This window comes from Lolium perenne, chromosome 5 (assembly GCF_019359855.2).
Source record: "Lolium perenne isolate Kyuss_39 chromosome 5, Kyuss_2.0, whole genome shotgun sequence".
In the NCBI taxonomy this organism is placed as follows: domain Eukaryota; kingdom Viridiplantae; phylum Streptophyta; class Magnoliopsida; order Poales; family Poaceae; genus Lolium; species Lolium perenne.
In genome coordinates, this window is record NC_067248.2 from 19844651 (window position 1) to 19916739 (window position 72089).

At 46.1% G+C, this 72089-nt stretch overlaps 3 protein-coding genes across 3 annotated transcripts; 2 read left to right on the plus strand and 1 right to left on the minus strand.

Moving 5' to 3' along the window:
• The first annotated feature begins 16361 nt into the window (after positions 1 to 16361).
• Positions 16362 to 19679, plus strand: LOC127298835 (pentatricopeptide repeat-containing protein At1g10270). The gene has a single exon (XM_051328695.1). It carries the CDS (start codon positions 16452 to 16454, stop codon positions 19302 to 19304), a length of 2853 nt encoding a protein of 950 aa, XP_051184655.1. The 5' UTR covers positions 16362 to 16451; the 3' UTR covers positions 19305 to 19679.
• Positions 19680 to 21490: 1811 nt separating this feature from the next.
• Positions 21491 to 25561, minus strand: LOC127298837 (ureidoglycolate hydrolase). The gene is made up of 12 exons (XM_051328697.2): positions 25289 to 25561; positions 25045 to 25130; positions 24571 to 24645; positions 24284 to 24412; positions 23934 to 24020; positions 23608 to 23810; positions 23427 to 23529; positions 23248 to 23339; positions 22630 to 22692; positions 22303 to 22543; positions 22083 to 22123; positions 21491 to 21874 (listed from the first exon to the last, which is right to left on the minus strand). Exons 1-12 carry the CDS (start codon positions 25490 to 25492, stop codon positions 21777 to 21779), a joined length of 1422 nt encoding a protein of 473 aa, XP_051184657.1. The 5' UTR covers positions 25493 to 25561; the 3' UTR covers positions 21491 to 21776.
• Positions 25562 to 25679: 118 nt separating this feature from the next.
• LOC127298836 (flowering locus K homology domain) lies at positions 25680 to 32268 on the plus strand. Its single transcript, XM_051328696.2, has 7 exons — positions 25680 to 25835; positions 26263 to 26720; positions 29543 to 29789; positions 30486 to 30634; positions 30712 to 30999; positions 31108 to 31296; positions 31879 to 32268. The coding sequence occupies exons 2-7, from the start codon at positions 26277 to 26279 to the stop codon at positions 32068 to 32070; spliced, it is 1509 nt and encodes a 502-aa protein (XP_051184656.1). The 5' UTR covers positions 25680 to 25835; positions 26263 to 26276; the 3' UTR covers positions 32071 to 32268.
• Positions 32269 to 72089: the final 39821 nt, after the last annotated feature.

The window sequence follows — 72089 nt, forward strand, 5'->3', positions numbered from 1 at the left end:
GGTAGCACATGAAGCAATTTACTTGGAATGGCAGGAAATACCATGTAGTAGGTAGGTATGGTGGACACAAATGGCATAGTGGTTGGCTCAAGGATTTTGGATGCATGAGAAGTATTCCCTCTCGATACAAGGCTTAGGCTAGCAAGGTTATTTGAAACAAACACAAGGATAAAGCGGTGCAGCAAAACTCACATAAAAGACATATTGTAAACATTATAAGACTCTACACCGTCTTCCTTGTTGTTCAAACTCAATACTAGAAATTATCAAGACCTTAGAGAGACCAATTATGCAAACCAAATTTTAGCAAGCTCTATGTATTTCTTCATTAATAGGTGCAAAGTATATGATGCAAGAGCTTAAACATGAGCACAACAATTGCCAAGTATCACATTATCCAAGACATTATAGCAATTACTACATGTATCATTTTCTGTTTCCAACCATATAACAATTTAACGAAGCAGTTTCAACCTTCGCCATGAAAATTAAAAGCTAAGAACACATGTGTTCATATGAACCAGCGGAGCGTGTCTCTCTCCCACACAAGCATTTATTCAAACAAAAACAAAAATAAAAACAAACAGACGCTCCAAGTAAAGTACATAAGATGTGAACGAATAAAAATATAGTTTCAGGGGAGGAACCTGATAATGTTGTCGATGAAGAAGGGGATGCCTTGGGCATCCCCAAGCTTAGACGCTTGAGTCTTCTTCATATATGCAGGGGTGAACCTCCGGGACATCCCCAAGCTTAGAGCTTTCACTCTCCTTGATCATAGTGTATATCATCCTCCTCTCTTGATCCTTGAAAACTTCCTCCACACCAAACTCGAAACAAACTCATTAGAGGATTAGTGCATAATCAAAATTCACATATTCAGAGGTGACACAATCATTCTTTATACTTCTGGATATTGCACAAAGCTACTGAAAGACAATGGAATCGAAAAATCCATCAAGCATGGCAAAACAGGCAATGCAAAATAAAAGGCAGAATCTGTCAAAACAGAACAGTTCGTAAAGACGAATTTTTAACAGGCACCAGACTTGCTCAGATGAGAAAACTTAAAACTAATGAAAGTTGCGTACATATATGAGGATCACTCACGTAAATTGGCATAATTTTCTGAGTTACCTACAAAGAATTTTACCCAGATTCGTGACAGCAAAGAAAACTGTTTCTGCGCAGTAATCCAAATCTAGTATCTTACTTCTATTAGAGACTTTACTTGGCACAACAATGCAATAAAACTAAGATAAGGAGAGGTTGCTACAGTAGTAAACAACTTCCAAGACTCAAATATAAAATAAAAGTACTGTAGTAAAAACATGGGTTGTCTCCCATAAGCGCTTTTCTTTAACGCCTTTCAGCTAGGCGCAGAAAGTGTGTATCAAGTATTATCAAGAGATGAAACATCAACATCATAATTTGTTCTAATAATAGAATCAAAAGGTAACTTCATTCTCTTTCTAGGGAAGTGTTCCATACCTTTCTTGACAGGAAATTGATATTTAATATTACCTTCCTTCATATCAATGGTAGCACCAACAGTTCGAAGAAAAGGTCTTCCCAATATAATGGGACAAGATGCATTGCATTCAATATCCAAGACAACAAAATCAACGGGGACAAGGTTATTGTTAACGGTAATGTGAACATTATCAACTCTCCCCAAAGGTTTCTTCGTAGAATTATCAGCAAGATTAACATCCAAATAACAATTTTTCAATGGTGGCAAGTCAAGCATATCATAAATTTTCTTAGGCATAACAGAAATACTTGCACCAAGATCACATAAAGCATTACAATCAAAGTCATTGACCTTCATCTTAATGATGGGCTCCCAACCATCTTCTAACTTCCTAGGAATAGAAGTTTCGCAATTTAGTTTCTCTTCTCTAGCTTTTATGAGAGCATTTGTAATATGTTTCGTGAAAGCCAAATTTATAGCACTAGCATTAGGACTCTTAGCAAGTTTTTGTAAGAACTTTATAACTTCAGAGATATGACAATCATCAAAATCCAAACCATTATGATCTAAAGCAATGGGATCATTGTCCCCAATGTTGGAAAAAATTTCAGCAGTTTTATCACGAGCGGTTTCAAGTTTTAGCGATTTCAGGCAGTTTTTCGCGCTTTGCATTAGAAGTGGAAACATTGCCTACACTAATTCTTTTACCATTATTAGTAGGAGGTGCAGCAACATGTGTAGCATTAGCATTGCTAGTGGTAGTAATAGTCCAAACTTTAGCTACGTTATTCTCTTTAGCTAGTTTTTCATTTTCTTCTTTTTCCCACCTAGCATGCAGTTCAGCCATTAATCTTATATTCTCATTAATTCTAACTTGGATGGCATTTGCTGTAGTAACAATTTTATTTTCATTATCCCTATTAGGCATAACTTTCAATTTCAAAAGATCAACATCAAGACAAGACTATCAACTTTAGAAGCAAGTATATCAATTTTCCCAAGCTTTTCTTCAACAGATTTGTTAAAAGCAGTTTGTGTACTAATAAATTCTTTAAGCATGGCTTCAAGTCCAGGGGGTGTATTCCTATTATTGTTGTAAGAATTCCCATAAGAATTACCATAGCCGTTGCCATTATTATAAGGATATGGCCTATAGTTGTTACTAGAATTGTTCCGATAAGCATTGTTGTTGAAATTATTATTTTTAATGAAGTTCACATCAACATGTTCTTCTTGTGCAACCAATGAAGCTAACGGAACATTATTAGGATCAATATTTGTCCTATCATTCACAAGCATAGACATAATAGCATCAATCTTATCACTCAAGGAAGAGGTTTCTTCGACAGAATTTACCTTCTTACCTTGTGGAGCTCTTTCCGTGTGCCATTCAGAGTAATTAATCATCATATTATCAAGAAGCTTTGTTGCTTCACCAAGAGTGATGGACATAAAGGTACCTCCAGCAGCTGAATCCAATAGGTTCCGCGAAGAAAAATTCAGTCCTGCATAAAAGGTTTGGATGATCATCCAAGTAGTCAGTCCATGGGTTGGGCAATTTTTAACCAAAGATTTCATTCTTTCCCATGCTTGTGCAACATGCTCAGTATCTAATTGTTTAAAATTCATTATGCTACTCCTAAAAGATATAATTTTAGCAGGGGGATAATATCTACCAATAAAAGCATCCTTGCATTTAGTCCATGAATCAATACTATTCTTAGGCAGAGATAGCAACCAATCTTTAGCTCTTCCTCTTAGTGAGAAAGGGAACAATTTTAATTTTATTATGTCACCATCTACATCTTTATACTTTTGCATTTCACAAAGTTCAACAAAATTATTCAGATGGGCAGCAGCATCATCAGAACTAACACCAGAAAATTGCTCTCGCATAACAAGATTCAGTAAAGTAGGTTTAATTTCAAAGAATTCCGCTGTAGTAGCGGGTGGAGCAATAGGTATGCACAAGAAATCATTATTATTTGTGGTTGTGAAGTCACACAACTTAGTATTCTCAGCAGTATTCATTTTAGCAACAGTAAATAAAGCAAACTAGATAAAGTAAATGCAAGTAACTAATTTTTTGTGTGTTTTTGATATAGCAAACAAGATAGTAAATAAAGTAAACTAGCAACTAATTTTTTTTGTGTTTTGATTTAGTGCAGCAAACAAAGTAGTAAATAAAATAAAGCAAGACAAAAACAAAGTAAAGAGATTGCGATGTGGAGACTCCCCTTGCAGCGTGTCTTGATCTCCCCGGCAACGGCGCCAGAAAATATGCTGCTAGCGTACAGTTGACGTAGGCGTAGTAGCTTCCTTGTGACGGTAAAGCACTTGTCTGTTGGGAACCCCAAGAGGAAGGTATGATGTGTACAGCAGCAAGTTTTTCCTCAGTTAGAAACCAAGGTTTATCGAACCAGTAGGAGCCAAGAAGCACGTTGAAGGTTGATGGCGGCGAGATGTAGTGCGGCGCAACACCAGGGATTCCGGCGCCAACGTGGAACCTGCACAACACAACCAAAGTACTTTGCTCCAACGAAACAGTGAGGTTGTCAATCTCACCGGCTTGCTGTTACAAAGGATTAGATGTATAGTGTGGATGATGATTGTTTGCAGAGAACAGTAAAACAAGTATTGCAGTAGATTGTATTCGATGTAAAAGAATGGACCGGGGTCCACAGTTCACTAGAGGTGTCTCTCCCATAAGATAAATAGCATGTTGGGTGAACGAATTACAGTTGGGCAATTGACAAATAGAGAGGGCATGACAATGCACATACATGACATGATGAGTATTGTGAGATTCAATTGGGCATTACGACAAAGTACATAGACCGCTATCCAGCATGCATCTATGCCTAAAAAGTCCACTTTCAGGTTATCATCCGAACCCCTTCCGGTATTAAGTTGCAAGCAACAGACAATTGCATTAAGTATGGTGCGTAATGTAATCAATAACTATATCCTCGAACATAGTATCAATGTTTTATCCCTTGTGGCAACAGCACATCCACAACCTTAGAACTTTCTGTCACTGTCCCAGATTTAATGGAGGCATGAACCCACTATCGAGCATAAATACTCCCTCTTGGAGTTACTAGCAAAAACTTGGCCAGAGCCTCTACTAACAATGAAGAGCATGCAAGATCATAAACAACACATAGGTAATAGATTGATAATCAACATAACATAGTATTCTCTATCCATCGGATCCCAACAAACACAACATATAGCATTACAGATAGATGATCTTGATCATGTTAGGCAGCTCACAAGATCCGACAATGAAGCACATGAGGAGAAGACAACCATCTAGCTACTGCTATGGACCCATAGTCCAGGGGTGAACTACTCACTCATCAATCCGAAGGCGACCGTGGCGGTGTAGAGTCCTCCGGGAGATGATTCCCCTCTCCGGCAGGGTGCCGGAGGCGATCTCCTGAATCCCCCGAGATGGGATTGGCGGCGGCGGCGTCTCTGGAAGGTTTTCCGTATCGTGGCTCTCGGTACTGGGGGTTTCGCGACGGAGGCTATTTGTAGGCGGAAGGGCAGGTAAAGGGGCATCACGAGGGGCCCACACCACAGGCCGGCGCGGCCAGGGCTTGGGCCGCGCCGCCCTGGTGTGTCACCATCTCGTGGCCCCACTTCGTCTTCCCTTCGGCCTTCTGGAAGCTTCGTGTGAAAATAGGCCCCTGGGCGTTGATTTCGTCCAATTCCGAGAATATTTCCTTACTAGGATTTCTGAAACCAAAAACAGCAGAAACAAAGAATCGGCTCTTCGGCATCTCGTTAATAGGTTAGTGCCGGAAAATGCATAATAATGACATATAATGTGTATAAAACATGTGAGTATCATCATAAAAGTAGCATGGAACATAAGAAATTATAGATACATTTGAGACGTATCACGACACTGCTGCCGGCGGGCTCCTCGTCGCTGCTCCCGTAGCCCTCGATGGGAGCCTCCTCCTCCTCCTCGTCGTCATCGTCGTCGTCGTCATCCGACCCGGCGCGGAAGCGCTTCGCCGGCGGGTAGTCCTCGAGGGAATCGTCGTCCTCCTCCTCTTCTTCCTCCTCGTCGGAGGAGGTGAAGTCATCCCAGGAGAAGCGGTCGTCCTCGCTCTCCGCCTCCGACTCCCCATCGGCGAGGAATTGGAGGTCGTCGTCGCCGTCGGTCAAGGATTTGTCATCCTCAGACCAGACGAAGGAGTCATGGGACTCCTGGTCCCATTCCTCTGGGGCGAGGAGGTCGTGCGCCGCCAGCGAGCCCCATTCCGGTGTAGGCTCGCGAGAGGAGGAAGAGGAGGATTGGAAAGAAAGACCCGATGAGGCGGAGGAGGAGGAAGAGGAAGACATTGCTACAGAGGAAGGGGGTTTTTTGGCCGACGGCTAGTACAGAGCAAGGGGATGAAGAGGCGAACTGTTCGGCGCGGTTAAATAAAGGGGATATAGGGGAGATTTAATGCCACAGCAGTTTCCGAGGAAGTGGTGCCAAAAAACTGTCAAATCGTGCAGAGAAGTTGAGAAGGCAAGGCATCATGATGAAGGATACTGCAACGGTTCTGCTCTGCCACGACATGACCCTACGAAGAAAAACAGAGTGGTTTTGAAATTATCATTACCAAAACCAGGGGGGCATGTGTTATCACCAGATTTTAACCAAATCAGAGGTGGGCCGTGATTGAGATGGGCTTGGAGAATATGTATGAAAAATATGCATGAATCGGCCTTGTACGAGAGTTTGGGCTAAATTGCCCGTGTATCTGTAAATTATAGTAGGATACGCGTCGGTTAGGATTAAGAGACAGAGTTTAGCTCGTGCACGGTTGGGATTGTTCCCAAGTTAGAGAGTCTACGGACTATAAATATGTATCTAGGGTTATTGAGAAAGGAGGACGATCACGTTCACAACAAATCAATCTAGGCGCATCGCCACCCCTTGTTTCGAGGGTTTCTCCCGGGTAAGCAACATGCTGCCTAGATCGCATTGCGCGATCTAGGCAGTATCAGTTTATTCGTTGTTTGGTGTTGCTCGTGCTGAAGCCTTTTTGATGGCGAGCAACACCCTTATCTCAGGTGTTTTTGGGGTTAACGTCGATGCTTTCACGATGTACTTGTTTAGCTACGCTACCCCTCGATATCTGGCTGCCCTTACACCTATCCTAGGTGTAAGGGCAGCATCTTGCTTGTTCTTTAGCTAGTAGATCTAATCCGTTATAGTTGTTCCTTGTTCTTCAAGGATTGGTTTGATATCCGCATGGTTAGGCCTTATAAACGGGTTGAACGATCCGGTAGTGCGTAAGGTGTGGTTTATGAAGTCCTAGAGGGATTGTTCCGGGGATCAACTTCATGTTGGTTTTTAGGCCTCTTTAGTGTAGGATAATGTTGCATAGAAAACAAAAATTTTCCTACCGCGAACACGCAATCCAAGCCAAGATGCAATCTAGAAGACGGTAGCAACGAGGGGTTTATCGAGTCTCACCCTTGAAGAGATTCCAAAGCCTACAAGAGTAGGCTCTTGTTGCTGCGGTAGACGTTCACTTGCCGCTTGCAAAAGCGCGTAGAAGATCTTGATCACGATCGCTTCCGGCGCCACGAACGGGCAGCACCTCCGTACTCGGTCACACGTTCGGTTGTTGATGAAGACGACGTCCACCTCCCCGTTCTAGCGAGTAGCGGAAGTAGTAGCTCCTCTTGAATCCGACAGCACGACGGCGTGGTGTCGGTGGTGGTGGAGAAATCCGGCGGAGCTTCGCTTAAGCGTGCGGGATGTGGTGGAGGAGAGAGACCGCTAGGGTTTGGGGAGAGAGGGGGGTTGGGCGCCGGCCCTCTAAGGGGTGCGGCCAAGGCTGAGGCTTGAAGTGATCAGCCCCCTCTCCTATGCCCCTCATTATATAGGTGGAAGCCCCAAGAGTTCTAGTCCAAGTCTTCGAATAAGACCCCAACACTAAAACCTCCCATATGTGGGAAACCTACTCAAGGAGGGAGTCCTACCCAAGGTGGGACTCCCACCTTTCCTTGAGGTGGGTTGGCCGGCCACCCTAGGGGAGTCCACCTTGGACTCCTCCCCTTTAGGGTTGGCTGGTCATGCAAGGTGGAGTCCCTCCGGGACTCTACTTTCCATGGTGATTTCTTCCGGACTTTTCTAGAACCTTCTAGAACCTGCCATAAATGCACTGGATCATTTCCAAACTTGGAATATGACTTCCTATATATGAATCTTATTCTCCGGACCATTCCGGAACTCCTCGTGATGTCCGGAATCTCATCCGGGACTCCGAACAAAACTTCGAACTCCATTCCATATTCAAGTTCTACCATTTCAACATCAAACCTTAAGTGTGTCACCCTACGGTTCGTGAACTATGTGGACATGGTTGAGTACTCTCTCCAACCAATAACCAATAGCGGGATCTGGAGATCCATAATGGCTCTCACATATTCAACGATGACTTCAGTGATCGAATGAACCATTCACATACGATACCAATTCCCTTTGTCACGCGATATTTTACTTGTCCGAGGTTTGATCATCGGTATCACTCTATACCTTGTTCAACCTCGTCTCATGACAAGTACTCTTTACTCGTACCGTGGTATGTGGTCTCTTATGAACTTATTCATATGCTTGCAAGACATTAGACGACATTCCACCGAGAGGGCCCAGAGTATATCTATCCGTCATCGGGATGGACAAATCCCACTGTTGATCCATATGCCTCAACTCATACTTTCCGGATACTTAATCCCACCTTTATAACCACCCATTTACGCAGTGGCGTTTGATGTAATCAAAGTATCTTTCCGGTATAAGTGATTTACATGATCTCATGGTCATAAGGACTAGGTAACTATGTATCGAAAGCTTATAGCAAATAACTTAATGACGTGATCTTATGCTACGCTTAATTGGGTGTGTCCATTACATCATTCATATAATGACATAACCTTGTTATTAATAACATCCAATGTTCATGATCACGAAACCATGATCATCTATTAATCAACAAGCTAGTTATACAAGAGGCTTACTAGGGACTCCTTGTTGTTCACATAACACACATGTATCAATGTTTCGGTTAATACAATTATAGCATGGTATGTAAACATTATCATAAACACAAAGATATATAATAACCATTTATTATTGCCTCTTGGGCATATCTCCAACAGTCTCCCACTTGCACTAGAGTCAATAATCTAGTTTACATTTGTAAAGATATAACACCTTGGCCTTCCGGTGTTTTATCACGTATTGCTCACGGGAGAGGTTTTAGTCAACGGATCTGACACGCTCAGAAACGTATGTATTTTGTAATTCATTTGCGTCTCAACGCATCACTCATTTCCAAATGAGTCGGCATTAAATATGTTTGGTCTTCTGGTGGAACCTTAATTCCGCTGATCTGAAATATGTCACTAATATTGTCACACACAATATAGCTTCAAGGTTCTGACTCTGTCGGAACTACACCAAGTTCTCAAAGAACCTCTTGATTTTAACATCCTTTGTCATTGTCAAAACAATGACATACTCTGCCTTCTTTTGTAGAATCCGTCACAATATTTAGAACTCTTCTAAATCTAGCACAGACAACTTCTAGCTCATTGTGCTACCTTTTAAATAACACTTAGTCTAATTTGAGATTGAAATTTTATTTTCATATGTGACAAAACAAATATCGGTGCAACACTTTACAGTGATTTGTTTGTCATTTCTCCATACAAAACTATATATATATCCTTGGTTCTTCTTAAGTACTCAAGAATATTCTTACTGTTTTTCAATGATCATCACATGAATCATTCTGGTACATGCTCATAACATTTTTAAGAGCACATGACATCTGATTGTGTACATATTATTTGTGATCTATAATCACTCATGTGTTTTTACTCATTGAGTGTCAGATACACTCAAGTCTTGTTAAAACTTCACATGACAAGAACATTTTCTTAATATTTCTATATTGAACTATTTCAATATCCATTCTATGTACTTTGACTTAAACTTATTTTGTGTTTCAATCTATCTTCATAGATCTTGACACTAGATACGTTTCAGTCCATATCCTTTCATTGAAGTTAATTTCTCAATGAAACCTTTTAATCAAGTATATAATTACATCATTTATAACCAACTATATGTCATCTACATAAAGTATTATAAATATGTCTCAGCGCTCCCACTTAATTTCTTGCAAATGCAAGCCTCTTCATCGTCTCTAATGAAATCAAAAACTCTTTGACTATTTCATCAGGTGAAGATTCCAACTCCGTGATACTCACTTCATCCAATTGAAGTTTGTATACCTATCTAGTATTCCACGGACCAGCAAAACTCTTGGTTGTATCTTGTATACACCTTTTAATACACACTTCTGATAAGTTATGTATTTTGCCATCCTACTAACATATCTCATAAAAGAAATATGTAGTGATTACTAGAATAATCCACATAGACTATAAGCATTGCTACGGAAGATCTAATCTTATCGTAGTCAACTCTTTGAACTTTGTCGTAAACAACTTTTCGACAAGTCGAGCTTCTTCAAGGATATTTCATCCAAGTCCATCAATTTTATAGATCTATTTACTTTCAAAAAGTATTTATCTATCTTGGATTTCATGGCGTATAGCCATTTTAACGGAGTCAGGGCCCATCATAACTTCTTTGTTTGTAGTTGGTTTATCATTGTTCAAAATCAATCCTTTGTCCACAAATCATTTATTTGATCACAAAGTAAACCATACCTACAAGGTTCAATATGTACTTCGATCTCCATGACTAAAACACTTTGTAGTCATGGGAGCCATGATCGTTGTGGCCGCTTCCGAAACCAATTCCGATGCTGCGCTACTCTGATCATTATGCTCAGGTTCATAAACCTTATCAAATTATATTGTCCTCCCACTCAAATACTTCACTAGAAAAAATTTCTCGGAAATAAGAAACATTGACAAACACTTTTGTCTTTGTCTCGTGGGAAGAATTCCCAATCAAATCTCTGGGATAACCAACAAAGACATTCATCCGATTTTGGTTGTAAACTTATTTACTTATGCTATGCATACCAAAATTTAAGAAAAGACTATCAGGTTTCTTACCTATGCCATAACTCGTATGGTGTCATTTCAACGGATCATGATGATGTTCTATTTAGTGTAAAAGCGGTAGTCACTAAAGCATAATCCACAAAAATATAATGGCGTCATAATATTTTTATCTCATCATTAATCCAACAAGGTTTGGATACATATCTTGGATACTATATCATCATTATGATACTCCAAGAAATGTGAGTTGTAGAACAATTTCATAACTCTCTTAGATGTTCGCTAAAACTCGTAATTCAAATATTTCCACCATGATCCAATCATAGATATTTGACTTTTCTATTACAATGATTTCCACTTCATGCTGAAATTTATTTGAATCCATTCAAATGTTTCAAACTTCTTCCTTATTGAATATATCCACATATATATACTCAATTCATTGTTGAAAGTTTTCATGAAGTAGAAGAATCTCCCGCACACAACTATGCCCAGTGAACCACATACATCATCATGTATTTTTCCACTAAGTTAGTTGCCCGTTCAACTTTTGGCCTATGAACGGTATTTTAATCATTCTCTTTAGAAAAGATTTGCAAGCGCCAAATGATTCAAAAATCAAATGACTCCAAAAATCCATTTGCATAGAGTTCCTTCATGCGTTCCTTTCTAACATGACCTAAATGGCGGTTCCACAAATAAGTGGAATTCAAATCATTTGCTTTATGGCATTTTAGCGTCAGTATTATGTATGTGTGTTTCACCATTAAGATTTATAATAACTTATCCATCGTACATGGAGTAATGTCATAATTTGAACAACTCATTGTTTTCATTTGACCAGAGCAAAATAACAATTATTAAGTTCTTTATTATAAATTCTAAGGGCTAGATAGAATGCTAACGACGAACATAATAACACTTTATTTTGTTCCAGACGTGCATTCTTATCATATTCCTTGTCAGTCACTTAGGCCATTGTATTCTTGTATTGCGTTGTTTTGTATGACACTTCATACCAACCAATATAGTACTAATACCCAAGAATTTCATAGTGTGACTTAACTAGGAATACAACCATAACATGTATATCATTTATATACACCTGAGCTAGACTTTCTAGTCTTTTCTTTTCTTTTTGCCAAAATATCTTTTGCAGTTTCTCTTTTAGCTTTCCTCATTATTCAGAAAAACACTTTAACATTATTAACTTCTAGGTTTGTTGGTCAAATACCAATAACCTTGAGGTTCTTACTTTAAGTTGATTATCATATGACAAGTGTTTCAGATTTCACAATTAGTAACTTTTGTAATATGATGAAAAATTTCATTCATAATTTTATCCATCATATCATGACGACTTTTCGAGACCATGTCTGTACATGCTAGGCTCGCAAAGTTTAACCTCAGTATTCGCATGTGCAAATCTGGCTTGCACCCGTTGTATGTACACGTAGAATCTATAACACCCGATCATCACGTGATGCTTCGAAACGACGAGTCTTAGCAACGGTGCATACTAAGGACGATTACTTCATGGATATGCGAATATTGTTAGTGCCCCAATAGTTGGAGGATTGGGACGCCTTGCGTCTTCAACCTTCGTACATTCCCATAAAACTTATGAGTTTATGTAGTCTCACCAAATTATATTCTATCATCTTGTAATAAGGTCTTAGATATCTCATATATCTCATACCTTGATTATTTCTGAAAACTAATTTTTCAGCTCCTTACTTTTCAAACAGATTTGAACTTCAAGTTTCACGGAGACAAGATAACTTTAAGTACCATAGCTCTTTGAATCAACAATGTGAGGTTTACTAAAAGTTTGCAATAGGACTTAATCATTTCTTGATTCATTAACAATACGGTACCAGTCCGTAAAGTTTATTATCAGATTTTAATAGTATTTCTATCTCAATAACAAGACTAGCGTTTGGTAGAAAAACGGATGCCAATACTACAAATTAATTCAAAATACTACTCAGACTATGTTTATGATAATTAGTTCATGTTTTAATCTAATTACTAATGAACTCCCACTTAATACAACATCCCTCATAGTTGTTAAGTGGTACACGATCCAAATCCACTACACCAAAACCGATCATCACGTGAGATGATGTAGCTTCAATGGTGAACATCAACATGTTGATCATATCATCCATATGACTCGTGTTCAACCTTTCGGTTTCCGTTGTCCCGAGGCCATGTCTGTACATGCTAGGCTCGTCAAGCAAACCCAAGTATTCCGCGTGTGCAACATGGCTTACACCCATTGTATATGAACGTTGAATCTATCACATCCGATCATCACGAGATGCTTTGAAACGACGAACTTTGGCAACGGTGCATACGAGGGGAGAACACTTTATTATCTTGATATTAATGTGAGGGATCATCTTATAATGCTACCGTCGCGTTCTAAGCAAAATAAGATGCATAAAGGATTAACATCACATGCAATTCATATGTGATATGATATGGCCCTTTTGTCTTTGCGCCTTTGATCTTCATCTCCAAAGCACGGACATGATCTCCATCATCTTCGGGCATGATCTCCATCATTGTCGGCGTAGTGTCAAGGTCAATGGCGCCGTCTTCATGGTTGTTCACCTCATGTAGTAACTATTACAACTACTTTGAAATACTACTCAACATGAAATTTAAAGACAACCATAAGGCTCCTGCCGGTTGCCACAATACAATAATGATCATCTCATACATATTCATCATCACATTATGGCCATATCACATCACCAAACCCTGCAAAAACAAGTTAGACGTCTCTAATTTGGTTTGCATATTTTACGTGGTTTAGGGTTTTCGAGAGAGATCTAATCTACCTACGAACATGAACCACAACGGTGATACTAGTATTGTCAATAGAAGAGTAAATTGAATCTTCACTATAGTAGGAGAGACAGACACCCGCAAAGCCACTTATGCAATACAAGTTGCATGTCGAGCGTGGAGCAAATCTCATGAACGCGGTCATGTAAAGTTAGCCCGAGCCGCTTCATCCCACTATGCCACAAAGATGCAAAGTACTCAAACTAAAGACAACATAAGCATCATCGCCCACAAACCATTGTGTTCTACTTGTGCAACCATCTATGCATAGACACGGCTCTGATACCACTGTAGGATAATGTTGCATAGAAAACAAAAATTTTCCTACCGCGAACACGCAATCCAAGCCAAGATGCAATCTAGAAGACGGTAGCAACGAGGGGTTTATCGAGTCTCACCCTTGAAGAGATTCCAAAGCCTACAAGAGTAGGCTCTTGTTGCTGCGGTAGACGTTCACTTGCCGCTTGCAAAAGCGCGTAGAAGATCTTGATCACGATCGCTTCCGGCGCCACGAACGGGCAGCACCTCCGTACTCGGTCACACGTTCGGTTGTTGATGAAGACGACGTCCACCTCCCCGTTCCAGCGGGCAGCGGAAGTAGTAGCTCCTCTTGAATCCGATAGCACGACGGCGTGGTGTCGGTGGTGGTGGAGAAATCCGGCGGAGCTTCGCTTAAGCGTGCGGGATGTGGTGGAGGAGAGAGACCGCTAGGGTTTGGGGAGAGAGGGGGGTTGGGCGCCGGCCCTCTAAGGGGTGCGGCCAAGGCTGAGGCTTGAAGTGATCAGCCCCCTCTCCTATGCCCCTCATTATATAGGTGGAAGCCCCAAGAGTTCTAGTCCAAGTCTTCGAATAAGACCCCAACACTAAAACCTCCCATATGTGGGAAACCTACTCAAGGAGGGAGTCCTACCCAAGGTGGGACTCCCACCTTTCCTTGAGGTGGGTTGACCGGCCACCCTAGGGGAGTCCACCTTGGACTCCTCCCCTTTAGGGTTGGCTGGTCATGCAAGGTGGAGTCCCTCCGGGACTCTACTTTCCATGGTGATTTCTTCCGGACTTTTCTAGAACCTTCTAGAACCTGCCATAAATGCACTGGATCATTTCCAAACTTGGAATATGACTTCCTATATATGAATCTTATTCTCCGGACCATTCCGGAACTCCTCGTGATGTCCGGAATCTCATCCGGGACTCCGAACAAAACTTCGAACTCCATTCCATATTCAAGTTCTACCATTTCAACATCAAACCTTAAGTGTGTCACCCTACAGTTCGTGAACTATGTGGACATGGTTGAGTACTCTCTCCAACCAATAACCAATAGCGGGATCTGGAGATCCATAATGGCTCCCACATATTCAACGATGACTTCAGTGATCGAATGAACCATTCACATACAATACCAATTCCCTTTGTCACGCGATATTTTACTTGTCCGAGGTTTGATCATCGGTATCACTCTATACCTTGTTCAACCTCGTCTCATGACAAGTACTCTTTACTCAAATGCAGTGGTATGTGGTCTCTTATGAACTTATTCATATGCTTGCAAGACATTAGACGACATTCCACCGAGAGGGCCCATAGTATATCTATCCGTCATCGGGATGGACAAATCCCACTGTTGATCCATATGCCTCAACTCATACTTTCCGGATACTTAATCCCACCTTTATAACCACCCATTTACGCAGTGGCGTTTGATGTAATCAAAGTACCTTTCCGGTATAAGTGATTTACATGATCTCATGGTCATAAGGACTAGGTAACTATGTATCGAAAGGTTATAGCAAATAACTTAATGACGTGATCTTATGCTACGCTTAATTGGGTGTGTCCATTACATCATTCATATAATGACATAACCTTGTTATTAATAACATCCAATGTTCATGATCACGAAACCATGATCATCTATTAATCAACAAGCTAGTTATACAAGAGGCTTACTAGGGACTCCTTGTTGTTCACATAACACACATGTATCAATGTTTCGGTTAATACAATTATAGCATGGTATGTAAACATTATCATAAACACAAAGATATATAATAACCATTTATTATTGCCTCTTGGGCATATCTCCAACATTTAGGGCTAGTTTTTCCATCATCTTACGTATCTGCTAGGCTCAACTACGCGTAGGATGTTCCGGTTATGCGGTGAAAACCCTAGACTATCGTAGATTAGTTTAGCTTGTTTTTGATTAAGCAGGATCCTCATGTTAACATAAAATCAACGTGTTCCATGGGGCAATCGGCTCTTAGAGCCGATCCTCAGAGCAACCTAAGAGCCGATCGAGGCTCGTATTTAATGCTTACGTGTTTGCCATGCAGGAAACTAAGTCGAAGCAATCCATCACCTTCCTGACCAGGTATAGGTCAGGTGGCACGCCCTTGCACCAGCATCGTACGTGCGTACCAGGAGCATTACGGGCCGTCGCCCGAGGGACCAGGGCCAACCGCAGTCCTGGGAGCCTCCCGGCTCTACGGTGTTACCCGTCGCTGCTCGCCGGTGGGTTTTGGCCGGTAACAATATGTAAGCTAATGCCTATTTTCAGAGGGATTGCTTCCAGTAAAATTAATGATGGATCTACAACCGTTTTTTTTTTTTGGAAAGACTCTTGCTATCAACCATTACTAGTGATTCATACCCCAGAGCATTCTCTTTTGCCATTGATGAAGACATCTCTTTACAAGGGTTCCTTTCCTCATCTAGTTTGAGTGATCTATTTCATCTGCCAATTTCACCTGAAGCAATGAATGAACTCAGAGAACTGCAAAGAAACACTGCTCATATTACCTTCACACAACACCAGGACACTTGGAATTATGCATGGGGAACCAGTAAATATCCAGCTAGGGAGGTGTTGGGCCCGAAAGTATCTGGTCCAGATGAAATGGAAGCCGTAAGTATAACAATGAAAGCCCAAGCCCAAGCCCAGAGATGAAAGGAAATGGTGTTGGCTTGATCACGTCGCCTCGCCGTCCACCGCACAGGAAAGGAACCCTGCCTGCCTTGTCTCTCCACCCTGCTCCTCCGCCGCCGCCGCCTCGGAACCATGGCGGCGCTCTACCGCCGTCTCCTCCTCCTCAGCCGCCTCTCCCAGGCCCCATCCCACCTCCTCACCCGCGCCGCAGCCCAGCCCGCCCTCCCCTCCCCGCTGCTCACCCCATCCCGCCACTTCGCCTTCTCCTCCGCCGAGGAGGCCGCGGCCGAGCGCCGCCGCCGCAAGCGCCGCCTGCGCATCGAGCCGCCGCTGCACGCCCTGCGCCGCGACGCGTCCCCGCCGGCCCCGCGGGACCCGAACGCGCCGCGCCTCCCCGACACCACCTCCGCGCTCGTCGGCCCGCGCCTCAGCCTCCACAACCGCGTGCAGGCCCTCATCCGCTCGGGCGACCTGGACGGCGCCGCGCTCGCCTCCCGCGCCGCCGTCTCCTCCCGCGTCCGCCCCACCGTCTTCACCTGCAACGCCATCGCCGCCTCCATGGTGCGCGCCGCGCGCCACGACGACGCCGTCGCGCTCTTCGACTTCTTCTTCCGCCGCTCCAACATCGTGCCCAACGTCGTCTCCTACAACACCCTCATCCTCGCGCACTGCGAGGCCGGCCGCGTCGACCAGGCCCTTCTCGCCTACCAGGAGATGCTCGACGGCGCCACCTCCTTCTCCCCGTCCGCCGTCTCCTACCGCCACCTCACCAAGGGCCTCGCCGCCGCCGGCCGCATCCAGGACGCGCTCGACCTCGTCCGCGACATGCTCAGCCGCGGCCAGGGCGCCGACTCGCTCGTCTACAAGAACCTCATCGACGGCTACATCCGCCTCGACGACTGGGACAGGGCGTTCGAGCTATTCGCCGAGCTCCGCGAGAAGACCACCGTCTACGACGGCGTCGTGCACACCGGCATCATGGAGGGCTACTGGAGCAAAGGCATGGACAAGGAGGCCATGGACAGCTACCGGTCTCTCCTCGACATGAACTTCAAGATGACGCCGGCCACCTGCAACGTCCTCCTCCAGACGCTCTTCAAGCACGACAAGCACAAGGAGGGGGACGAGCTCTGGGAGACCATGATCGACAACCACAACCCGCCCAGCTTCATCGGCGTCAACAGCGAGTCCTACACCGTCATGGTCAACCGGTGCTTCAACGAGGGCAGGTTCCACGACGCCATCGAGGTCTTCCACAGGCTGCCCAGGAAGAACGTCCAGTTCGACGTCGCCTGCTATAACAACATCATCGGTAAGCTCTGCGAGAACGGGATGCTCCAGGAGGCCGAGAAGCTATTCGAGGAGATGGAGAGCAAGTCGGTGCTTCCCGACGTGTACACCTACACCTACATCGTCGACTCGTGCTTCAAGGCTGGTCGTGTCGAGGACACCATGCAGTATTTCCACAAGATGGCAGACGGGAGGGAGCATGGACCAAAGTTCAATATCGCGTTCTTCAATCGGATGTTTGAGGGGCTTACAGAAGGTGGCCGGATCGAAGATGCCTTGAAGGTGTATGGAAGGATGTCTGACAAGGAGATTAAGCCGTCCGCAACCACCTTTGAGATCCTCGTCAAGGCAGCCTGCAAGGAAGGGGAATTGGATAAAGCGCGGGACCTGGTCAGGGACATGGCAAGAGGTGGCGTTGTCGCTCCAGATGAGTTCCGTGAGTATACTGTTGAGGTTTTCAAGAATGCTGATCGCCAGGAGGAGATTGAGCAAGCTTTCGAAGAAAAGCCAGTTCCAGTGCAACCTCAGCCAAGGCCAGAGTTTCGCCCTCGGAGTTCACCTCAGGGACTACCGGGATTCGCTGCATCTAATCAGACGCGGGGTAGCTACACACCTCAACAAGGTCAGTCAGGCTATGGTTCTCCTCAACCATTCCATCATGGCGATGGTGTACCTAAAATGCTGCAACTTAAGGGGATATCTTCGGAACCCGAACAGCTTGGATATGGCACTCCTCGGCCGCAACCATCAGCAGATGTTGCTCATCAGACTCAGCATCCTGGGTATGGCACATCTCGTCAATGGCAGACAGGGTATGGCTCTCACCAAGCGCAACAGCCTGCGTATGGCTCTCAACAAGTGCAGCAGCCAGGGTATGTCTCTCACCAGTCGCAACAGCCAGGTTATGTCTCTCGCGAAGCGCAACAGCCAGGGTATGGCTCTCACCATGCCGGACAGCCTGGGTATGGTGCTCACCAGGTGCAACAGCCTGGGTATGGCGCTCACCAGGCGCAACAACCTGGGTATGGCGCTCACCAGGCGCAACAGCCTGGGTATGGCGCTCACCAGGCACAGCAGCCTGGGTATGGCGCTCACCAGGCGCAACAGCCTGGATATAATGTTCATCAAGTGCAACACACTCATCAAGCGCAACAACATGGATATGACACTCATCAGGCGCAACGGCCTGGGTATGGTGCACCTCAGCCATCACAGCCACCTTTTGCTCCTGAATCACCGCAACATGGTGTTGGCACTGCTCGGAGTCTACCACGCCATGGCCAGATAGGAAATCAACATGATCAGTTTGGACCTTCTCCTCAGGGCGGACCGAAATTCGACACTCAGCCACCGTGGAATTCTGGTGCTCATGAGGCACCACAATCAAGTTTGTGCACTGCCCAGGGCCTGCCACACTATGGCCACAGAGGAAATCAACAGGATCAGTTTAGATCTCCTCAGGGCGGACAAAAATTGGACACTCCGCAGCCACAGGACTCTGGTTCTCCTGAAGCACCACAGTCTAGTTTGGATACTGCTCAGAGCCGGCCACACTATGGCCACATTGGAAATCAGCATGGTCAGTTTGGGTCTCCTACTCAGGGTGGAATGAAATCTGGCACTCAGTCACAGCATGAGGATTTTGGTGCTCACGCATCAGATGAATATGTTGTCAAGTATGCTGAGCGGTACTAATTTTTTTGGCAATTTTGTGCTCGGAAGAAAACACATTCTAAATTAAGCAATAGGTACGGCATGTAGTTCTATATAGACACTGTTATGCTGTTTCATTCCACAACACCCCACCCCCCCTATTTCGTCCTGTGTGATTCTGTTTGATTATATTTGTAGACCGCAGTGATATTCATGGGGCATTGTGAAACAGCTGTTGTCTTTATTCATAACAAGCTGGTGCGTGGTTGCAATGCAGGGGAACAGAGCCCAGGCTGCTGGCATTCTCTGTGCTAGGCGTTTTCCCTGTACATTGTTAGGCTTCTACTGCTTGTGTAATTTTAGAGTCCAGCCATGTGGACGTCTTAAGTAAATAATAACTCTCTTCATAACCTCTAATCTCTGTGTCCTTTGTTTTTGTTTTTCCAATGGATACACATAGCCATCTGTTGTTGCCTTGTTGGCTGTTGCCATGTTAACTTTAAATCCACAGTTCCCCAAGGCATCTTCGATTCTTCCGTGCAGACCATATTTGAGTTTACTTTTATCATTGTACAGTAGTAACATAGAAAATACAGTGTAACTTTTATCTGACTATCATTTTTTTGGGCGTGGACAAACTATATTGTTGTTGCTATCTAAGTTATACAGTTGACTAGATATGATTCCAATCTACTCTGCGTACTTCGTTCATTAAAAAAAACTCTCTCTGCACCTTTGATGTTACGTCTGGGTGAAGCAATTTGTGGCTGGTGCTCACTTCCCTTCGGCAACCAATTCACTAACACAAGTAGTAACTCGACCTTCAAAGCAGTTTTTTGTTGCATCATACCACAAGGTATGAAGCTTGTGCATTTTGATGATTGTTCATCTCTGAGTTTCCTGGGAATTTGTTTGCGATTACATGATAGCTTACAATATATGTCGTTCTTGGTTCAGGTGCTAGGCCGGGCCATTTTGACTGACAGCCTTTGTCTTTCGCTGATGATTTTGCTTTCTTCAAGCTAAAAAATTAGGGCTCTTTTGATTTATAGGATAGAAAAAACATAGGATTATGATGTCATGCCTAATCGAATTCTATAGGAGAGTTCTCTTTGATTGTGCTAAAGGAATTTTTCATGAGGTATGATCTTATATTTTTTTCCTATAGAATTTGCACTACAGGATTGCTATATGATTTTTTCCTATAGAATATGCTCCTATGAATTAAACAATTAGTGTAGGAAAAAATCCCATAGGATGTAAATTCTACACAATTCCTATACAAATTTTATAAATCAAATGAGCCCTTAGCAAGTCATGGTCCTCTATTCAAGTTACTGACTTGCTGCTGCAGCCACTTTATCAATATATCAGACATAGCCGCATAGCTTATGCCGGTCCTGGAAAGATGCACAAGACTCTGGACAAAGCACTAAAGGTCGTCACCAAGTATTCTGGGAGCATCTATTTTGGGCAAAAACAGAAGTGGCCTTGTAATCTAAACTACTTCCTCTCTAAATAACTTGCTCCGTATCTAGAAAATTTGAGCAAGTTGTTTTTGGGATGGAGGGAGAACTACTGATCTTCCTGTCTGGTTGCAATTAATCACAGATATTTGTTGTCTGTTTATCCAAAATTATCTATCTCATACTTACGTGTTATGTGTTGGTTCCGCATAACGGCATAAGCATTTACTGAATTTGTTGGTTGGATCAACAAAATGCTCATACAGATAGTTGTAAGCCATCAGAAACGTTTCAAACTCTCTGGAATTCCGGTTGACGCAAATATTGTCAGTAGAAGAGAGAGTACATCTGACTGGAATTCAGTTTGACGCAAATATTGTCAGTAGAAGAGAGTACATCTGAGAAGTATTGCACGCACAACACCAAACAGTACGGAACTCCAAGCAATGTGCAATATAGATGGCTGAAATTTGCAGGTAAAGGAGAGTTAACAAAATTGTAGGGAAATTGTAAAAATGAGAGTTAACAAAAGTACTTTCTTCTTTGAATTTACTATTTTCCAAGATGTTAATCTAGTTTAAAAATAACTATGTATTGAATATAGTTTTTTGAGATGTTGAAGCTGGTATTTCAAAATACCAAACTAGTTTTTTTTTCTTCAAAATGTTATCTTGCAATATAGAGAATATAATAATTATAGTTTTCAAAATATTGGACTTCGTTTTCCTCCAGAAAACATTAGTAGAAATATCGAGACATGGGTTTGAGAAATGATGAACGTGTGCCTATGTAAGCAATGTGATTTTTATAGTAAGTGCTACACATTACAGGCATGCCCTTTAAGCCTCTTTGCCACATCACCATTCTGTGAAAGCAACACACTGCTGAAATCACATGGTAATTCCTTATATTCTGCCCATCAAGATATTATCCCGGAAGAATGAATCATGATTTCACATGCATGCGCGATGAGGGACGTCGAGGCAGCTGAGACACAACATATTATTGGGTAATAATACTTCCCCCTTGATTCCTCCCTGTGCCGTGCTCACTCCGATGACAGTTTGGCCATCGTCAAGGCTAGCATCTGAACTCCGTTCGCCATGTCCTCCGGCGACGCGTACTCCTCAGGCTTGTGGCTGTATCCTGCAACAATAACGATGAGTTTAGTACTGTTTAGATAGGAAAATTCTGACAAACACACAAAGTATGCACCAGGATATTACAGTAAAAAAGAGAAATCTGACATGTACTTCTGAATTGGTATCAGACTTTATGATATCTCGAGCATTGTCGTATCTTAATTATTTGAAATAAAGTATGATAGAGTGCCGCGGAGGGGTGGAATACAAACCTTTGTAGCAGGGAATGAAGATCATACCCATTGGTGAGATTCTGCAAAGCAAAGGCATGCACACATGTCACTCAAGGGTATTCACAATGAAAGCTAGCTAAAATGGTGTTTGAAATTAAGTAGAACACCGCATTCCAAATGTTTCTAGCAGGAATATTTCGTACAGGTTAGAAATGAATCCAACAAACGGGAAAATCCCTGTTGGGATATCATACTTCACCTGGCCATGAAAAGGGAATCGTGGTAAGCTCTGCTGATCATCAATTTGTATTCTAGGCCCAACTGTTTTGCGGCAATTTCCATTGCATTAATTACTGATTTGTCAGAAAGAGCAGGTGGATCCTGGTTGATGATCTTGAATTCCGAGAGCTCGACTCCACGGATCTTTGATATGTCAATTGCAGATTGGTGAACCTTCTCAATGACATCATTCCTTCTTTTCTCATCAATATCTCTGATATCTGTACATAAGATATTGTGGATTACTGGTTGAAAAAATATATATTTCCCTAAGAAAAAAATTGTATCGAAAGAAACAGGTTCTTACCAATTTCCAGGTGTGATTTGCTTGGGATGCTATTGATAGCTCCTGGATGTAGTTGCAGAATACCTATAGGAGAATAATCTGTTAGTGGAAAGCAAGATGTGACAAGCAAATTCTTAACAATCTTCTTAAGATATTGGTTAACCACTGCCTGCATAAATATCCTCTCGCAATCGAAATGCACGCAAACATATAAGAGAATCTATCCGACAGGTTAGAACATTATAAACCATGCTCACGATTCTATTTGAACATCAAAATATTTGTCTCGCAGAAACAATGACATCAAAATATTTTCATAGTTTCAAGTTGCAAGTCTGATCTCATAGCTTAGCTAAATATGACACATATTCTGCATTTGATGTATTTCATCCGCTGCACCTTTTTTTTTTTGTACAGAAGACATGATCAAAGAAAGGGTGTATGCAGACTAAAATGAAGGCAACTTAAAAATGGAGGCTAGGCATCCTATTAACCAGATTCAAAACATCCAGCTGCAAATCAATTTTTCATGGAGCACATATTCAGTCCAAATATATTACAGGATACGGGTAGCACATGCCTGATCTAAAAATAATAATACACATCACTTAGAAAATAAGCCTAATTTATTAGACTCACCAACAGTGCCGACCGTATCAATTGATCCTGATTCCAAAACATGTTTCTCAACTGCTAATGCAAGCTCAGCTGCCGCCAATCCAGCATCATTCCTGTAAAACACTTCTTTAGCTCTTTACCATACATAAATGTGGGGACGCTTCAATAATAACGCAAAAAAATTGGATGGAAATGCTAACCTCGCGGGCATGAGCACTGCTCCAGCATGACCACCGTTCCCTTCAAACTCCACCTTAATACTTGCAGGAGCAGCAATAGCAGTTACAACGCCAATTGGAATACCTATTGTTAAGAACAGAAGATGTGAGCAAGAATGATTTCGATCCCCAAATATATTAATTTAACTAAAAGAAATACAACCTTCTTTTTCCAAGATGGGACCCTGTTCAATGTGCAATTCTATAAAAGCAAAATATGTATCTTGGTTCAAGAACACATTATGTAGATCCTCAGGGTGTATCTTGTAGCCAGCAGAGTCAGCAGCATCAACAAATGATATATTCTGGTTGTCAAATGTCCCTTTTAGTGATTGAGATAGTTCCTTGCTCCCTGCCATTAAGCGGCTGCATATTTTGAAGGTGTGCAAAGATGAGACTCGACAAACTAGGACTGTCCCACAATTAGCACAAGCAGAATTGATATCATTTCTTAAAATAACATGTAACTTATGGTAAATGAGGGCGAACCTTCCCAAGCAGCTGATTCCAAATCGTGTAGGCTCCTCTGATGTAAACATAATGACCTCCAATGATCTTTTTGGCTGGAAACCCGACCTGTATGTCATATGAAAGCCAAGCATGTAAGGTTCATCTCAAGATGAAAACAACAATGGAGTTCACATTTATAAAGCCCAAGTTGCCTGAAGGTGTGAAAACATGCCAGGTTTTCTTCAGTATGGTGACATAACTAAACTAATAGTTGTATAGCTTTATGTGACCTCAGTTAGCCATAACATGGACAATGACCAAATATCAAGCAAAAAGAATAGAAAAGCATTTCACAAATGGTGGAAGATACTTATAGGCAGCATGTGTACCGTTGCAGCACACTGATTGCCTCAAGAGCACCCAGAACACCAACGACCCCGTCATATTTGCCAGAAAATGGGATGGCATCAACATGAGAACCAGTTGCAACTGCCGCGAGATCCGCCTCAGAACCCACCCTGTAGAAAAGTACACAGTGTTACAGTGTGAAACATAATTAGCCAGCACAAATATGTCCCTTTTGTTCATATCCTGACATGTTTCACAAATATGCACACTTCCGAAGTCAGACAATATATGAACAACAGAAACTAAGAGGTACCAAAGATAAACTCACCAGCGGCCAAATATGTTGCCAACTGCATCTTCTCGAACAACAAGGCCAAGTTGTTTCATTATCCCTTTTATATACCTGTACAATAAGAGAAGAAATCGATGATCAGCATAGGCAGGCACTAGCCAGATACGCACATTATAAGGTGCCGGAAACATGTATAGTTGTGTTTACACATAGTACTAACAGTTAGAAGATTGACGGGCACTCTGAAATCAGAAGCAACGTGAATTGAAACCATAATAAGTCAGACTGGTCAAATGTATGTGAATCGAATAAAGTTATGCCGAGTTTCAAATTAATAATGGGATTATTTGGTTTGGAGCAAACTCAGGTTATCCTGCAGATGCTACAGAGTACAGAGTAAAGGCAATCGAAGCTATATATACTGATTGCAACTACTTGCTAACTCTCGCGACCAGGGAACAAAGGTAACTAGCACGGGGATTTCGAACTGGGCGTGGTTGGTATCCTTACCGACGAGCTTGCACGTCCCTGTCGCTGTACAGAACGCGCGTGACGGACGGCGCCGGCGAGTCGGAGAACGAGGCCAGCTCGTCAATCTGCGCAACCAAAGAGGAGGAAAACCCATCACAACACTGCCAACCCCATTCCATCCGATCACATTCCATTTCCTGGCACACAACCAACACGCGCGCGCGCGCCCGGGGAAGCAGAGCGGAGCGAGGTTCCGTGACAGGCAGTCAGACGGTTCCTTTACCTGCCGCTGGAGGCCGTCGGAGTCGACGCGCAAGGGGTAGGCGCCGCCGTCGGAGTAGACGCGCAAGGGGTCGTCGGAGGCGGGGTAGCCGGCGAACTCCTCCATCGTCCGCCGCGCCGCCGCGCCGCCGTCGTGGCCCTGGGCCGCGGCCGCGGCGCCGGCGGCGAGGACGGCGAGGAGGAGAGAGAGGAAGGAGGGGAGCATTTCCGCGGCTGGAGGTGGGAGATGACGCGACGGCACTGACTGACTGCAGTGGTGCGGTGCGGTGTGGCGAGGAAGACGACATGAGTCCACGAACTATAAACTACTCGGGCGCTATCGGAATCGTGGGGACCACGGCCCAGAGAGAATTGCGGCCCATACGAACTTGCATGGGCCGGCCGTCCGACCGGAGCGAGCTCGATGAGTTAAGAAGAGAAGACGCACGGGCACGGGCGCACCACACGCGCTCCCAAATCCTCTCCCGTGCTCCCTCCCGTCAAAACCCTCTCCGGCGGCGGCGGCGGCGCTTCCTCTCCGGCGAGGCCTGCCTCTGCGTCCCTACAAGGTTCGCGCTCTACGCTCGCTGTCTCCTCCACCCGTAACTCTGTAGCTTGCTCGCGGGGCGAAGAGCTCGCTGGCGGCGGGGACGGGGACTGTATCCCCGTGCTCGTGCTGGCGTAGCGGGCTGCTTCCGGTCCGGACGCGCTATTCGGGGTTTCGTGGCTGCAGTGCTCGGGGATTTAGGGTTAGGGAGGTCGTGCGCTCTCGGCGGCGCTGCTCGGCGACGCGCTAGGGTTTCCCGTGGATCCGCGGTGTTGTGTGTGTTGCTTGGTCTGGAGCAGGATTTGGTCGGTTCAGTTGGTAATCTCATGATACACTTTTAGGTTTTGCACACTGCGGCTAGCGTCTCGGGGGTCCATGCAGCAGAGGATTTATGCTACTGCTACTTGGTTTCGGCTGACGATATTTTGTTGTTGTTGTTGTGTGCGCAGTGCTCCCAGGGAACATGGACGGGGCTTCTGCTGCCGAGCACGAGATGAGCGAGATCCCAGCTGGCATCGCCTCTGACGAGCAAGCCAATCCTGCTACCGATGCGCAGGAAGAACCGGAGATGCCATCCGACGAGGAACTCAAAGGCCAGACCAACGAAGAGTCTGGGGACCTGACTGAGGAGGCGCAGGCAGATGTGAACGATGGGAATACAGAGGACCAGGCTTCACTCGAAGAGGCAGCAAACGTTGTTGCTGAGGCCGAGCAGCTGGCCGATGTGGAGATGGAGGAGAAGAAGTGGCCGGGGTGGCCTGGGGAGAGCGTGTTCCGCGTGCTGGTTCCTGCACAGAAGGTGGGCGCTGTCATTGGCCGCAAGGGGGAGTTTATCAAGAGGATGTGTGAGGAGTCCAGAGCTCGCATCAAGATCCTTGATGGCCCGCCAGGTGTTCCGGAAAGGACTGTAAGTTGTTTACCCACTTGCACCATGTTGAGTTGTTATCATCATAAAAATGTTTGTGATGTCCGAAGTAGCTGTGGCCTTGTAGGCATCCTTAGTACATGTCCAAAGCCAAGTCTAACCTGTTCCTTTTTACGAGTAATTCTTTTTGGTTTATAGTTGCTTTAGGAGAACCATGCATGTATATGATTTCGTAGTATGTTGGTAAATATTTTTCATTGTTGTGGCTGTCTTCTAAAATGAATGTGCTAGGTATTTATTGATCTCTTTAGGTATATGTGCTTGCAGTATAAGGTTACTTGTTTTTGTGGCTATCTTGAAGGATCAATGTGCTAGGAGCCTAGGAGTCTTTCATTTATATTGACTAAAAAAAAGGATGGCTTTCATTTATGGATAGCTATAGGACTGTACATCACCTTACAACTGTATTATGTTTTTGTGGTTGCCTTCTCACTGGTTTTTCAGAAAACGTTTCTGTGCCTTGTCCTGCGGTATGTTTGGATGGTGGTGAAAGCTCACATTACAAACTTTCTAGTCATGACTCAAAAATGGTCTTATGGTCGCCAGTTTTATTGGCATGCCAATGGCTCTTTACCCACTCTAGTCCATTTTTCTTGCTAATGTTGGCCAACTTATAAGCAACCAAAACCTGAACAATTTTGTTTTCGTAGCCAAGTATCTGCCAGGGCAAGCTTGTGCTAGAATTGAACATACCCTCAATGCACTATAATTTAGTTGATTAGTAGATGTCTATAGTAATTGACAGATTAAAGTCATTATAAGTCTCGTGAACTTTATGAAAATCTTAGACATGAAATATGAACTGGTTTCTGAAATTTAATACTTTTTTGACAATGCCACATTTGTACTACCTCTGTCCATAAATAGATGCCAAAAGTTTGTCTAAATTTGAATGAATCTAGTCACGATTTAGTGTATAGATACATCCGAATTTGAATAAATCTTTGGCATCTATTTATGGACGGAGGGAGTAGTTAAGATCGATGGTGCTCTATTTAGGAAATAGGAACCAAGTGTTCAACTAGGAATGCCTACTTTTCTTGAGTTCTGAAGAGATGCAATTTTGTTCAGATTCTTATGAATGATTAAAGATAGTTAGACTGGTGAATCTGGGGTATACTGTTAAATCTGATGGAGGTTCATAATTCATAAGGTTGGGGCATCAAATATATCATATCAAACCTTTTATATATGATAAGGATAATGAAAATTTATGCAATAAGAATCACTTGCTAAAATGGAACAGCTATATGCCTTTGTTGCAGCAAGGAGCAACATAATATTTTGATGTTGCTTTTATACTAACTAAGGCTTAATTATTTAGGAAGCAGCTGGTTCTCTACATAGATCAAGTAATTGTTGCACTCAGAAATACTAGAAAAAATAGTGATTGGTCATATGGTAGCACTGTTTTGGGCCAACGTGCAAACATTATGTGTAAATTATAATGCCAATCCTAGCAAGCTCTTAGATTTAGTCATGAAGCTTGTGGATTGTTTCTGGTTCATGCTACAAAAAGAGCTGATCAGTTATCAGCTTGAATACTGATGCAAATCTATAATCCATACTCATGCTACCAAATTGTTGTCTATAACAGTGCAACATAATCCATACTCATGCTACTATTCATAGAAATTTCTGCACAAGTAAAGAACCTCTACTACTAAAAAAGAGCAAACTATTGAATGACACTTAAGTGGAAGACTTAATAGTGGCGATAACAGTAACAAACTAATCTTTGCAGGTTTTCACTGCAGTCTAAGGCCTCAAGTCAAATCCCTTTTTCGTATCCAAAATAGATGCAGTCATGGTTACCAGAGTTCAGTTTTGTGCTCCTCTGCTGCAAATACGATTTTAAGTCTTTTGAGTATTGGATGAAGATGACTGTCAAGAAGCTCCACATATTGGCTGGTAATTCCATGACCCATTTGATTGTTTTGCCAAAGGAATTCAGTTGGCAAAATTTTACGGGGGCAAAATAGCTTAATCCCTAACAATTTCGTCAGCCCTAGATGGTTCTTTCAGAAAATAACCATATCTTAAAAATTGAAATTATATAAGTGCATGCCCATCAACAGCAAGTAACATGCCATGCGGTACATTTTCTGCAATATGCAAGTAATTCAAATCATTGCCGGTTAACAAATATAACAGTAATGATAAGAAAATCTATCCAGTTGGGTGAAAAAATTTCTGGGAATTTATATGTATGTTGCTCCTTAATGGTTGAAGCAACACTCAGTTATTCTGTATCTCTGCATAACAACTTCACCATCAGATGTCATGATCTTATTTACAATTTTGAGGATATGCACTCACAATGTAAACTCATGCGTTTGCATTTGTTGACTAATTTGAAAAATGTAACATAAGTTTTACCAGAAAGAGTAACCATAATTGCATTCCACAGTGGATCACAGCAATGGACCAAATATGCCCTAATTAATCTATCTTTGATAAATTTTGCTAAAGTAGGAAATGATAGATATTCGGAAACCTGCCTACTGAACATAAGCTGTTTTTGTGTTGGCTGAATCAGATGTAGGAGGTTTACAGATGTGGTTGCCCTTCATTTTTTTTTAGCAGCATGCATCATTTTGATTATTTTGTTCTTGGGGTAGCAGGTGTATTCATTTCATTGAACTAATGTAGGATGGTAATATACGTTCTATCCTTGCTATGGCATGTCTCCTCAATGCTTGTGCATATTGCTACTAATTAGTGTTTTCCTGTATTATCCATCTGTATGCAAAATATTTGTGTGCCTCCTTGCTGACATCTCGACAATCTTTTCTTGTTTAAAGGTAATGATTTCGGCAAAGGATGAACCGGATGCACTGGTTCCTCCAGCTGTTGATGGTTTGCTGAGAGTACATAATAGAATAACAGATGGTTTAGATGGTGAATCTGAGCAGCCTCAGCGAGGTGCTGGTCCTGTAGGGCCAACACGGCTACTTGTGCCAGCTTCCCAAGCTGGCAGCCTGATTGGCAAACAAGGGGCAACCATTAAATCCATACAGGATGCTTCAAAATGTGCTCTCCGCATTCTTGGTAAGATTCATATTTCCCCTGCGTTGTTGTCTCAGTTTGACAATGTTTGTCCATATTTCCACCAAATTGTAGCTCCTTGCTTCTCCTCTACTAGGCCATGCTAGATCCATTAATTTTCCTTTCTAGTTTTACTGGCTATACACAATATGCAGTTTGTGTCATCAAACTAATTAGCTGTATACATTGTGACTTGTCTTGCATGTTTTTTTTTTTGGGTATGAATCAGGTGATTAATGCCCTATGTAGGAATCATGTGTACTTCCAAATGCTACCTAGTTTATTTGTTGATTGAATTGTGAACATAGAAAATTGCAATGTACTATAAGCTGGTAATGCTCATGGTTTATGATTAGCGTACTTTGTGAATCAACCATTTTCTTATTTGCTAAAAACGTTTGAAAATTATGGAATTGTCGGACATGCATGCATATTGCATAGCAAGTACAACAACTGCTGGGTGATAGATGCTAGAATCTGATATTTAAGATACATGCAAGATTGTACCTAACATTTGCCATCTCCCTTGGCTTGGCGGCGTGATAATTCTAGCATTGTTTCTGTATGCACCTTTCTGCTTGGCTTGCTAGATCATGGCTGATCAATTGTACTGAAAATTTATGAGGCTTTAGTTTCGCATGTACGTGCTCATGATGCATATTAAAAGCCGTCACATATTTGACATTTTCTCCTTCACAGAGAATGTGCCACCTGTGGCATTAAATGATGACAGAGTTGTCGAGATACAAGGTGAACCCAATGATGTTCACAAAGCAGTGGAACTGATTGCAAACCATTTGAGAAAATTTCTTGTTGACCGTAGTGTTCTCCCTCTGTTTGAAATGCAGGTAAGTGAATTCTGTTATGCAGTTTATTGTTTTGCTTGGATGCAGTATCCGATAAGCATAACTTGTCTTCTTGACAGATGAAAGTGCACAATGTGCCCAGAGAGCAACCTATGCCTGCGCCTCAGCAGTGGGGTCCTCCTCCACCCTGGAGTCATCCACCAAACATTCCGCCCAGCGGCCCTCCTGGTTATGGCGGGAATCAACATTTTATGCCTCCAAGACCACAAGATAACTATTATCCTCCTCCTGATGCACACCCTGTGGAAAAGCAACCACACTACGGGATTTCTTCATATGGACGTGATGCACATCCAACTGGCGCTCCTCCCTCAGGAAATCAACACCTACCACATGGGTCTTCTCAAGTTAGTTGCTATAAATTTGACCATTATGAAAACATGAGGTGTTTGCACGCCTATTAATTCTATCGCTTACACTTGTTTTCTCCCATTTTTGTTTGGTTTTATTGACAGATTGCCCAAAAGATGCAAGTTCCTCTTTCCTATGTTGATGCTGTGATTGGGTCTGCTGGTGCCAATATTAGCTACATCCGCAAGCATAGTGGTGCAACAGTAAGTATTCAAGAAGGTGTTCCTGGAGAGATGACGGTTGAGATTGTAGGGAGCGCTTCACAAGTTCAGACTGCTCAGCAGCTGATCAAGGTATTTCCATTTGTTCTCTTAAGATTGCATCAGTTTCCAGGTGCATTCATCATCTGCATTCAGGCTAAAAAATACAGGTGTGATGTGGTGAGGATCTGTTTCTAGTTTAGTTCTCACATTGTCATCGTGATATATTTAGCAATGTATTTAACCTAGACCACCTGCCGTGCCAACTAGTTTGATTGGATTGAACGTTGGAGCACCACGAGTGCACGATTGCATCCATATTCCATAGTGGTCAATTCCTGTAGGATGTTCAATATACATAGACATAATCGAAAGTATCCATACGCTTGAGATGTGCATGGAATATGTTGCACACATTGAAGAGGAAAATCCTTGTTGCACTTGAATCTGTGTTTAGGTGGATACATGGCTTATTTTCCATGGTTGAAATTACTATTTTGGAAGCTACAGTACTGCCACTGAATCGTCCCATTCTACAAGAAAATCCAGCCAATAATATCATATATATTGTAACATAAGTACATAACCAATTTCTGTCATCCAACTTTTAATTGTCTCATTGCAGAAGTTGTTATGTCTTCTTTCTAATCGATCATCCCCATCCTTTCCTTGCAGAATTTCATGGCTGAAGCTTCTCCGCAAGTTCCTCCACCTGGTCCTGCTCCCTCCCAACCACTTGACTCGAGCTACAACTCATACCCGCAGTATGGAGGACCGTCGTATGGATCCCCTCCAGGCAGTGCAGGTCCTGCCCCTCACAATGGAGGAAGCTATGGCGCGCACTACCCGCCAAACTATGGTTACTAGTTATGGCATCAAAAACACTAGGGTTTAGTGACGTACTTGGTTTTGTTGTTCCGCCTGTTAATCTGTTGAGAACGTGAGAGATTATTAGGTTTTCCTATCTTCTGGTGGTGTAAACTCTGCTCTGACGCCAGTGACAACTGTTCTCTGATACCTTGTTTACTTGCTTTTCAGCATGCTGTAAACTTAGTCATTAACCTACGATGTCCTGGACCTCGTGGTTGTCACGATGCTGCTGTCGCCTGTTGTGGTGGCAGAATGTGACTGAATGATTCTTTCAGCAGCTGCATTGCAGAATGGAGTCCAAACTCCAAAGGACTATACTATCTAGTTTCGCTACAAAGGTAACTAAGTAGCTAATTAAGCAAAACATAATCGTAAACCCTGAACTTAAAAGTCCAGCGACGACTATAGATTGTCATCCAAGTCGGGGGGCACAATCTTGTGCTTTGTGGGTACTCTTTCAGCATGTGTCATCTACCTTGACATGTGAAGCCATCCTTCTGTGTGACCAAAATTTTACTGATACATCCAACTCCCATGCCTTCATTGTCCACTGCTCCTGGCCTCATCTCACCCTTACCGCCCCATCATCTTCTTTACTTGCCTTTGGATCTAGTATGCCTACAAGTGTTGTATATATAAAGACACGCTACACCAACCTTGCCCTGATCTCACCCTTACCGCTTCATCTTCTTCACTTGCCTTTGGAGTAGCAATAAGTGGCAGTTAATGCATTGAAAGAGCCACTCCATATACTACTGCATTTGATCCATACTAAGCGCCGAGCTTTAGTTCATACTCTGAAGGCAAGTGAATTAAACTAACTGTCGAGCTTTAGTTCATACTCCGATGGACTACTAAATTAAACTAAAGCCCGACATCTATTATAGATTGGAGGAAGTACATGTTAGAAGATGGCAAGGATCTGATGGATGGAAACAACGAGTTGATTCTACCCTCAACAACAAAAGAGTGTTGTAGCAAGGGAAACCATACGATTTTTGAACTATGCAAGGAGCAAGAAGTAATAAATCACACATAGACTCATCGGTAAAGTCGTGTGATTGATGGTGAATTGTATATCGGCACCAAGTTCAAACGCACCACGCTCTTTTGTTCCCGGTCAGCAAGACAATATGATTCTGGCACATCCCATCACTTGGTGAAAAAATCGAGATTATATGGCCTGTGCATTTGAAGGCAGGTCCAACACTATGGTGAACACTACTATTACTATACTGAATCATCACGCCCAGTGTTTCCAAACGCGACTAGACATTCAACCACAGTTGGGAACCACTGCTGCATCTTAGGAAAATCATGAATTTAAAAATTTTGTTGGTTGGTTTTCCTGCCACTGTTGAACACACAGGAAACAACAATTTGGATGAAACACTATAGGGTTTAGAGGCATGCTCCGTTTTGTTGTTCGACATGTTAATATGTTGACGAGGACGAGTGTGAGATTATTAGGATTTCTAAACTTGTGGTGGTGTCACTCCTTTCCGACGCGAGTGACAGCTGTTATGTTATCTGATACATTTTTTTAGTTACCTATTTTGGGGGTGCGAACATAATACTTAGGCCCCGTTTGGTAGCCTAGGCTGAATTCTTGCACCACTGCGATGCGCCAGTCGGAAGAACTTTTCTGTGCGTGTGTTCCAGACGGGCCACGTGCCAGAAACGGTATGTTGTTTGGTAGCCTGGGCTACACATTTCTGCACCAGATAGGAAAGTGAAGGCCCATAGTTTGGTTGTCTGCTTCCAGCTCAAATTGGACACATGGAAACACGAATCATTGTTTAGTTGCACAAATCACATTTTTTTTTGAAATGGGTGGTTTCACAAATCATAGTTCCATATTCTTACCACAATACAAATTGCATAAGATTATCATGCCATAGCATCTTACATACAATCACACACCATTCAGAAGAACAAGATCCTCACGAATTTCGTTCAAAAATTGGCAGCTCAAAATTACGTTGTGGCCGGGAATACGATTTTTATGGGGACATCACATAATGTTTCTGGACAGCAACTTCCTCAAATCTTACTTTCTTCCTATTAGAGACTATTTTTTGGCACAAAAACGAAATAAAAATGATAAGAAGAGGTTATTACAGAGGTAATAACTTCCAAGACTCAACAAAAGAAAAATTACATAAATAAACATGGGTTATCTCCCAAGAGTGATTTTTTTAACGCCTTTCAACTAGGCGTAGAAAAAGAGCTAGCATCAAGTATTATCAAGTGAAGAAGCATCAAGATCAATGCCAGAAGTCTTTTCAACAAGGACTTGTATTTTATCAATATAAGTTTTAGAAGACACTCTCTCAACAATTTTGGATTCACTACTTTCATCAAATGGTTTTCAGGAACAATCATATCAAAATTCTTTTCTAAGACTTCATGCATTCCTACTAGTTTGAAAGGTATTGGTATTTTGAATTCCTCTTTATCAGGTTCGGTTTTGTCTATCTTTCCAAGTGTACCAATAACATCTACACATGAGCCTAGCATCTTAATCCTATCAAAGATTTTCCTAGCTTCTATAAGAACATCTTTAAATTCTTTAAGCAAAGTTTTTAGGATAAAATCTTTCTTTTCATCATCCTCAGCTTCGTGTAGTTTAAGAAACATTTGCTGCATTATGGGGTTAAGGTTAACAAACCTAGCTTCCAAAATTTTAACTAAATAAGATACAGCAGTTTCATAATTAGGAGCAAGTTCTCCTAAGGATCTTTCCTCAATATCTTTGTGCTTACTAACATCATTAAAAAATTATTCAATGTTATCTCTCCCAATTATAGAACCACTACCTATCGATAGGTCTTTCATAACGTACTTAAGTATCAACATAATGAGCTAAAAATAAAGCAACAAAATAACAACTATAAAAGAAACTAATTTTGTGTGTGTTTTTGATATAATGAAGCAAACAAGACAAAGTAAAATAAACTAAGCAAAACTATAACAAAGTAAAGAGATTGGAGATGAGAGACTCTACTTGCAGAAATCTTCTTTCTCCCCGGCAACGGCGCCCGCAAAAGTAGCTTGATGAGTGCAGATTGCACACCGTTGGGGAGCCCCAAGATGAAGGTATGATGAACATAGTTGCAAGTTTTCCCTCAATAAGAAACTAAGGTTTAATCGACCAGTAGAAGAAAAGCGTGACTTCTGAAGGTGTTGCTAGCTGACTATTAGCAAGGCGCACTACCGGCGTCAGCAACAACGTGGAACTTGTACAGAACACAACCAAAATACTTTGCCACAACATTACAGTGAGGTTGTCAATCTCACCGGTTTTGCTGAAAACAAAGGATTAACCATATAGTGTGGAAAGAGATGTTTGTTTGCAGTGGAATTAAAGAGAACGGTGCTTGCAGTAAGTAAACGGAACAAGATGATTGTATCAATGAAAACAAAGGAACGGGGTCCACAGTTCACTAGAGGTGTCTCTCCATAAAGATAAATAACATGGTGGGTGAACAAATTACAGCTGGGCAATTGGCAGAATAAAGACCATACATGACAAGATGATTACTATAAGATTCGTTTGGGCATTACAATATAATACATAGACCGTAATCCAACCGCGTCTATGACAAATAATCCACCTTCCGATTATCATTCGAACCCCTTCCAGTATTATGTTGCAAGCAACAGATTATCGCATTAAACAATGTGTGTAAAGTAAAAAATAGAATTACCCTTAGATAAAACATTGTTGTTTTCTTCCTAGCTAGTAGCAACAACACATCTACCTTAGAAGTTATTGTCACTCTTCTAGAAAACTAGAGGCATGAACCCACTATCGAGCATAAATACTCCCTCTTGGAGTCACAAGCACATACTTGGCCAGAGCATCTATTAGCAACAAGTGAATAGCATAAAACCACCACTTTGATGGTGAAATTTACCATATACCACCACTTTACGTTTGCGCGACAAAAAGCCACCAGATTTTGCTCAGTTTTTTGCGGAATACGCTAAACTCGAATTGAACGCGAATTGACACGAAATCTAACTAGTCAGGGCTGAGGTGGCATCACAGTTAGTGAACATGCTGGCGTGGATCTTGGTCCCACCAGGCAACATTAAAAAATAGAAGTATGTAAAATAAAAAAAACGGAGAGATCATCTCCTTGCCGTCCCAACCCGACCGTCCTCTTCACGCCGCCGCCGCGAGCTTCTCCGGCCAGGCCGCCGCCGGGAGCTTCTCCGCCCAGGCCGGCTCAGCTCACCGCCACGCCCCCTCCCTCCCCGCCTCATTTTCTTCCTTTTATTCCTTTTCCCGCCGGGGGCTGCCGCCCGCCCACCCGCTCGCGGCCGTCTGCTGCCCGCCCCCTGCAGCGCCGCGCCGCCGTGCTTAACCGCCGCCCCTGCAGCGTTCGCGCCGCCACACCTCCGTGCTTGACCACCGCTGCCGCCCCAGCAGCGACCGCGCCGCCGTGCTTGACCATCGCTGCCGCCTCGTAGCGCCAGCGCCGCGCAGTCCCCTCGTAGCACCAGCCGTCGCCCCGCAGCGGCCGCGCCGCCATGCCCGAGCAGCACTGTCGCCTGCTCCGCTCGCGCCACCGGCCACTGCTTCGCAGCTGCACGCCGCCGGCCCTTGCTCCGCAGCCGCGCGCCGCCGGAGCCTCACCGGAGTTGAGCGGTAGGGGCCAGTTTCTTTTAATTTATTCTCACATTTGTTTTTTTAGGATTTTAAGATTTTTTTAATTGAGCTGACATGTGGGACTCAGTCCACATCACCAAATTATGCCACTTCAGCCCTGACTAGTAGACCCAACTGGTTAGATTTCCTGTCAATTCGCGTTCAATTCGTATTTAGCGCATTCCGCAAAAAATTGAGAAAAATCTGGTGGTTTTTTGTCGCGCAAACGTAAATTGGTGGTATATGGTAAATTTCACCATCAAAGTGGTGGTTTTATGCTATTCACTCACTAGCAACGAAGAGCATGCAAGATCACAAATAACATATGCCAAATATATAATCGATCTCAACATAGTATTCCATATTCATCGAATCCTAGCAAACACAACATGTAGTATTACATAATGATTATCTTGATCATGATAGGCAGCTCACAAGATCTAAACATGATGCACAAATTGGAGAAGACAACCATCTAGCTACTGCTATGGACCCATAGTCCAGGGATGAAATACTCACGCATCACTTCGGAGGCGTTCATGGCGATGTAGAGCCCTTCGGTGATGATCTACCTCTCCAGCAGGGTGCCGAGAAGAGCTTCAGAACCCTCCCGAGTTAGGGTCAGCGTTGGCGGCCATGGCATAACTTTTCATGGATGGAGGCTAGGGTGTTTAGGGTTTTTCCGAGATCTTGAATAAATAGGCGGAAGGGCGAGGTCAGTGGAGGCCTCAGGGGCCCACACCACCACTTGGCGCGGCAAATGGTGGGGCCGCGCCTAGGGTTGGTCTGGCCGCCCCGTGGCGCCCCTCCGTCTCTCCTCTGGACTCCGTCTTTGTTTCAATAAAATAGGCACTTCGGCTTTTGTTTCGTCCAATTCCGAGAATATTTCCTGTACAACTTTTCTAAAGTACAAAACAACAGATAGGGAACTAGCACTGTGGCATCTTATCATTAGGTTAGTGTCGGAAAATGTATAAAAGTGAAACAAAGTGTAAACAAACCGTATAGAAATTGGTGTAAAACAAGTATGGAGCATCAAAAATTATAGATACGTTTGCAACGCATCACGGGCCAGCCCTGTCGACGACAAAAACACAAATATTTTCCTCCTTCGCCTCGCGACCACCTCCCATCCCCGATGTCGCTGCCGCAACCACCCCTCGCCACGACGGTCAATTGTTGTTGGTAGGAACCCACTCCACCGCCGCATACAATCTGCCGCAACCCTCGCCACCTCGCTGCCCCTTCCCACCGTCGTCGTTCACCCGCTCCCGCCACCACTGCTACCTCCATCCCCACCACGCTCCCACATTGCACGCGAGGTGTTCGGCTATTTTCCAATGTGATGGACTCTGAAAAACGAGGACGTCATGTCCACGCTCATGGACGAGGAGCTTGCTGTCGCGGATGCTACCAGGGATGCCGCTAGAGACGATGAACATCTGGATATCCTCATCTGCCTATTGGCCATGATCGCTGAGGAGGACAAGCCGATCATTGGTGACTCCCTGCCGGGGTGGCGAAAGAGCAAGCCAAGGCAGAGGATGGAAGGCTACTGCATGCTCTACACCGACTACTTCGCCAACGATCCATTGCATGGTGATGCCATATTTCTCCATCGTTTCCGGATGGGTAGGAAGCTCTTCCTGAAAATAGTAGATAATTTGAGGGAGATCGACTACTTCAAATTGAAGAGAGACGTCGTCGACGAGCTTGGTTTCTCGACAATTTAGAAATGCACGGTGGCTCTTCGTATGCTTGCCTATGGAATTGTTGGTTATACACATGATGAATATCTGTGCATGGCAGAGTTCACGACCATTGATTGCATGTACTGATTATGCAGAGCAATTTTGGCGGTGTTTGGAAAGACCTATCTACGCACACCAAATGTGGCAGACACAGCTCGGATCTTGGCACAAAATGCAGAGAGAGGTTTTCCTGGGATGTTTGGCAGCATCGACTGTATGCACTTGGCATGGAAGAACTATCCATTTGCACACAAGGGCATGTATAAGGGACACAAGGGTGCATGCGGTGTGGTGCTTGGGGTAGTGGTTGACTAGGACCTGTGGATTTGGCATGCGTTCTTCGGCATGGCAGGATCACACAATAATATCAATGTGCTGCAGTGCTCTGATGTGTTCCAGAAGCTTGTTGAAGGCAATGCCCCTCCGGTGCCGTTTGAGATCATTGGCCAGCAGTATGAAAATGACTAATATCTTGCATATGGCATCTATCCAAGATGGTCAACATTTGTGAAGACAATCTTGAACCATGTACCTAGAGGGAAGAAAGCTTGGTTTGCTCAAATGCAGGAGGCTGCTAGAAAGGATGTGGAGAGAGCATTTGGTATATTGCAAGCTCGCTTTGCGATTGTTCGATACCATGCTCTTACATGTTCCAAAGAGCAGATGTGGGAGGTTATGACTGCTTGTGTCATACTGCACAACATGATCATCGAGAGCGAGCGGGAACTACCAATGTTTGACACTGAACCATATGAACGGGTGGGTCCTCTTGCAGATGTTGATCACAATGTGCCTCTCACATTTGCTGCTTTTCTCACCAGGCGTCAAAAGTTTGAGACTCCAACACTCATCACCAACTGCAAGATGATATGGTGGAGCATTTCTGGATTCTCAAAGGCACCGTCTAATTTATTTATTTGTTTGCCATTGTGATTTAAACTTATAAATTTGTGTGATTTGATGAACCTAAATTATTTGTGAGCTATGTTGAACTTGTTGAATTATGTCCAACATTTTTTAAGTTGTAATAAATTATCATAGTTTATTTATTGTTTACATTTAAATTATATATGAAATTATATTGGAGGTTCCTATGGGGTGCAAGGCTGGGCGGCAAGTCCCTATTTTGGATTTCAGGCCTACGCCCCCACACAGTCCCTAAAACGATCACGTTGAACGCCATACGGGAAGGGCGAGTGGAGATGCTCTAAGTAAGAGTGAGAAAAGAGGAGGCCGGGGATGGTTTGTGTGAACTGTGAAACTGGACAAGGTCCTGTTCGCTGCCTATAGGGGACTAGGGAAGTGAAAGTATACATGTGCAAGGTTGTGTGTGCAAAGTTCACATCACGGATCTCAAACATAGGTATAGCATGGAGATAAGCCCGGTACCCCCACGTATGTGTGGGAAACTGCGTTGATTCACTCTGGCGCATCATTGACTGGATACACGAGGTTTTCTATTTCACAGCAAGATCCTACAGGTGTATTTTGTAGTTTGATGAGAGAAAAGCTAGCGATCACAACTTTTCACTGGAACTAGGGATGAAAGAGTGCCGGTTCGAGGGTGTTCTTACAGCCTAAGTCCACAATACCAACCAGCGAGACATGTCCGATGGGTGGTCAAAACTTTACCGACACCTCCCACTCCCATATCTACACCGTGTGCACTGTTCTTTCTCTCAGCTCAGATTTACTTGCCTAAGATTTCTAGGAGTGTTATATATAGAGGCACCTACGCCTCATTGCAATTACGCATGCAATTCAAGAGCTACAGGACGCCTTTGGATGGAAACCAAGCTGTTGCCCGCATTGAAAATGAGCTGGTGAGCCACGCTAACATCTACCCTCAAACTACGAGTAAATTATAAAAAACTACCACATTTAGAGCGAAGTCGACGGATCAGTACCATTTTCTATTAACTTTTCATGTCAGTATCATTTCTAGGTCGGCCATCAACAAATAGCGCTAATCGCAACAGCTTAACCTCTGCGGCCCATTGTCATGTGGCCTAACGGCCGTCGCCTCGCCGTTAGTTGGACATATAGGCCTACCCGTCAGTATCTATTTTCATTATCTTCTATTCATTTGATCGCCCAAACAGAGATACCATGTGTACGACGCGAAGCTTGAACCGGCGGTGTCCGCGGTTTGGCCCGTGGAGTGGTTGCGGGGAACCTCCAAGATCCATCCATGGGCGAACTCAGCTTGGGGCCATGCGCCATCAGCTCGAGGCCGTTTAGGCGCGAGAGCTTGTCCATGGGGTCAGTTCCTCCGCCGCTCGCATCCATCTGGAGACCACCACGACGGGTGCATGATGCTGGCTCGGGAGAGGAGTAGCGGCGACGACTGAGTCAGCAAGTCCGGGGGCGTTTCGGGCTGCAGGTCCTCCGGGAGCGCCCCGAGGGGCTTGGTTGCCACGGCGTGTGCCGCGGCGAGGCGGGGGAGGCCGCGCCCATCTTGGCTTGCAGCGCGGCGAGGCAGGGGAGGCCGCACTCGGTGTTGCTCGGCCTGCAGCGCGGCGAGGCTCCTCTGCCGCTATCCGATTCCCCCTCAGCTCCTCCCGCGTCCGTCGCCGCCAACAGCTCGGGGCCGCGCGCCTCAGCGGTGCACGCCAGCATGCCGCCTTGCCTGCTGCACCTCAGCACCCGCCCACGCGGCCACGCCGATCTTGGACGGAGAAAAAAATTGGGGATTCTTATCCCTTTGGCAGTTTTGCACTTCAGCCATTGTAAAGTGGGTCCAACTCCAACCTCTCTAAATTCCCATAAACATCTTTAATGACTTGTTTTCTGTTTTGTGAAACTATGACGGGCAAAAGCTGGTGTTTTGTGCAACAAAAGCGCATTGTCGTGGTTCTGTGCAAAATCTTCCCCAACAAGTGGTGTTACCTGCAATTTCCTCCATTCACCGTAAGACCGTCGCTTTACTTTCCTTGCTCGTCACTTGAAAATTTTGAAACGAGAGAAATGCTAGAGTTTTTCGTAATAAACAAGCATCCCCTCTGTTGTCATCTTAGAAACATTTAAGAAGGAAGCCCGCTTGTGGGTTATCGCCGTTGCTAAGCGATTGGACGAAATAATACCGGGAGAGCAATCCCTTGTAACATTTCTTTTGTTGGTTCAGACATCCTTGGCAAAACTTCCCTACTTAACTAATAGATTGGGATAAGAAAATTTTTGCCCCCGTTTTTTTTTTAAATCCATACTATGAAGACGTCTTCCAACCTCAGTGCAACAAATTATCTTTCATGGGAAAGTCTATGAATCAGCCACATAAGAGGTGCTCTGATCTTCCACAAGCCCTTTATGCCGTTAAAGTTAATTCAGTCTATTTAAACGATCTATTGGAATCCAAAGGACTAAGTATTTTTCTGAAACTATGACTCCAGAGTCTAGAGGGTATTTCTGAATGTGATCAAGCTACTCTACTGTCAACTTTCACTAGAAAGTAAATGAAGTAGGTAATTGAGCAGATCTTAATCGTAAACCCTAGATTTACAAGTTCCTCAACAACTAAAGATTTTCATTCAAGTCGAAGACCACAATTTCGTTCTTTGCGGGTATTCTTTCAGCATGTGTCATCTACATTGACATTTGAGGCCAACCCGCTGTGTAGCCAAAACTTTACCGATACATCCCACTCCCATGCCTGCATTGTCCACTGCTCTTGCCCTCATCTCACTCTTACCACCTGATCTTCTTCACTTGCCACCGGATCTACTATGCCTACAAGTGTTGTATATAGAGGCACGCGCACCAACCTCACAATTAGCAACAACTAGCAGTTAATGCATTAAAAGAGCTACACGTTAGAAATATGGTGAGGAAGTTTTTGCCCACACCTGAGGTGCATGGAAACAATGAGTTGATGATCTACGTTAACATTTATCCTCAACCGCAGAAGAGTGTTGGAGCAACAGATTGTACCGTCAGCTCTTTCTTCTTTCTTTCTCTGGTAGTGTGCAGCCATACGATTTGAACTGAGCACGGAGCAAGAAGTAATAAATCACGCATACACTCAGCCGTAAACTGGTGTGATTAATGCAGAATTGGAGATTGGCACCAAGCCTGCTGCGTTTAGCGCACCATACTCTCTTGTTGCCAATCAGCAAAAGTCTGTGACCACCGATTTTGGTATCATAGTCGATCTGTTTGGCTCCGGCCTCCGGCATGGCGCCAACGATTGATGCGGGTCTAGGTGGCGCAAGGTCCCACTTTTCTTTAGCACCATCGGGCATGTCAAACTAGGATTACCATGGTGACTGAGGTCGGTATATCATGGGAGATGTGCAACAAGGCTAGAGTATCTCAATTGCTCATATCGAGTTTGAGAACACTAAGTGACGGCGGAGGCGAAGATCTTGGATTCAGAGAAGACGACGCTTAAGAACTCACTATGCACACAGGGTTTCGGCATGGCGTTGTCCGCTTCCAAACTGATCGTGAGCCTGACGATTGGTGCTCTACAGTAGATTTGCCGATGGAGGTCGCTGATCACTTTTGTAGGGATTTGTTTTATTTTTGTTTTTTTTGTGTTTTTAGCTGTGTGCATCCTTGATGTCTCGACTTGCCCTTAAAATTTTATTGTTGCAGATGCTGAGTGTAATTGATATCTTACTGATATTAATATATTCCCATTATCGAAAAAAGACTGGGACCATATGATTCTGGCACATATCATCACTTAATGGAAAAACCGAGATTATATCGCCTGTGCATTTGAAGGTAGGTTCAACACTGTGGTGAGTACTACTCTCTCTGGTCGGATTTAATCGACACGGAGGGAGGCCTGCACATGCACGATGATTATCTGTTTGGTGCGTCAATTAATTGAAACCCTAGGTAGTACTATATTGTTTTGTCCATAATTATCACGCCCGGTGTTTCTAAACGCGACTAGATATTCAACCAAAGTTGCCATGTTTCGATCTTGCTCTCTACCGAAAATCATAAGTGAATTTAGCCCAAAATTTTGTTGGTAGGTTTTCCCCTCACTATTTCACACGGAAACCAACGAGTTGGATGAAAACATTATACTACTACATTTCAAGGAATAAGGCTCCCTATCTCCGTTTCAAGGAATAAGGCGTTCTCGTTTTACGTGTTTTTTGTTTGACCAAGAATTACTTTAAATAAATAAAGATTGTCTGTATAAAATTAGTATCATTAAAAAGTGCTTTTCAATATGAATTGAACGATACTAATTACACATTTTATGTTGCGCATAATTTTCCGTGCAAGTTAAATTGTATAAACTTTGACAAAAAATATAGATAATAATAGATCTACCATGTCAAATGCATATAATATGAAAATATATTTCATAAAAAATCTAAAAATATTATTCTTTTGTTGTATATGTTTAAATTTTTATCAATATAAATGATTAAACTTTACAAAGTTTGACTTTGACCAAAAACTTATATACAACATATTTAGGCAGGAGGAAGTTTTTTTTCCAAGCGATCCACCTAGGATCGATTTTCATTACCCATCGATAACGAAAATAGAGTCAGAGGGTTTTGCTATATGTACAGCCAACACCGAGAAAACTACGAGCAAAAGCTATCCAGAAACTACCACAAAAGCTAACTGGATGACACCGCAAGCTACTGCTAGTGTTGGGCGGAAAGAAACTAGAAGATCTATTACATCAGCTGGTGGAATATATACAGAAACTTGATTGCCAGTTTAACCTTGGCCAGGTCATCGGGATCCGCCAATTTTCTGCAAACAAAACATCCATGATGCAAAGAACCTCATGCCCCCAAGTCATCTCCGTCTTCAGGATCGTCATCAACTTCCATGTCTCCCTCCAATCGATCAGCCAGACGGGGCACTCCACTTGTGTTACCAGCAACATCTTCCCTTTTGGCAGCAAGACCCATGGGAAGGCTGAGAAGATCATCTGCTCCTTGGTGCAGTTGCGAGGCATCAGCTGCAGAGTGTAAACCTGCCCAATATTTCATAAAAGCCATAAATTGACAAATAAGTTCAATAGGATTTTTAAGGATTTTTTTCTCGAAGCAAGCTTTGTTACGCGTTTTCCATATAGCCCAATAGATCGCAGCCACGCCAGCAAGCTGAACATTGCGGCTAGCCCGAGAGAACTATGGCATCCACCAAAAAATTTGTGCAAAGGACCCAGGACGAGTCTATGTACCAACATCAGTCTCCACCATGCTGCACATATATTTGGCTGTAGGACAAGAGAAAAAATGCAAAATGGATTCGTGGGAAAAGCAAAATTGACAAAGGGGGTCTCCAGTCCACTTTCTCTTCAACAGGTTGTTCTTTGTAGCTATTGCATTGTGCCAAATTAGCCACAACCACACTTTGGTTTTCAAAGGAATCTTTCTTTTTCGTAAGTGTTTGAAAGATATGTCAATTCCATTCTTGCACAACTGCTTGTACAAGCTCTTAACAGTAAACTGCCCATTTTTTGTCCACTTCCACCTTGGTCTATCCACCGAATCATTCAAAATTCCCTGATTAAGAATCTTGACTAGGCCACACCAATGTTCCTGTAGCTCATAGATAACCTTTTCCTGAAGGATAATCTCCAGCCCAGATTTGCTGCTGCCACAGTAATGTTTTGTTCATTGCAGTTCTCATAGATTTCAGGGAATTTATCCTTTAAGGGAGAGTGACCACACCAAGCATCTCCCCAAAATCTGGTTCTACATTCATTCCCAATAGCCATTCTTCTGCCACACAAATAAATGTCTCTAATATGTAATAAGTCAGACCACAAGGGAGAATCTCCACTTCTATGCTTGGCAAAATATATACCATAATTTCCCGGTTATTTCTTCCTCATGAAATCCTGCCATTGTTTAGGCAGGAGGAAGTAGGTACTAGAGCATTTTCTTTTAATTACCCCGTCGACTCCCATCCTCATTGCAAGCTCGCACATCGTCTTTAGCACACTGTTGACTAGTGTTACATGGTTTTCCATTTGACGACAAGATCCTACACGTGTATCTTTTACTCTGATGAGAGGAAAGCCAGCGATCACAACTTATCACTCGAACTAGTGACGAAAGAGTGCCGGTTCGAGGGTGTTATTTCAGCCTGTATCGTCAACGCCCACCGGCGAGACATGTCCGATGGGTGGTCAAAACTTTACCAGCACCTCCCACTCCCATGTTTACACCGTGTGCACTACTCTTTCTCTCAGCTCAGATTTACCGCTTGCACTTGGTCTACTTTACTTGCCTAATATTTCTAGGAGTGTTATATATAGAGAGGCATCTATGTAGCCTCATTGCAATTACTCATGCAATTCAAGAGATACATGCCATAGGATGGACACCAAGTTGTTGCCCGCATTGAAAATGAGCTGGTGAGCCACGCTAACATGTACCCTCAAACTACTCAAGTAGATTGTTGGAGCTACAAATGGTGGGCAGTTCTCTCTCTATCGCACACGCCAGTTAACTCTCGTATTTTATAGGATGGAAAGGCCGTTTTTCTTAGACAGTGTGGGGGCCAGTTGGTCAAGTCGATGTGGGGGTTCAACATTGTGGTATATGATATGTGTGTTACAATGTTCATCATGAAAACATAGTGCACTTATTGACCATAAAAACTAGGTTCTGTTGCCACCATGATTTGAGTTACTAGGTGGAATTACATGGTTACCTCCCAATTAAGCCGATTTCCTGCCCCCACGGAATATGTGCTTCGCATGTGCAAGGGTGTATCGCAACACATCAAAAGCACATATCCACTTTTGTTCGCATCTTCGTACTCGCCTCGAACCATTTAAAAAAATATTTCATACTACCTTAGGTGAATCAAACTAATATTTTTACTTGCCGGGAAGTTTGAACCCAGAATTGTGACTGCCTAGATGTTTTAATTAGTGTATGTTGTGTCAATGGTAGGATGAAGATAGAGTGGAAAGTTTCCATCTGTGGAAAAAATAAAAACAAATATGAAACTGATATGGAGATGGAAATGGAATTTTGCGGAGGAGAAATGGAAACATAAATTTTTAATTGGAACCATAACGACATTTTCCAGCGGGGTAAGCATAGATTTTTTAATGCTTTCAGAAATAAATACCGAATGTGCCATTTTAGTGTGGTCGTCTATGTTGTGTTTGGCCCTTTACAACATGCCCTTGCCAATCTCTATGAAATAGGCCAAACCTAACCTATTATTATATTACCAATTCCTGTCACCACTTTGGCCTTTTGCCCTATTCGAAGAGGGGCAAACCTCGCAACCTAGCGCAAGGATCACTACTGCAGTGGCACCACCCATCATAGGCTTTTGTATCTTAATCCGTACAATATTTGGTCAGTATATGTTTCCATATTATTTTTTCTTGTGTTCCACATTTCTATCCTCTACCGCAGACAAATATGAAAATAAATATTGCAACACCCATTTCATCTATTTCCGATTCATTTTCATCCCTTAAAGATGGTAGTACAATATTAGCGATTGTCATAATAATTCTATGAAATACCAAGATTTTTTTTTAAAAAGGAATAACCCTAGCCTCTGCATCAACTAATACATGTGGTCTTATAATTTCTATGTAATACCAAGATTTTTTTTAAAAAGGAATAAGCTTAGCCTCTGCATCACCTAATACATGTGGTCTTATATGGCATTTTTGACTATTTGTTATTACAAAAAAAGTACATCTTGGGTGGCATAGGGTCGATACATGGACCATCCATTTAAAAATAAAAAAGATCGTAGAATGGATTTGCACCAACATGTTATCCTAACATCAAAACGACTTTATTATTCCCGTCACATCATTTCTAGTCGATTGCACCTAATATCGAAATCGACCACGAGCCCTCGCCCGCCGCTGAGATCGAGATCTTTCAAACGAACTCCGCATCCAATGCCCAGAAAGCAATAAGGTGGGACCTCCTCTCAATGGCCTTAGTGGCCCTGGTCGCCGCTACTAGGTTCCTTGTCGACTGAGACTTCCTCCTTGGGGCCATGGCAGAGGAACGGCGAACAAGAAGGACATGTCTTCTTGTTGAGAATGTGGATTATGTTGGGGATATGATAAATAGGTATACCTACGACGTAGTTCGGGGTGGCCCACAGATGTTTGCTGGGGCCTATGGCCCAATGGGTGGCCCAGTCGCTGATTGAACAAGGTGGACAGTCCAGTCTCGGTGGAGCTAGTCAGATCCATACCGACATAGGTTAGTCAGATCCTTATGTACATGGCAAGATGTATCTCGTATTAGGATAGACCTTGTAGTGTCCTACCTAGACTACCCCATGTAAACCCTAGATCATTAGCGCCTTTATAAGTTGGATCCCGGGATCCCTTCAGGCAGAACCAATCCTCTCATTGTGATCACACACTTGTTGCCCTTATAATGAATTATAGCAGCACGTAGGATCTCGCCGCCGTTGTGAGACCTGAATCTAGGTAACTCGTGTCTCACCATCCCGGTAGCTCCTTGCCTTACAGGCACCTCTCTCTCTCTCTCTCTCTCTCTCTCTCTCTCTCTCTCTACACGTTGTATGGTACCATATATGGTGTACTCATCAATCACACAATGGCAGTTGGCGCCCACCATGGTGCAAGAGGTGCCTGGAGCGCATATCCGGGCAGGATGCGCCTTCACATGCATCAGCAACACCGTCTCCATTGGGCTCGTCTTCTATGCCGACAACATCCCCATAATCCCTGGCGACGAGTTATGGATTCATCTAGGAGAAGCACCATCAATTGCACCATCGTTCCAATAGGTGGCTTTCACATCTTCATCGGCGGAACAGAAAATCAAAATACCAGCGCGACACCAAGACCTGCACGGGCCACCTCTGAGCTGGACACATTCGCGAAGGATCGATTTGGGCCGGGAGTTTTCTGCCTTAGATAAAAAATCAAGTCCCACCAAAACCACCCTTGGGAAAGAGTTAGATGTGGAAGACCAATGCAGACCGGCCTTGGCCTCCAAGGTGTTTGAGACCCCAAGGTCACACTTTGTTGGCCAGCCGACTCTAGTGAAGCCGGAGCCGACAACAAATCCATTTTTGAGACACTGGACGGAGTTTTGGAAGAGTCATATGCAGATCCAATGACTCATCAGAAATATCACGCCGCCATGAAATAATATGATGTTGAACTCGCTGCAGAGGAAAAGGTGAACTACCCACCCAGCGTCCAACATGTTTTCGCCACCATGATGGAGATTGGAGGGGAGGGTTACAAAACCCGCGAGGATGGCACAAAAGCAGAAAAGGCTACATGCCAAGAGGAAGAATATCTAGCTGGAGCAGTCAGAGTCATCCCACCGCCAGTTCTGCCCCGCCAAGCCCACAGACGAGGTTCTGCCTGGACCCTTGACCGCAGCAAACCCTTTCGTATGCCTGGCGATGAGATATATGTCACCTTTCTATCTACTCCCATTACGTTGGAACGCATCAAAGAAGTCACCAAACTCTATGGGACGTGGAGGGAAATGTAACAATGCACACTATGCCTGGTGTTTCTTGGATCGGGTGGTATTCGGTCGTGCGTACCCATGCTTTTATTCCGAACATTTAGTTCTGGAGGAAGTGGCGCGGAGCTCCGTTTTTGTCAATTGATGTCATCCATTTTATGTTAGTTTTTTGTAAAATGCCAATTTTTGTCATCCATTTTTCAATTGCCTCTTGCCGAAGTTCTTGTGTGTTCTTTGTAATTGATCATCCCCATCCCCTTGCATAATTTCATGTCTGAAGCTTCTCCGCAAGTTCATCCACCTGGTCCTGCTCCCTCCCAACCACTTGACTCGAGCTACAACTCATACCCACAGTATGGAGGACCGTCGTATGGATCCTCTCCAGGTAGTGCAGGCCCTTCCCATCACAATGGAGGAAGCAATGGAGCGCACTACCCGCAGAACTACGGTTACTAGTTGTAGCATAAAAAACTCTAGGGTTTAGTGACGTACTTGGTTTTGTTGTTCCGCCTGTTAATCTGTTGAGAACATGCGAGATTATTAGGTTTTCCGATCTTCTGGTGGTGTAAACTCTGCTCTGGTGACAGTGACAACTGTTCTCTGATACATTGTTTACTTGCATTTCAGCATGGTGTAAACTTAGTCATTAACCTACGTCGTCTTGGTTGTCACTATGCTGCTGTCGCCTGTTGTGGTGGTGGAATGTGACTGAATGATTCTTTCGGCAGCTGCATTGCATAATGGAGTCCAAAGGACTGAATCTTTTCTAAAACTACAAGAGTCTAGAGGGTATTTATGGATAAGATCAAGTTACTCTACTATCTAGTTTCTTTACAAAGTTAACTAAGTAGCTAATTAAGCAAAACATAAGGTAAACACTATAGATCGCAGGCCAATGGCAAACTTTTCGTCGGACGACTCGGACACCGTCCATCTCCGCTCCATCCTATGGCTGGCATCCTAATGTTTTTTTCCACCCCGTTAACACATCGACCCGTCCCTGCATGGGCCATTAATTCAGCATCACCCCATCGTTCCCTATCGCAGCAGTATTCGCGTCCGTTGACTACATGCGGCTCCTCCCATCTGCTCCGGCGGTCTCATGCCTGCAGCACCCCTCCTCATCGTTCCGCTACTGCCTCCGTGCGACAACAGGCTCTTCCGCCGCTCCATGTTCCTGATTCCCAGCGCCCAACGACCTGCCGCTGCGCTACGCTTCTAATTCCCACCCGCTCAGCGACCTACCGGCGCGCCACCGGACTAGCTACGTATGCTGCGACCTGCCGCCATCGATCCAACAATGACTGTTGGCTTTGACCACACCGTCTGTCCTTCAAGGTTTCACTCGGAAATCAAAGGGCCATGTTGATTTGATCGACTATACGATTGGGTAATTGCATCTGATCTGTAACTGGAGTGCTCATCCTTGTATTTCACTATTTCTAGGTAATTAATGTGCTATCTTTTTCTGCTTCTGTGTAATGTATGTGATGATTTGCTGAATGATTTTACGCTTTGGCTTGATCATGCTTCCAAGCCATGGAGATTTATTCATACACACAGAAATTTGGCAGCAACCAATGTTATAGTTTATTTTTAAAATTTACATGCTTCTACATAGTATTTCTTATGCTGCCTTACAGTAAGTATGATGCTTCTAGTTAGACCATGCTTCCCAATTACTATTAATTTGATTCAAAATTATTCCATATTTGCTTCCATACCCAACTGATTTATCAAAGGTCATATATATGGTGTTTTAAAAGAAAATCCAGTACATGATTTATTTATGTTGCTTATGACTACCTTCGTTCCTGATGTTCCAACGCGTTGGCCCCGATGGCGGCTGGAATGCTAGGTAGGCGTAGCTGAGGATCAGAGTAAGGCATGTGGGCGCAGGCAAGACGCATCCGACAAAACATTGTTTTCATATGCTTTCCTTTTCAAGTTTTCGGATGCAATTCATGCTTCCTGCATGCATGCCACTAGTGTACCAATGCTTCTGGAATTTTTTAAGTTTCCAAATATTCAGATTTTTATGTGCTTCTATGGAATTATCATTTATGCTTCGACTTGATCATGTTTCCTAGCCATGAATATTGATGCTTCTTGTTTGACCATGCTTCCCATTTAGTATCAATTTGTTCCATCAATACTCCATATTTGCATTGATACCCACCTGATTTATCGAAGGTTCATGATGATGGGCAAACATAGTCCAGGCTTCCTTTTTTTCCGTCCATGTTCCTAATGAAGTTATGATTACCTTTGTTCGGCACACATTGTTCGCATATGATTTTTTCCCTGTTTAAGTAATTCATGTTTCATGCATGCGTTTCACTAGTAGTGTATGTGCTTCCAATTATTTTATACTTCCAAATATTATACATGTTGCGGATAACATACTTCTAATTTTCTGCAACACACATCTCCAAATCATGAAAGTGGTCGAGCCAGACTCAGCGGCGGGGAGTCAATTTGCAGAGGATTGATTGAGGGATGTAGTATTGACACATCAAAAACCTCACAGAGACCTCATTATTGGTCGGAGTGCGGGTGTTCTTTTGGATATTGTTGGCAAGGTAGAACACATGCTTCGGTGGCTCATCTGGGTGGCATGCCATCGCTATCACGGTGGAACATATCGGAGATTTACCCATATGGCACAATACCAAACCGTGGCCATGATCCATTCTTCTTGTACTTCTATATGAAGCAATTTATGATACCATTTTAGCATTTGCTTTTTTGTTTGTTTTGAAAGCAAATTATATTCTCTTTGGAAGCATTTTTTATGGAAACTAATCTTTCTTCCGAGCAATGTAGTGTTACCCCAAAACATTTATGTTGCCATTCGAAGCACATTGTTTATGCGTTGGAAACTAAATTCTTTCCAGTTGGAGCAATTTTCCAGTGGGAGTAATTTAAGTGAAAACATTTATAATCTCTACCGGAAGCATTGTTGATCGAAACTAATATATATATTTTCCCGGTTAAGTTGGAAGCAGCCTCGTCGATCGTGGAAGCAAATCCTTTTCTATTTTGAATCATTGTTGGTAGAACACCTATATCTCATTGGAAGCAATATATGAGGGATCCACAAGAGGCCTGCTGTGTAGTTTTACTACATATCATTTTGACGAAAACTTCGCATATAGGCTAAAATTCATGGAAAAAATACTACAAAATATATACAAATACATGTATTTGATATCACAACTTTGTACTCGTGGCTCCGTGAGTATTAGACGGAAGCAACTCTTTGATCTTTTGAAGCATATTTATCTATGTCAGAAACAAAATATATCAAACTATCATGTTGTCTGAGAGAAGAAAAAACTAGTATTTGTACTGGAGGCAAAATTAAGTCTCAACGAAAATCAAATGGACTGCAGTTGGAAACAAAATATCTTCGCATGGAAGCAACCAAGAGGACTATACAATTGTAAATAAAATTTCTTCATATCACTACGGGAGAAACTCCATGTGCCGACGGCCAAATGTCGGGGCCGTCGGCACAGAGGCCCTCGTCGACCGGCGACGGAGCTGACCGTCGGCGCACGGTCACCGTCGGCACACTGCTGTCTACACCGACGGTCACCGTCGGCGCAAACCGGACCGTCGGCACAGAAAGTTGGCGCCCGAAGGTCACCGTCGGCACAGCCACGGCCGTCGGTACACGCACAGACAGGCGGGCCCAGCCGTTGGGCTGTCACGGCGCCGTCTACACTGTGCCGACGGTAGCCCACGGCGCAACGGCGGCCGTCGGCGAGGGACTGGAAACTGGGTCCCCCTTCTGCTGTGCCGACGGTCACCCACGGCACAAACCAGGCCGTCGGCACAGCCAATTATGCACATTTTTTTCTTTTTCTATTTTTTTTGCATCAAAGAGATAATTATTACCCATATAATTATTAATCCCAATCATTTTTTTTGTTTATTTATTTCTCACTGCTATTTTGGCGAACCCCTTTGCGGGAAACCTATATATATGTATAAGGGCGGTATAGAACCCCTTCGCCAGAAATCGAACCTCGGAGGGGGTGAATGGCCCACACACGATACAAAATACTTAAGACCCACACACGATACAAAATACTTAAATAACTAGACTCACACACATACCAAAGCGCTTACAGAACTAGACCTACACACGAACCGAAACAGTTAAAGAACTACACCCACACAGAGGAAGCAAAACACTTAAAGAAACTACACCCACACACATGAACCAAAACACTTAAAGAACTAGACCCACACACAAACCAAAGCATTTAAAGAACTACACCCACACACGAACAAAGCACTTAACACTGGGTCGACACACACATATTAATCAGAGAAGTCGAAATCTTCATCCTCGCCGGGGTGTCCTGCGAAGCGGTGGTTGTGAGGTTCCACAACCACCGTTCATCATTCTCCCCCATGTCGACGCCTCTCCTTTGGCGTACTGCTTCAACCTCGGCCTTCCTCTGCCGCTTCCCGCCTTCCTCTCTCTCCGTACGTCCGCTTCTCCTTCCGTAATGCGCGCGTTGCCTCGACGTCTCCGGGATGGTCTCTCGCGCCACCGTGCCATGAACTGCTCGTCCGCCTCGGTGGTATCAATCCGCCGCTGGCCAGCCCCGTACCGCTGCGCTTCACCCCGTGAGCAAAGTAGTGGCTCAAGAGAGAGACTCGAGCTTCCGTCGAGACCCGACCTCCGGGAAGTTCATTTCGTGGCGCGGCCGGCCAAACCTCCAAGCCGCAATGTCGTATGCGCGGCAGCAGCCTCCTTCGTGTAGAAGGTGCCGAGCCAAACACGCGTACCACCGGGGGTGATTTAAGCCGCGAAATGTCCCGCAGCCGCAGCGAACGCCGATGAAGCCCGTGTTGCTACGGCGACGAGGAGCCATCTCAGCGGCAGCTCAGCTCAGAGGATTTTGTGGTTCTATTGGATGAGAGAAGTGATGAAGGGAGAAATGTTGCTGGTGCTGTTAGTGGAGAAGCCATGGCTATATATAGGCCGACGAGGGGCTGAAACGGCGGGAAAACATGGCGGGAGAGAATGGGCGGGAAAGGGTGGGCGGGAAAAAAGGGCGGGAGAGAAGCAGCGGGAAAGGGTGGGCGGGAAAAAAGGGCGGGAGAGAAGGAGCGGGAAAGGGTGGGCGGGAAAAAAGGGCGGGAGAGAAGCAGCGGGAAAAGGGTGGGCGGGAAAAAAAGGGCAGGAGAGATTCTGCATGTATAGGGGGGAACTCCCTCGGAGGTGAACTGTAGAGAACCTTGGGATCATATGGGATGATACTTGTTTCCACATGTACCTATGACCTAAGCAAGCTCAAACGTAGGCATACGCCCACCGGGGGACCCCCGATGGGATGCAGTCAAAGGGGTAGACGGCGCGGTCAACAGAACTAGGGTTTCGTCATAAATCGAGCATCGGACCTAGGGAATGGCCCCAAAAGTTGTGTGTGTCCACATGGCATGCACAAAAGTGATTTGAGATGGTTCTATATCCAATGCTACCCCCTCCGGGTGTGCCCGGCTTCTCGGACATGGGGTTCCTACACTTAGGCAGATTCTGCATGTATAGAGGGGATCTCCCTCGGAGGTGAACCGGAGAGAACCTTGGGATCATATGGGATGATCCTTGTTTCCACATGTACCTATGACCTAACCAAGCTCAAACGTAGGCATACGCCCACCGGGGGACCCCCGATGGGATGCAGTCAAAGGGGTAGACGGCGCGGTCAACGTAACTAGGGTTTCGTCGAAATCGAGCATCGGACCTAGGTAATGGCCCCAAAAGTTGTGTGTGTCCACATGGCATGCACAAAAGTGATTTAAGATGGTTCTATATCCAATGCTACCCCCTCCGGGTGTGCCCGGCTTCTCGGACATGGGGTTCCTACACTTAGGCAGATTCTGCATGTATAGGGGGGAACTCCCTCGGAGGTGAACCGGAGAGAACCTTGGGATCATAGGGTATGATCCTTGTTTCCACATGTACCTATGACCTAAGCAAGCTCAAACGTAGGCATACGCCCACCGGGGGACCCCCGATGGGATGCAGTCAAAGGGGTAGACGGCGCGGTCAACCGTAACTAGGGTTTCGTCGTAAATCGAGCATCGGACCTAGGGAATGGCCCCAAAAGTTGTGTGTGTCCACATGGCATGCACAAAAGTGATTTGAGATGGTTCTATATCCAATGCTACCCCTCCGGGTGTGCCCGGCTTCTCGGACCTGGGGTTCCTACACTTAGGCAGATTCTGCATGTATTTGGGGTTAACCCCCGGTAGGTGAACCGGAGAGAACCTTGGGATCATAGGGTATGATCCTTGTTTCCACATGTACCTATGACCTAACCAAGCTCAAACGTAGGCATACGCCCACCGGGGACCCCCGATGGGATGCGATCAAAGGGGTAGACGGCGCGGTCAACGTAACTAGGGTTTCGTCAGAAATCGAGCATCGGACCTAGGGAATGGCCCCAAAAGTTGTGTGTGTCCACATGGCATGCACAAAAGTGATTTGAGATGGTTCTATATCCAATGCTACCCCCTCCGGGTGTGCCCGGCTTCTCGGACATGGGGTTCCTACACTTAGGCGGTCTCGCATGTATAGGGGGAACTCCCTGAGGTGAACCGGAGAGAACCTTGGGATCATAGGGTATGATCCTTGTTTCCACATGTACCTATGACCTAACCAAGCTCAATCTCAGGACTACGCCCACCTGGGGCCCCCCGATGGGATGCAGTCAAAGGGGTAGACGGCGCGGTCAACAGAACTAGGGTTTCGTCAGAAATCGAGCATCGGACCTAGGGAATGGCCCCAAAAGTTGTGTGTGTCCACATGGCATGCACAAAAGTGATTTAAGATGGTTCTATATCCAATGCTACCCCCTCCGGCGTGCCCGGCTCTCGAACATGGGGTTCCTACACTTAGGCGGATTCTGCATGTATAGGGGGAACTCCCTGAGGTGAACCGGAGAGAACCTTGGGATCATAGGGTATGATCCTTGTTTCCACATGTACCTATGACCTAACCAAGCTCAAATGTAGGCATACGCCCACCGGGGAACCCCGATGGGATGCGATCTAAGGGGTAGACGGCGCGGTCAACAGAACTAGGGTTTCGTCAGAAATCGAGCATCGGATCTAGGGAATGGCCCCAAAACTTGTGTGTGTCCACATGGCATGCACAAAAGTGATTTGTGATGGTTCTACATCCAATGGTACCCCCCCGGGTGTGTCCGACTTCTCGGACAGGGGGTTCCTACACTTAGGCAGATTCTGCATGTATAGAGGGGATCTCCCTCGGAGGTGAACCGGAGAGAACCTTGGGATCATATGGGATGATCCTTGTTTCCACATGTACCTATGACCTAACCAAGCTCAAACGTAGGCATACGCCCACCGGGGGACCCCCGATGGGATGCAGTCAAAGGGGTAGACGGCGCGGTCAACAGAACTAGGGTTTCGTCAGAAATCGAGCATCGGACCTAGGGAATGGCCCCAAAAGTTGTGTGTGTCCACATGGCATGCACAAAACTGATTTGAGATGGTTCTATATCCAATGCTACCCTCCGGGTGTGCCCGGCTTCTCGGACAGGGGTTCCTACACTTAGGCAGATTCTCGCATGTATAGGGGAACTCCCTGAGGTGAACCGTAGAGAACCTTGGGATCATAGGGTATGATCCTTGTTTCCACATGTACCTATGACCTAACCAAGCTCAAACGTAGGCATACGCCCACCGGGGACCCCGATGGGATGCAACAAAGGGGTAGACGGCGCGGTCAACGTAACTAGGGTTTCGTCGTAAATCGAGCATCGGACCTAGGGAATGGCCCCAAAAGTTATGTGTGTCCACATGGCATGCACAAAAGTGATTTGAGATGGTTCTATATCCAATGCTACCCTCCGGGTGTGCCCGGCTTCTCGGACATGGGGTTCCTACACTTAGGCGGTCTCGCATGTATAGGGGGGAACTCCCTCGGAGGTGAACCGGAGAGAACCTTGGGATCATAGGGTATGATCCTTGTTTTCACATGTACCTATGACCTAACCAAGCTCAAACGTAGGCATACGCCCACCGGGGGACCCCCGATGGGATGCAGTCAAAGGGGTAGACGGCGCGGTCAACAGAACTAGGGTTTCGTCAGAAATCGAGCATCGGACCTAGGGAATGGCCCCAAAAGTTGTGTGTGTCCACATGGCATGCACAAAACTGATTTGAGATGGTTCTATATCCAATGCTACCCCCTCCGGGTGTGCCCGGCTTCTCGGACAGGGGGTTCCTACACTTAGGCAGATTCTGCATGTATAGGGGGGAACTCCCTCGGAGGTGAACCGTAGAGAACCTTGGGATCATATGGGATGATACTTGTTTCCACATGTACCTATGACCTAAGCAAGCTCAAACGTAGGCATACGCCCACCGGGGGACCCCCGATGGGATGCAGTCAAAGGGGTAGACGGCGCGGTCAACAGAACTAGGGTTTCGTCAGAAATCGAGCATCGGACCTAGGGAATGGCCCCAAAAGTTGTGTGTGTCCACATGGCATGCACAAAAGTGATTTGAGATGGTTCTATATCCAATGCTACCCCCTCCGGGTGTGCCCGGCTTCTCGGACAGGGGGTTCCTACACTTAGGCGGATTCTGCATGTATAGGGGGGAACTCCCTCGGAGGCGAACCGGAGAGAACCTTGGGATCATAGGGTATGATCCTTGTTTACACATGTACCTATGACCTAAGCAAGCTCAAACGTAGGCATACGCCCACCGGGGGACCCCCGATGGGATGCAGTCAAAGGGTTAGACGGCGCGGTCAACAGAACTAGGGTTTCGTCAGAAATCGAGCATCGGACCTAGGGAATGGCCCCAAAAGTTGTGTGTGTCCACATGGCATGCACAAATGTGATTTGAGATGGTTCTATATCCAATGCTACCCCCTTCGGGTGTGCCCGGCTTCTCGGACATGGGGTTCCTACACTTAGGTAGATTCTGCATGTATAGGGGGGAACTCCCTCGGAGGTGAACCGGAGAGAACCTTGGGATCATAGGGTATGATCCTTGTTTCCACATGTACCTATGACCTAACCAAGCTCAAACGTAGGCATACGCCCACCGGGGGAACCCCGATGGGATGCAGTCAAAGGGGTAGACGGCGTGGTCAACAGAACTAGGGTTTCGTCAGAAATCGAGCATCGGACCTAGGGAATGGCCCCAAAAGTTGTGTGTGTCCACATGGCATGCACAAAAGTGATTTGAGATGGTTCTATATCCAATGCTACCCCCTCCGGGTGTGCCCGGCTTCTCGGACATGGGGTTCCTACACTTAGGCAGATTCTGCATGTATAGGGGAACTCCTCGGAGGTGAACCGGAGAGAACCTTGGGATCATAGGGTATGATCCTTGTTTCCACATGTACCTATGACCTAACCAAGCTCAAACGTAGGCATACGCCCACCGGGGGACCCCCGATGGGATGCAGTCAAAGGGGTAGACGGCGCAGTCAACAGAACTAGGGTTTCGTCAGAAATCGAGCATCGGACCTAGGGAATGGCCCCAAAAGTTGTGTGTGTCCACATGGCATGCACAAAAGTGATTTGAGATGGTTCTATATCCAATGCTACCCCCTCCGGGTGTGCCCGGCTTCTCGGACAGGGGGTTCCTACACTTAGCGCATTCTGCATGTATAGGGGAACTCCTCGGAGGTGAACCGGAGAGAACCTTGGGATCATAGGATATGATCCTTGTTTCCACATGTACCTATGACCTAAGCAAGCTCAAACGTAGGCATACGCCCACCGGGGACCCCCGATGGGATGCGATCAAAGGGGTAGACGGCGCGGTCAACGTAACTAGGGTTTCGTCGTAAATCGAGCATCGGACCTAGGGAATGGCCCCAAAAGTTGTGTGTGTCCACATGGTATGCACAAAAGTGATTTGAGATGGTTCTATATCCAATTCTACCCCCTCCGGGTGTGCCCGGCTTCTCGGACATGGGGTTCCTACACTTAGGCAGATTCTCGCATGTATAGGGGGAACTCCCTCGGAGGTGAACCGGAGAGAACCTTGGGATCATAGGGTATGATCCTTGTTTCCACATGTACCTATGACCTAACCAAGCTCAAACGTAGGCATACGCCCACCGGGGGACCCCCGATGGGATGCAGTCAAAGGGGTAGACGGCGCGGTCAACGTAACTAGGGTTTCGTCGTAAATCGAGCATCGGACCTAGGGAATGGCCCCAAAAGTTGTGTGTGTCCACATGGCATGCACAAAACTGATTTGAGATGGTTCTATATCCAATGCTACCCTCCGGGTGTGCCCGGCTTCGGACATGGGGTTCCTACACTTAGGCGGATTCCCGCATGTATAGGGGGAACTCCTCGGAGGTGAACCGTAGAGAACCTTGGGATCATATGGGATGATACTTGTTTCCACATGTACCTAGGACCTAAGCAAGCTCAAACGTAGGCATACGCCCAAACGGGCACCCCCGATGGGATGAAGTCAAAGCGGTAGACGGCGCGGTCTACAGAACTAGGGTTTCGTCGTAAATCGAGCATCGGACCTAGGGAATGGCCCCAAAAGTTGTGTGTGTCCACATGGCATGCACAAAAGTGATTTGAGATGGTTCTATATCCAATGCTACCCCCTCCGGGTGTGCCCGGCTTCTCGGACAGGGGGTTCCTACACTTAGGCAGATTCTGCATGTATAGGGGGGAACTCCCTCGGAGGTGAACCGGAGAGAACCTTGGGATCATAGGATATGATCCTTGTTTCCACATGTACCTATGACCTAAGCAAGCTCAAACGTAGGCATACGCCCACCGGGGGACCCCCGATGGGATGCGATCAAAGGGGTAGACGGCGCGGTCAACGTAACTAGGGTTTCGTCGAAATCGAGCATCGGACCTAGGGAATGGCCCCAAAAGTTGTGTGTGTCCACATGGCATGCACAAAAGTGATTTGAGATGGTTCTATATCCAATGCTACCCCCTCCGGTGTGCCCGGCTTCTCGGACATGGGGTTCCTACACTTAGGCGGATTCTCGCATGTATAGGGGGAACTCCCTGAGGTGAACCGGAGAGAACCTTGGGATCATAGGGTATGATCCTTGTTTCCACATGTACCTATGACCTAACCAAGCTCAAACGTAGGCATACGCCCACCGGGGGACCCCAGATGGGATGCGATCAAAGGGGTAGACGGCGCGGTCAACAGAACTAGGGTTTCGTCAGAAATCGAGCATCGGACCTAGGGAATGGCCCCAAAAGTTGTGTGTGTCCACATGGCATGCACAAAAGTGATTTAAGATGGTTCTATATCCAATGCTACCCCCTCCGGGTGTGCCCGGCTTCTCGGACATGGGGTTCCTACACTTAGGCGGGTCTCGCATGTATAGGGGGAACTCCTCGGAGGTGAACCGGAGAGAACCTTGGGATCATAGGGTATGATCCTTGTTTCCACATGTACCTATGACCTAACCAAGCTCAAACGTAGGCATACGCCCACCGGGGACCCCGATGGGATGCGATCAAAGGGGTAGACGGCGCGGTCAACGTAACTAGGGTTTCGTCGTAAATCGAGCATCGGACCTAGGGAATGGCCCCAAAAGTTGTGTGTGTCCACATGGCATGCACAAAAGTGATTTAAGATGGTTCTATATCCAATGCTACCGCCTCCGGGTGTGCCCGGCTTCTCGGACATGGGGTTCCTACACTTAGGCAGATTCTGCATGTATAGGGGGGAACTCCCTCGGAGGTGAACCGGAGAGAACCTTGGGATCATAGGGTATGATCCTTGTTTCCACATGTACCTATGACCTAACCAAGCTCAAACGTAGGCATACGCCCACCGGGGACCCCGATGGGATGCGATCAAAGGGGTAGACGGCGCGGTCAACGAACTAGGGTTTCGTCGTAAATCGAGCATCGGACCTAGGGAATGGCCCCAAAAGTTGTGTGTGTCCACATGGCATGCACAAAAGTGATTTAAGATGGTTCTATATCCAATGCTACCCTCCGGGTGTGCCCGGCTTCTCGGACATGGGGTTCCTACACTTAGGCAGATTCTCGCATATATAGGGGGAACTCCCTGAGGTGAACCGGAGAGAACCTTGGGATCATAGGGTATGATCCTTGTTTCCACATGTACCTATGACCTAACCAAGCTCAAACGTAGGCATACGCCCACCGGGGAACCCCGATGGGATGCGATCAAAGGGGTAGACGGCGCGGTCAACAGAACTAGGGTTTCGTCAGAAATCGAGCATCGGATCTAGGGAATGGCCCCAAAACTTGTGTGTGTCCACATGGCATGCACAAAAGTGATTTGTGATGGTTCTACATCCAATGGTACCCCCCCGGGTGTGTCCGACTTCTCGGACAGGGGGTTCCTACACTTACGCAGATTCTGCATGTATAGAGGGGATCTCCCTCGGAGGTGAACCGGAGAGAACCTTGGGATCATATGGGATGATCCTTGTTTCCACATGTACCTATGACCTAACCAAGCTCAAAACAAGTCAAACCCCCAACGGGGGAACCCCGAGGGGATGCAGTCAAAGGGGTAGACGGCGCGGTCAACAACTAGGGTTTCGTCGTAAATCGAGCATCGGACCTAGGGAATGGCCCCAAAAGTTGTGTGTGTCCACATGGCATGCACAAAAGTGATGTGAGATGGTTCTATATCCAATGATACCCCCTCCGGGTGTGCCCGGCTTCTTGGACATGGGGTTCCTACACTTAGGCGGTCTGCATGTATAGGGGAACTCCTGAGGTGAACCAGAGAGAACCTTGGGATCATAGGGTATGATCCTTGTTTCCACATGTACCTATGACCTAACCAAGCTCAAACGTAGGCATACGCCCACCGGGGGACCCCCGATGGGATGCAGTCAAAGGGGTAGACGGCGCGGTCAACAGAACTAGGGTTTCGTCAGAAATCGAGCATCGGACCTAGGGAATGGCCCCAAAAGTTGTGTGTGTCCACATGGCATGCACAAAAGTGATTTGAGATGGTTCTATATCCAATGCTACCCCCTCCGGGTGTGCCCGGCTTCTCGGACATGGGGTTCCTACACTTATGCAGATTCTGCATGTATAGGGGGAACTCCCTGAGGTGAACCGGAGAGAACCTTGGGATCATAGGGTATGATCCTTGTTTCCACATGTACCTATGACCTAACCAAGCTCAAAAGTAGGCATACGCCCACCGGGGACCCCGATGGGATGCGATCAAAGGGGTAGACGGCGCGGTCAACGTAACTAGGGTTTCGTCGTAAATCGAGCATCGGACCTAGGGAATGGCCCCAAAAGTTGTGTGTGTCCACATGGCATGCACAAAAGTGATTTGAGATGGTTCTATATCCAATGCTACCCCCTCCGGGTGTGCCCGGCTTCTCGGACATGGGGTTCCTACACTTAGGCAGATTCTGCATGTATAGGGGGGAACTCCTTCGGAGGTGAACCGTAGAGAACCTTGGGATCATATGGGATGATACTTGTTTCCACATGTACCTATGACCTAAGCAAGCTCAAACGTAGGCATACGCCCACCGGGGGACCCCCGATGGGATGCAGTCAAAGGGGTAGACGGCGCGGTCACCAGAACTAGGGTTTCGTCAGAAATCGAGCATCGGACCTAGGGAATGGCCCCAAAAGTTGTGTGTGTCCACATGGCATGCACAAAAGTGATTTGATATGGTTATATATCCAATGCTACCCCCCGGGTGTGCCCGGCTTCTCGGACAGGGGGTTCCTACACTTAGGCAGATTCTGCATGTATAGGGGGGAACTCCCTCGGAGGTGAACCGGAGAGAACCTTGGGATCATAGGGTATGATCCTTGTTTCCACATGTACCTATGACCTAAGCAAGCTCAAACGTAGGCATACGCCCACCGGGGACCCCGATGGGATGCGATCAAAGGGGTAGACGGCGCGGTCAATGTAACTAGGGTTTCGTCGAGATATCGAGCATCGGACCTAGGGAATGGCCCCAAAAGTTGTGTGTGTCCACATGGCATGCACAAAAGTGATTTGAGATGGTTCTATATCCAATGCTACCCTCCGGGTGTGCCCGGCTTCTCGGACATGGGGTTCCTACACTTAGGCGCATTCTCGCATGTATAGGGGGAACTCCCTGAGGTGAACCGGAGAGAACCTTGGGATCATAGGGTATGATCCTTGTTTCCACATGTACCTATGACCTAACCAAGCTCAAACGTAGGCATACGCCCACCGGGGGACCCCGATGGGATGCGATCAAAGGGGTAGACGGCGCGGTCAACGTAACTAGGGTTTCGTCGTAAATCGAGCATCGGACCTAGGGAATGGCCCCAAAAGTTGTGTGTGTCCACATGGCATGCACAAAAGTGATTTGTGATGGTTCTAAATCCAATGCTACCCCTCCGGGTGTGCCCGGCTTCTCGGACATGGGGTTCCTACACTTAGGCGGATTCTCGCATGTATAGGGGGAACTCCCTCGGAGGTGAACCGGAGAGAACCTTGGGATCATAGGGTATGTTACTTGTTTCCACATGTACCTATGACCTAACCAAGCTCAAACGTAGGCATACGCCCACCGGGGACCCCGATGGGATGCGATCAAAGGGTAGACGGCGCGGTCAACGTAACTAGGGTTTCGTCAAATCGAGCATCGGACCTAGGGAATGGCCCCAAAAGTTGTGTGTGTCCACATGGCATGCACAAAAGTGATTTAAGATGGTTCTATATCCAATGCTACTCCTCCGGGTGTGCCCGGCTTCTCGGACATGGGGTTCCTACACTTAGGCGGATTTCGCATGTATAGGGGGAACTCCCTGAGGTGAACCGGAGAGAACCTTGGGATCATAGGGTATGATCCTTGTTTCCACATGTACCTATGACCTAAGCAAGCTCAAACGTAGGCATACGCCCACCGGGGACCCCGATGGGATGCGATCAAAGGGGTAGACGGCGCGGTCAACGTAACTAGGGTTTCGTCGTAAATCGAGCATCGGACCTAGGGAATGGCCCCAAAAGTTGTGTGTGTCCACATGGCATGCACAAAACTGATTTGAGATGGTTCTATATCCAATGCTACCCCCTCCGGGTGTGCCCGGCTTCTCGGACAGGGGGTTCCTACACTTAGGCAGATTCTGCATGTATAGGGGGGAACTCCCTCGGAGGTGAACCGTAGAGAACCTTGGGATCATATGGGATGATACTTGTTTCCACATGTACCTATGACCTAAGCAAGCTCAAACGTAGGCATACGCCCACCGGGGACCCCGATGGGATGCGATCAAAGGGGTAGACGGCGCGGTCAACGTAACTAGGGTTTCGTCAGAAATCGAGCATCGGACCTAGGGAATGGCCCCAAAAGTTGTGTGTGTCCACATGGCATGCACAAAAGTGATTTGAGATGGTTCTATATCCAATGCTACCCCCTCCGGGTGTGCCCGGCTTCTCGGACAGGGGGTTCCTACACTTAGGCGGTTCGCATGTATAGGGGGGAACTCCCTCGGAGGCGAACCGGAGAGAACCTTGGGATCATAGGGTATGATCCTTGTTTCCACATGTACCTATGACCTAAGCAAGCTCAAACGTAGGCATACGCCCACCGGGGGACCCCCGATGGGATGCAGTCAAAGGGATAGACGGCGCGGTCAATAGAACTAGGGTTTCGTCAGAAATCGAGCATCGGACCTAGGGAATGGCCCCAAAAGTTGTGTGTGTCCACATGGCATGCACAAAAGTGATTTGAGATGGTTCTATATCCAATGCTACCCCCTCCGGGTGTGCCCGGCTTCTCGGACATGGGGTTCCTACACTTAGGTAGATTCTGCATGTATAGGGGGGAACTCCCTCGGAGGTGAACCGGAGAGAACCTTGGGATCATAGGGTATGATCCTTGTTTCCACATGTACCTATGACCTAACCAAGCTCAAACGTAGGCATACGCCCACCGGGGAACCCCCGATGGGATGCAGTCAAAGGGGTAGACGGCGTGGTCAACAGAACTAGGGTTTCGTCAGAAATCGAGCATCGGACCTGGGGAATGGCCCCAAAAGTTGTGTGTGTCCACATGGCATGCACAAAAGTGATTTGAGATGGTTCTATATCCAATGCTACCCCCTCCGGGTGTGCCCGGCTTCTCGGACATGGGGTTCCTACACTTAGGCAGATTCTGCATGTATGGGGGGAACTCCCTCGGAGGTGAACCGGAGAGAACCTTGGGATCATAGGGTATGATCCTTGTTTCCACATGTACCTATGACCTAACCAAGCTCAAACGTAGGCATACGCCCACCGGGGGACCCCCGATGGGATGTAGTCAAAGGGGTAGACGGCGCGGTCAACCGTAACTAGGGTTTCGTCGTAAATCGAGCATCGGACCTAGGGAATGGCCCCAAAAGTTGTGTGTGTCCACATGGCATGCACAAAAGTGATTTGAGATGGTTCTATATCCAATGCTACCCCTCCGGGTGTGCCCGCTTCTCGGACATGGGGTTCCTACACTTAGGCGGTCTGCATGTATAGGGGGGAACTCCCTCGGAGGTGAACCGGAGAGAACCTTGGGATCATAGGGTATGATCCTTGTTTCCACATGTACCTATGACCTAACCAAGCTCAAACGTAGGCATACGCCCACCGGGGGACCCCCGATGGGATGCAGTCAAAGGGGTAGACGGCGCGGTCAACAGAACTAGGGTTTCGTCAGAAATCGAGCATCGGACCTAGGGAATGGCCCCAAAAGTTGTGTGTGTCCACATGGCATGCACAAAACTGATTTGAGATGGTTCTATATCCAATGCTACCCCCTCCGGGTGTGCCCGGCTTCTCGGACATGGGGTTCCTACACTTAGGCAGATTCTGCATGTATAGGGGGGAACTCCCTCGGAGGTGAACCGTAGAGAACCTTGGGATCATATGGGATGATACTTGTTTCCACATGTACCTAGGACCTAAGCAAGCTCAAACGTAGGCATACGCCCACCGGGGGACCCCCGATGGGATGCAGTCAAAGGGGTAGACGGCGCGGTCAACAGAACTTGGGTTTCGTCAGAAATCGAGCATCGGACCTAGGGAATGGCCCCAAAAGTTGTGTGTGTCCACATGGCATGCACAAAAGTGATTTGAGATGGTTCTATATCCAATGCTACCCCCTCCGGGTGTGACCGGCTTCTCGGACAGGGGGTTCCTACACTTAGGCAGATTCTGCATGTATAGGGGGGAACTCCCTCGAAGGTGAACCGGAGAGAACCTTGGGATCATAGGATATGATCCTTGTTTCCACATGTACCTATGACCTAAGCAAGCTCAAACGTAGGCATACGCCCACCGGGGGACCCCCGATGGGATGCAGTCAAAGGGGTAGACGGCGCGGTCAACAGAACTAGGGTTTCGTCAGAAATCGAGCATCGGACCTAGGGAATGGCCCCAAAAGTTGTGTGTGTCCACATGGCATGCACAAAAGTGATTTGAGATGGTTCTATATCCAATGCTACCCCCTCCGGGTGTGCCCGGCTTCTCGGACAGGGGGTTCCTACACTTAGGCAGATTCTACATGTATAGGGGGGAACTCCCTCGGAGGTGAACCGGAGAGAACCTTGGGATCATAGGGTATGATCCTTGTTTCCACATGTACCTATGACCTAACCAAGCTCAAACGTAGGCATACGCCCACCGGGGGACCCCCGATGGGATGCAGTCAAAGGGGTAGACGGCGCGGTCAACAGAACTAGGGTTTCGTCAGAAATCGAGCATCGGACCTAGGGAACGGCCCCAAAAGTTGTGTGTGTCCACATGGCATGCACAAAAGTGATTTAAGATGGTTCTATATCCAATGCTACCCCCTCCGGGTGTGCCCGGCTTCTCGGACATGGGGTTCCTACACTTAGGCAGATTCTGCATGTATAGGGGGAACTCCCTGAGGTGAACCGGAGAGAACCTTGGGATCATAGGGTATGATCCTTGTTTCCACATGTACCTATGACCTAACCAAGCTCAAACGTAGGCATACGCCCACCGGGGGACCCCGATGGGATGCGATCAAAGGGGTAGACGGCGCGGTCAACGTAACTAGGGTTTAGTCTTAAATCGAGCATCGGACCTAGGGAATGGCCCCAAAAGTTGTGTGTGTCCACATGGCATGCACAAAAGTGATTTAAGATGGTTCTATATCCAATGCTACCCCCTCCGGGTGTGCCCGGCTTCTCGGACATGGGGTTCCTACACTTAGGCAGATTCTGCATGTATAGGGGGGAACTCCCTCGGAGGTGAACCGGAGAGAACCTTGGGATCATAGGGTATGATCCTTGTTTCCACATGTACCTATGACCTAACCAAGCTCAAACGTAGGCATACGCCCACCGGGGGACCCCCGATGGGATGCAGTCAAAGGGGTAGACGGCGCGGTCAACAGAACTAGGGTTTCGTCAGAAATCGAGCATCGGACCTAGGGAATGGCCCCAAAAGTTGTGTGTGTCCACATGGCATGCACAAAAGTGATTTAAGATGGTTCTATATCCAATGCTACCGCCTCCGGGTGTGCCCGGCTTCTCGGACATGGGGTTCCTACACTTAGGCAGATTCTGCATGTATAGGGGGGAACTCCCTGAGGTGAACCGGAGAGAACCTTGGGATCATAGGGTATGATCCTTGTTTCCACATGTACCTATGACCTAACCAAGCTCAAACGTAGGCATACGCCCACCGGGGGAACCCCGATGGGATGCAGTCAAAGGGGTAGACGGCGCGGTCAACAGAACTAGGGTTTCGTCAGAAATCGAGCATCGGATCTAGGGAATGGCCCCAAAACTTGTGTGTGTCCACATGGCATGCACAAAAGTGATTTGTGATGGTTCTACATCCAATGGTACCCCCCCGGGTGTGTCCGACTTCTCGGACAGGGGGTTCCTACACTTAGGCAGATTCTGCATGTATAGAGGGGATCTCCCTCGGAGGTGAACCGGAGAGAACCTTGGGATCATATGGGATGATCCTTGTTTCCACATGTACCTATGACCTAACCAAGCTCAAACGTAGGCATACGCCCACCGGGGGACCCCCGATGGGATGCAGTCAAAGGGGTAGACGGCGCGGTCAACAGAACTAGGGTTTCGTCAGAAATCGAGCATCGGACCTAGGGAATGGCCCCAAAAGTTGTGTGTGTCCACATGGCATGCACAAAAGTGATTTGAGATGGTTCTATATCCAATGATACCCCCTCCGGGTGTGCCCGGCTTCTTGGACATGGGGTTCCTACACTTAGGCAGATTCTGCATGTATAGGGGGGAACTCCCTCGGAGGTGAACCAGAGAGAACCTTGGGATCATAGGGTATGATCCTTGTTTCCACATGTACCTATGACCTAACCAAGCTCAAACGTAGGCATACGCCCACCGGGGGACCCCCATGGGATGCGATCAAAGGGGTAGACGGCGCGGTCAACAGAACTAGGGTTTCATCAGAAATCGAGCATCGGACCTAGGGAATGGCCCCAAAAGTTGTGTGTGTCCACATGGCATGCACAAAAGTGATTTGAGATGGTTCTATATCCAATGCTACCCCCTCCGGGTGTGCCCAGCTTCTCGGACATGGGGTTCCTACACTTATGCAGATTCTGCATGTATAGGGGGGAACTCCCTCGGAGGTGAACCGGAGAGAACCTTGGGATCATAGGGTATGATCCTTGTTTCCACATGTACCTATGACCTAACCAAGCTCAAAAGTAGGCATACGCCCACCGGGGGAACCCCGATGGGATGCAGTCAAAGGGGTAGACGGCGCGGTCAACAGAACTAGGGTTTCGTCAGAAATCGAGCATCGGACCTAGGGAATGGCCCCAAAAGTTGTGTGTGTCCACATGGCATGCACAAAAGTGATTTGAGATGGTTCTATATCCAATGCTACCCCCTCCGGGTGTGCCCGGCTTCTCGGACATGGGGTTCCTACACTTAGGCAGATTCTGCATGTATAGGGGGGAACTCCCTCGGAGGTGAACCGTAGAGAACCTTGGGATCATATGGGATGATACTTGTTTCCACATGTACCTATGACCTAAGCAAGCTCAAACGTAGGCATACGCCCACCGGGGGACCCCCGATGGGATGCAGTCAAAGGGGTAGACGGCGCGGTCAACAGAACTAGGGTTTCGTCAGAAATCGAGCATCGGACCTAGGGAATGGCCCCAAAAGTTGTGTGTGTCCACATGGCATGCACAAAAGTGATTTGAGATGGTTCTATATCCAATGCTACCCCTCCGGGTGTGCCCGGCTTCTCGGACATGGGGTTCCTACACTTAGGCAGATTCTGCATGTATAGGGGGGAACTCCCTCGGAGGTGAACCGGAGAGAACCTTGGGATCATAGGGTATGATCCTTGTTTCCACATGTACCTATGACCTAAGCAAGCTCAAACGTAGGCATACTCCCACCGGGGGACCCCCGATGGGATGCAGTCAAAGGGGTAGACGGCGCGGTCAACAGAACTAGGGTTTCGTCAGAAATCGAGCATCGGACCTAGGGAATGGCCCCAAAAGTTGTGTGTGTCCACATGGCATGCACAAAAGTGATTTGAGATGGTTCTATATCCAATGCTACCCCCTCCGGGTGTGCCCGGCTTCTCGGACATGGGGTTCCTACACTTAGGCAGATTCTGCATGTATAGGGGGGAACTCCCTCGGAGGTGAACCGGAGAGAACCTTGGGATCATAGGGTATGATCCTTGTTTCCACATGTACCTATGACCTAACCAAGCTCAAACGTAGGCATACGCCCACCGGGGACCCCCGATGGGATGCGATCAAAGGGGTAGACGGCGCGGTCAACGTAACTAGGGTTTCGTCGTAAATCGAGCATCGGACCTAGGGAATGGCCCCAAAAGTTGTGTGTGTCCACATGGCATGCACAAAAGTGATTTGAGATGGTTCTATATCCAATGCTACCCCTCCGGGTGTGCCCGCTTCTCGGACATGGGGTTCCTACACTTAGGCAGATTCTCGCATGTATAGGGAGAACTCCCTCGGAGGTGAACCGGAGAGAACCTTGGGATCATAGGGTATGATCCTTGTTTCCACATGTACCTATGACCTAACCAAGCTCAAACGTAGGCATACGCCCACCGGGGGAACCCCGATGGGATGCAGTCAAAGGGGTAGACGGCGCGGTCAACAGAACTAGGGTTTCGTCAGAAATCGAGCATCGGACCTAGGGAATGGCCCCAAAAGTTGTGTGTGTCCACATGGCATGCACAAAAGTGATTTAAGATGGTTCTATATCCAATGCTACCCCCTCCGGGTGTGCCCGGCTTCTCGGACATGGGGTTCCTACACTTAGGCGTATTCTGCATGTATAGGGGAACTCCCTGAGGTGAACCGGAGAGAACCTTGGGATCATAGGGTATGATCCTTGTTTCCACATGTACCTATGACCTAACCAAGCTCAAACGTAGGCATACGCCCACCGGGGGAACCCTGATGGGATGCAGTCAAAGGGGTAGACGGCGCGGTCAACAGAACTAGGGTTTCGTCAGAAATCGAGCATCGGATCTAGGGAATGGCCCCAAAACTTGTGTGTGTCCACATGGCATGCACAAAAGTGATTTGTGATGGTTCTACATCCAATGGTACCCCCCCGGGTGTGTCCGACTTCTCGGACAGGGGGTTCCTACACTTAGGCAGATTCTGCATGTATAGAGGGGATCTCCCTCGGAGGTGAACCGGAGAGAACCTTGGGATCATATGGGATGATCCTTGTTTCCACATGTACCTATGACCTAACCAAGCTCAAACGTAGGCATACGCCCACCGGGGGGACCCCGATGGGATGCAGTCAAAGGGGTAGACGGCGCGGTCAACAGAACTAGGGTTTCGTCAGAAATCGAGCATCGGACCTAGGGAATGGCCCCAAAAGTTGTGTGTGTCCACATGGCATGCACAAAAGTGATTTGAGATGGTTCTATATCCAATGATACCCCCCTCCGGGTGTGCCCGGCTTCTCGGACATGGGGTTCCTACACTTAGGCAGATTCTGCATGTATAGGGGGGAACTCCCTCGGAGGTGAACCGGAGAGAACCTTGGGATCATAGGGTATGATCCTTGTTTCCACATGTACCTATGACCTAACCAAGCTCAAACGTAGGCATACGCCCACCGGGGGACCCCCGATGGGATGCAGTCAAAGGGGTAGACGGTGCGGTCAACAGAACTAGGGTTTCGTCAGAAATCGAGCATCGGACCTAGGGAATGGCCCCAAAACTTGTGTGTGTCCACATGGCATGCACAAAAGTGATTTGAGATGGTTCTATATCCAATGCTACCCCTCCGGGTGTGCCCGGCTTCTCGGACATGGGGTTCCTACACTTAGGCAGATTCTGCATGTATAGGGGGGAACTCCCTCGGAGGTGAACCGGAGAGAACCTTGGGATCATAGGGTATGATCCTTGTTTCCACATGTACCTATGACCTAACCAAGCTCAAACGTAGGCATACGCCCACCGGGGGACCCCGATGGGATGCAGTCAAAGGGGTAGACTACGCGGTCAACGTAACTAGGGTTTCGTCATAAATCGAGCATCGGACCTAGGGAATGGCCCCAAAAGTTGTGTGTGTCCACATGGCATGCACAAAAGTGATTTGAGATGGTTCTATATCCAATGCTACCCCCTCCGGGTGTGCCCGGCTTCTCGGACATGGGGTTCCTACACTTAGGCGGTCTTCGCATGTATAGGGGGGAACTCCCTCGGAGGTGAACCGTAGAGAACCTTGGGATCATATGGGATGATACTTGTTTCCACATGTACCTATGACCTAAGCAAGCTCAAACGTAGGCATACGCCCACCGGGGGACCCCCGATGGGATGCAGTCAAAGGGGTAGACGGCGCGGTCAACGGAACTAGGGTTTCGTCAGAAATCGAGCATCGGACCTAGGGAATGGCCCCAAAAGTTGTGTGTGTCCACATGGCATGCACAAAAGTGATTTGAGATGGTTCTATATCCAATGCTACCCCCTCCGGGTGTGCCCGGCTTCTCGGACAGGGGGTTCCTACACTTAGGCAGATTCTGCATGTATAGGGGGGAACTCCCTCGGAGGTGAACCGGAGAGAACCTTGGGATCATAGGGTATGATCCTTGTTTCCACATGTACCTATGACCTAAGCAAGCTCAAACGTAGGCATACGCCCACCGGGGACCCCG

Excerpts from the sequence above, each read along its gene's own strand:
- LOC127298835 (XM_051328695.1), top strand. The coding sequence starts at position 16,452 with ATGGCGGCGCTCTACCGCCGTCTCCTCCTCCTCAGCCGCCTCTCCCAG.
- LOC127298837 (XM_051328697.2), bottom strand. The coding sequence starts at position 25,492 with ATGCTCCCCTCCTTCCTCTCTCTCCTCCTCGCCGTCCTCGCCGCCGGC. Across the intron at positions 25,131-25,288 it reads CCGACGGCCTCCAGCGGCAG|ATTGACGAGCTGGCCTCGTT; the intron begins GTAAAGGAACCG and ends TTGGTTGCGCAG. Across the intron at positions 22,124-22,302 it reads GATTCCCTTTTCATGGCCAG|AATCTCACCAATGGGTATGA; the intron begins GTGAAGTATGAT and ends TTTGCTTTGCAG.
- LOC127298836 (XM_051328696.2), top strand. The coding sequence starts at position 26,277 with ATGGACGGGGCTTCTGCTGCCGAGCACGAGATGAGCGAGATCCCAGCT. Across the intron at positions 26,721-29,542 it reads CAGGTGTTCCGGAAAGGACT|GTAATGATTTCGGCAAAGGA; the intron begins GTAAGTTGTTTA and ends TCTTGTTTAAAG. Across the intron at positions 31,297-31,878 it reads CTGCTCAGCAGCTGATCAAG|AATTTCATGGCTGAAGCTTC; the intron begins GTATTTCCATTT and ends CTTTCCTTGCAG.